The following is a 72,089-nucleotide window of genomic DNA, read 5'->3' as shown; positions in this document are numbered from 1 at the left end:
TTAATGGGGGGAAATCTGCTATCCCTGGCCCACGGTCATATGTCCCACAACAATTTTACACTTTTTTTATCTAAAACATGCATAAGAAATTACACAATCCCCATGGTAACTTTTATTAGTTGACATTCAATCCCCTCCGTAACATACTCCAACACCCCTTCCCTTATTTTTACCTCCTTAAATGACTCATCATTCTCATATGTTAGAAAAATACTAAATGATCTTAGGTTGTTAGTAGATGTTGATTTACCATAAGTGAAGTCTAACCTGCCACGAGGTGAAGAATGGAAGAGTTTATGCTAATATTGTGTGATGTCTTATTTATATGTCTCGAGAGGACCCAATGGATATCCATCGAATTTGGACATGGACACAATTTTTCACCCATGGATTTTTTTCATGGGCGGGTAAAGACTGTCTTCATGGATATGGATATGGATTTGATATTGTTCAACCCGATCCAAACCCGAACCATTGCCATCCTTAGATGGCGTCGAACTTGGGAGTATCGTCTTGGAGCTCGTCGGGCTTGGACATCGTGGTAGTACTAGCCTCATGCTCGTTCTCATGGATCTTGGTCGTCGCGAAGTGAGCTTGGGGTGGAGAAAGTTTGGCCTTTATGAGTTCTTGTTCCGCCTTGAGAGCACCAATGTAGTTGTCGTCGAGGGACTTGTAGTTCTCGAGGAAGATCGTCTTGGAGATGTCGTTGTGCAATCCCATCATGAAGTGGAACTTCATCAAAATGGGGTCGTCCATGCCGGCTCGTCGCAAGGCAATCTTCATCTCCTTGAAGTACTCGTCGATGGACTTGGATCCTTGGATGGTGTTCTCCAATTAGCATTGAAGTTGTTCCATGTAGATTGGAGGCACAAACTCTCGCCGTAAAGCTCTCTTCGTCTTGGGACAACTCAAGTTGTAGCTCTCCGAAGGTGTGTGAAGCCACCATGTGGACGCATAGTCGTGGAAGTTCCTTGCGGCACACTTCACTTGATCTTCGGGAGGGACTTGATGTATCTTGAGGTAGTCGTCCATCAAACGCTCCCACTCGAGATACTCATCGGGTTCTTGAGTCCCATAGAAAGGAATCAGTGTGGCCGATGTCGAGGTCGTAGTAGCTCGTGGAAGTCGCGGACTTGAGCTTGGGGAGCTTCTCTTAAGCGTAGTCTTGAGGTGCTTGTTGGCGAAGATGCCATATATTCAAAGGCGAAGATGCCTTGAAGTCGCTTGGCGAAGATGCCAAAGTGGTTGTGTAGCCGTAGCTCCGTCTTGGTGGTGCTTGTCTCGCGGTCTTCTCTTGTGGTCATGAAGTTTGGACTTGGCGTGAAGTAGGGCTTGTTGCGACTTGTAGGTAGGCGCATCTCGAGCATCTTCATGATGATGTTGTCGTTGTCGTGCTTGAGCTCGATGTAGATGTTGTTCGTCGTCGTCGTTCACATGTTGCTTGGAGGTGACTTGCCCTTCATGACGATGTGGATCACAAACGTGATGGTGGTCGCCATGGAGATGTGGACGAGGACGACTTTCACTTGCATCATTTTTGTGCTCCGAAGACTTGTGACTTGAACGTCGCCGCCTTGAGGATGATGAAGGGGAAGAACGGTTGATAAACAAGGTCCGAATCTCCTCCATCCTTGCATCTTGCTCCTCCTTTTGTGCGGAAAGCTTGTTCTTGATGTAGTTGTACACGCCGTCATTGTTGTGGAAGACCGGAGATGAAATGCCTTGCCTATCCATCACAAGATTCCGGCCAATATGAGTGGAGAAAGAGAAGAACGAATACCAAATGTACCTTGACCGAAGTTGAAAGTTGATCAATGATCACTCCAATGTGGACAAGGAAATAGCACAATTGGTACCAATTCTTGTCGGTTTCTCACACCTACACAAGTAAGGCTTATGGTGGAGCTCGGTGAGGATAGTGGCACAAAAATTTAATGCAAAATGTTAGCAAGAGTCAATAATGTTGAAAGAGATTCACAAATTCGCAAGTGTAACAAGTAGACCAATAGCAATATGTGGCACACGGAAACACACGCATGGATAGATAAATGGGGCCGTGCAACCAAGGATGAGCACAAAATGTGGAATCCAGGGAAAACACTCGTGTTGCACAACTCAAGAGAGACGCTAGCATGATTTCTCTATAGGCGGATACGGCACTTGTGCACAACCTATAAGATGCCAAATGGATAAAATTTCTATCCCAAGTATGCTATGGATGTATGGTTCCAGGTGTTTAATCCAAGATGATCGGATATGACAATCTTATGCAATGTGGTAGATGCTATGGCTATTGCTTACAAGCTTCTTTGCTCTTTCTCTTTTGCTTAAAAGCTTATTCTTTTTTTGTATGGCCACTTTGCGGAATGCACAAACCAAGGTAGCAATTGTATATATGCGGGAACAACTTGAGGCACACGAGATGATATGATACCAATATGATATGGTATGTATGCAATGTATGGTGTAGGTCACTAATGTGCACAAGTAACGTTGCCGGCAATACTCAAATGGCTAGTCTCGATAGGCAAGTAACGCAAAATGGGCTAGGGGTTATCAATGCAATGGCAAGGGAAAGAACAATGGAGGGATACCACGATATCGAGATGATATGGAGGTTACCGTCCGTGGCGATGATGTGTGGCAGTGATCTTGATGGAGATATCAAGATGATGGAGACTCGTCCCTAAGTAGCCGAAACACCTTAGGAAACGGAAAAACTGTGAACTCAAAATCTCAAACGTCAAATGGTGGTAGCGGGAATGCGGTGGTGGTTGCAGAAGCTCAATGGGATTGCGGAAATGCAATGATGGATTGTGGAATACGCAATACGAAAATGGAGGGTAAGGTGGTGAACTAATACACGGTGTCGGAGTTGGAAGCACGGTCCCTAAGTAGCTGAAACACCTTAGGACACACAACTCACAACACAAACAAAAATGGGTTAAGTCGGGGTGGCGGGAGTGTGAGGTGGGCAAAACTATGCGGAAGTTATGGTGGTGGTGGTGGTGGATGAAGAAGCAACCGTCCCTAAGTAGCCTAGACACCTTAGGAGACTCAAATCACTCCTCAAGCAACCACTAATGCGATGGGGAACAAAATTGGTTAGGTTGCAGAAGGCTATGGTCGTGTAGCGGATGATATGGTGGAGGGCCTAGGCAAACTTGCCAAATTTCAGAAACTTTGATGGAGTCAAATGATGTTGGTGGTATTTTTGTGGGAAGGGGGATGTCAAGAGCTTAAAAACAAGCTAAAGAACGTCAAAAACGGAGTTCGGATGAATTAGTTATGGTCGAAACAAAAATCAGCCGAAGTTGATATCTACAGGTAGCGGACGTCCGGAAAAAACGGTCGTCCGGTCGCCGGACGTCCGGTCGGGTCGGAAATCCGCTAATTCTGGTCGGGTTAGGGGGTTCCGGTCGTCCGGTAAGGTCGGATGTCTGGTGGTTCCTGCGGCTTCGGACGTCCGGTAAAGTGACGGTCGTCCCGTGTATCGGGGTCAACTCCAGATCCAAGATTCGAAACACGATTTTGGGCGGAATTTGGGGATTTTGGGGTCAAAATTGATGAGGTTTCGTGGATGAAAGATGGGTGATGAGGACATTAATATCATTGTTACACCCACAGCCCCTGCTGCTGTACATACTGAACCAATTACTAGAGCTCGCGCATGCCAATTGAATTATCAGGTACTTTCATTTCTTGGTAACGATTCTAATGTTCATGAGAATATGATGTTGCCTATATTGGATACATTTGTCTTTGCTTACGAATGAAGGGCCTAGCTTGGACAAGAAAGATGAACCTTGGAACAAGTTCAAGCGTGGAGATGATGGCATGCGCAAGGGGATCCAGAACAGAGTTACAAGTGATGATTTCAGGACTTTGAAGCCACCATAAGGAGTGCATGAAGCCTTGGACGAAATATACAAGATGTCACTTCATAAATTTCGTCCAGAGGCTATTCTAGGTGCTGCATCACCTTATTATTGGGCCAGGCCCATGTATTTTCGAAATACTTAAGTATAGGCTGTTTTTAGAGTCTGTATGTGTGGGGAAACAAGAGTTAGGGTTGGTTTCGGACCCCTCCACCAAAGGGCCACGAAATTTCCCCTCTCTCCTCCATATATACAGCCATTAGGGCATCGTTTAGACTTTGGGTTTTGTTTAGATTAAAAGTTCGCCATAGCTGCAACTTCGCGTACTTCGTTTGTGTCCAACGACCAGACCAAGACGTCACAGAACCCCACCTTGATCATTAAAGCTTTCGACTTATATTCGCAATATCCAGATTGCAATCCCAGTTTCTTGCTTGTTCTTCGTTTGCTCACAGGAAACAGGCCCTCGTGGTTAGGTTGATCGTGCTCCGGCATGGTCAATAACCCCTCGGAGTTGGTTTAGCGATTGCTAAAGCGCGACGTCCTCGCACGTTCGTAGTCGGATCATCAAAGTCGACTTCCTCTAAAACGATAGCCACCATCTCATCGAAAGACGGGACACCTTTGCCTCTATCAAGTGTATCAGATTTCCAGGTTGCTCGGTGAGATTTTACAGTTTTTCGTTGTTTAGATCGAGTCTGTTCTTCGTACCTATAGTCCACGAAAAAGCCAAAAAAAATTAGGGTTAGTTCATCCTATCCGAACCAATCTAAGCCTTTCCATAATCTTTTCTGTATTTGCTTTGTTGAATTTGTGGTTGCATCATCGTGTCAAGTTGCTGGTCTTAGCATCTAGTCCTTTAGAGTTTCGAGTTCTGTTCACAGGTTGTCACGTCGCCGCTGCCATATATCACCACCGCATCATCATCATCGTTGCTGCCATATACCACCACCACACCAACTTCATCGTCGCTGCCATATTCACCACCACATATTCACCACCAATCCGAGTCCGTATACGCCACCACATATCCGCCGCCATCACGCCAACCCGAGTCCACCTGCAACATAAATCCGCCACCAGTCCGATTTCCACCAGATTCATGGCTGCCACCAATCCGAGATTCCACCAGATTCATCTCCACCACCAGTCCTACTCCGAGTCCAGTATTTGTTGCTTTGTTTTCGAGTTCCAGATCACGCGATACTCCGAGTCGTGACAGAGTAGGACTCCCCATCTTTCGAGCCACCCGCAGAAGAAAAATAGTTCCAAACTCAAAAAAAATTGTAGTGAAAACCTGTGAAAGAAATTCTGGCTAGGCAGTTTTTAAACCATTTGTAGACTTTTTCGAAAAAAATTGTTGCGGAGCAAAAAAAATAAAAAAGTGCAAAAAAAGTGAAAAAAGAGAAAAAAATCAGAGCGTGCTCCTCCCTTGTTTACGTGCAGCGCCGTGATTTTGTTAGTGTTCTAGGCTCACGTCTCTAGCACGGTCTAGCCTAGGACCAGCATAGTACCGTCATTGAGCGTTTATTCAACTTTGCATCTCTGAATTGATTATTGCTGACCCTTTTTGCTACCATATTATAAGCCTTCCCATCTCCACATACATCTACGTCGTGCGTTTGACTCTCCCTGGTAATCGCTCTATCCAAGCTTTGAGAGTTTTGACTACGACGGTTGCCAATCACCGCCTGCTGCTGGGTAAGAACTGGTAAGAATTTGAGATTTGCTTGACGGATTTGTGACACCACCACCACCACCTCTTGCTAGTATTCTGTAGGATCATATTCTTGTGTGTTTCTATTGTTGCTAACCATGACAGGATCACAAGCCGACGAGACTAACTGGGAGAACATGATGAATAAGGAGTTGCATGATAAATTTCAGCAAATGATGAGTGGACAGGTGCAAGATGTGCTAAACAGATTTGAAGAGGCCATGGAAAAGATAGATGGCATGGAGAACACGTTCGAAACAAAGCTCGATAACAGGTTTAATGAATTGCTCGCGCGTCTTCCACCACCACAACAACAACAACGACTACCTCCACATCATGAAACAGCCCTCCACCGAGCGAGCCGTCTCCCTCTTGCACCTGGCCAAAGTTTTGGTGTTGCTGTTGATACTTCTGTGGCTCCTGCTGCTGATGCGGAGGAGGAGGATTTTGCGGGAGATTACGAGGATGAGGTTGATCAAAATCAGAACTACGTTCCACCACCAGCACAGCAACCACCAGGTTGTCCACATGCAAATAATGGCAATGGTAGGGCTCACCCTCAGGTACGAGATCATGACCATCTCCCTAAATTAAAATTGAATATTCCACCATTTTAGGGTAGATATGTTCCTGATATATATATATATATATGTATATATATATATATATCTTACTTGGGAGTTAGAAACTAAACAACGATTTACATGTTTACAATATCCCGAGGAGAGACGTGTTCCTGCTGCTGTTTGTGCTTTCACTAGCTTTTCATGTGTTTGGTGGTCTGAACATTGTAAATTATATCCTATTCCAGCTATTTGGGTTGCTTTGAAAACTGCTATGCGTACTCGTTGGGTTCCACCATATTATCAACGTGAATTACTTCAAAAATTGCAGCGCTTAAGACAAGGAAAAAATTCTGTAGAAGAATATTATTAGGAATTACAAACTGGCATGATTAGATGTGGTATTGTTGAGGAGAATGAAGCTATGCTTGCACGTTTTATGGGTGGATTAAATAGAGATTCAGACCATTCTAGAGTATAAGGAGTATACTAATATTACTCGTTTATTCCATCTTGCTTGTAAAGCTGAACGTGAAGTGCAGGATCGACAGGCATTGGCGCGAACCAACTTTTTTGCAGGTGGATCTTCATCATGGACACCGCGTGCATCCTCTACTTCCACTCCACCAGCACCTCCATCAGGTGCCACCTGCAGCTGTGATATAAGAAAGCAGGCACAACCACCACTATCTGCCAAGAGCACACCTGCCGGACCTACGCAGAGCTCTTCTTCTTCCATGGCATCAGCAGGGCACACAAGTGATATTATTTGTCGTCATTGTAAGGGAAGAGGACATTTTGCGAGAGAATGCCAACCTCAGCGTGTGATGATTGCTACTGAGGATGGTGGGTATGAGTCCGCTAGTGACTATGATGAGGAGACTTTGGCTCTTATTACACGTGAAGAACACGATGGAGATGATTCTGATCATGAGACGCAATACATGGCTCCTGTAGATGCTGACAGGTATGAATGTTTAGTTGCTCAACGTGTTTTGAGTGTGCAGGTCACACAAGCTGAGCAAAATCAGAGGCATAATTTGTTCCATACAAAGGGAGTTGTGAAGGAACGTTTTGTTCGCGTCATCATAGATGGAGGGAGCTGCAATAACTTGGCTAGCATGGAGATGGCGGAGAAGCTATCTCTCACCACAAGACCACATCTACATCCTTACTACATCCAATGGTTCAACAACAACGGCAATGTTAAGGTAACACGTACTGTTCGTGTGCATTTTAGTATCTCTACATATGCTGATTATGTTGATTGTGATGTGGTACCTATGCAAGCATGTTCCTTATTACTTGGTAGACCATGGCAATTTGATAAAAATTCTGTACACCATGGTAGAAACAATCAGTATACTCTTGTTCATAACGATAAAAATATTATTTTGATTCCTATGACTCGTGAATCCATTTTGAAAGATGATATTAATAGAGCTAATAAAGCAAAACAGGAGAAAAATAAGAGTGAAAATCAGATTGTGGCAAAAGAATTTGAGCAATAAATGAAACCTAATAATAAACCATCTAGTGTTGCTTCTGAAATTAAATTGAAAAGTGCATGTTTACTTTCCACAAAATCTGATATTGATGATCTAGATTTCAGCAAATCTGTTTGCTATGCTTTTGTGTGCAAAGAGGCATTATTTTCATTCGAGGATGTGCCTTCCTCTTTGCCTCCTGCTATCACTAACATTTTGCAGGAGTTCGCTGATGTCTTTCCAGAAGACGTGCCACCGGGATTACCACCTATTCGAGGGATTGAGCATCAAATTGACTTAATTCCTGGTACATCATTACCCAACCGTGCACCATACCGTACCAATCCAGCGGAGACGAAGGAGATTATGCGTCAAGTACAAGAACTGCTCGACAAAGGTTACATACGCGAATCCCTTAGTCCTTGTGCTGTTCCTATCATTTTAGTGCCGAAAAAGGATGGTACGTCGCGTATGTGCGTTGATTGTAGAGGCATTAATAATATTACTATGCTTTATCATCATCCTATTCCTAGGCTAGATGATATGCTTGATGAATTGAGTGGCTCTACAATATTCTCCAAAGTTGATTTGCGTAGTGGATACCATCAAATTCGTATGAAATTGGGAGATGAATGGAAAACAGCATTTAAAACTAAGTTTTGGATTATATGAGTGGTTAGTCATGCCTTTTGGGTTAACTAATGCACCTATTACTTTCATGAGGTTAATGAACGAAGTTTTACGTGCTTTCATTGGACGATTAGTGGTAGTTTACTTTGATGACATATTGATTTATAGCAAATCTTTGGAGGAACATTTGGAACATTTACGTGCTGTTTTTACTGCTCTACATGATGCACGTTTGTTTGGTAACCTTGGAAAGTGCACCTTTTGCACCGACTGAGTATCTTTTCTTGGCTATGTTGTTACTCCACAGGGAATTGAAGTTTATAAAGCCAAGATTGAAGCTATTGAGAGTTGGCCGCAGCCCAAAACGGTCCCACAAGTGAGGAGTTTCCTTGGCCTCGCTGGTTTCTATAGGCGTTTTGTGAGAGATTTCAGCACCATTGCTGCACCTCTCAACGAGCTTACAAAGAAGGATGTGCCTTTTGCTTGGGGTACCGCCCAGGAAGAAGCCTTCAAAGTATTGAAAGATAAGTTGACACATGCTCCTTTACTCCAACTTCCTGATTTTAATAAGACATTTGAGCTTGAATGTGATGCTAGTGGAATTGGATTAGGAGGTGTGTTATTACAAGATGGCAAACCTGTTGCATACTTTTCTGAAAAATTGAGTGGGCCTAGTCTAAACTATTCTACTTATGACAACGAATTATATGCTCTTGTTCGGACCTTAGAAACATGGCAGCATTATTTATGGCCAAAGGAATTTGTTATACATTCTGATCATGAATCTTTGAAACACATTAAAAGTCAAGCAAAACTGAACCGTAGACATGCTAAATGGGTTGAATTCATTGAGACTTTTTCTTATGTCATTAAACACAAGAAGGGTAAAGAAAATGTTATTGCTGATGCATTGTCTCATCGTTATATTATGCTTTCACAACTTGACTTTAAAATATTTGGTTTGGAGACCATCAAAGATCAATATGGGCATGATGCTGAATTTAAAGATGTATTGCAGAATTATAAGGAAGGGAGAACTTGGAACAAGTTCGTTCTTAACGATGGATTTGTGTGTGACAAGTAGTACTAAAAATTCACACACAAATCCATCATTAAGAACAAACTTGTTCCAAGTTCTCCCTTCCTTACAATTATGCAATACATCTTTAAATTCAACATCATGCACATATTGATTTTTGATGGTCTCCAAACCAAATATTTTAAAGTCAAGTTGTGAAAGCATAGTATAACGACGAGACAATGCATCAGCAATAACATTTTCTTTACCCTTCTTGTGTTTAATGACATAAGGAAAAGTCTCAATGAATTCAATCCATTTAGCATGTCTATGGTTCAGTTTTGCTTGACTTTTAATGTGTTTCAAAGATTCATGATCAGAATGTATAACAAATTCCTTGGGCCATAAATAATGTTGCCATGTTTCTAAGGTCCGAACAAGAGCATATAATTCTTTGTCATAAGTAGAATAGTTCAGACTAGGCCCACTCAATTTTTCAGAAAAGTATGCAACAGGTTTGCCATCTTGTAATAACACACCTGCTAATCCAATTCCACTAGCATCACATTAAAGCTCAAAAGTCTTATTAAAATTAGGAAGTTGGAGTAAAGGAGCATGTGTCAACTTATCTTTCAATACCGTGAAGGCTTCTTCCTGTGCGGCACCCCAAACAAAAGGCACATCCTTCTTTGTAAGCTCGTTGAGAGGTGCAGCAATGGTGCTAAAATCTCTCACAAAACGCCTATAGAAACCAGCGAGGCCAAGGAAACTCCTCACTTGTGTGACCATTTTGGGCTGCGGCCTACTCTCAATAGCTTCAATCTTGGCTTTATCAACTTCAATTCCCTGTGGAGTAACAACATAGCCAAGAAAAGATACTCGGTCGGTGCAAAAGGTGCACTTTCCAAGGTTACCAAACAAACGTGCATCACGTAGATCAATAAAACCAGCACGTAAATGTTCCAAATGTTCCTCCAAAGATTTGCTATAAATCAATATGTCATCAAAGTAAATTACCACAAATCGTCCAATGAAAGCACGTAAAACTTCGTTCATTGACCTCATGAAAGTACTACGTGCACTAGTTAACCCAAAAGGCATGACTAACCACTCATATAATCCAAACTTAGTTTTAAATGTTGTTTTCCATTCATATCCCAATTTCATACGAATTTGATGGTATCCACTACGCAAATAACCTTGGAGAATATTGAGAGCCACTCAATTCATCAAGCATATCATCTAGCGTAGGAATAGGATGACGATAACAAATAGTAATATTATTAATGCCTCTACAATCAATGCACATACGTGACGTACCATCCTTTTTCGACACTAAAATGATAGGAACAACACAAGGACTAAGGGATTCGCGTATATAACCTTTGTCGAGCAGTTCTTGTACTTGATGCATAATCTCCTTCGTCTCCTCTGGATTGGTACGGTATGGTGCACGGTTGGGTAATGATGCACCGGGAATTAAGTCAATTTGATGCTCAATCCCTCGAATAGGTGGTAATCCTGGTGGCACGTCTTGTGGAAAGACGTCAGCGAACTCCTGCAAAATGTTAGTGACAGCAGGAGGCAAAGAGGAAGGCACGTCCTCGAATGACAATAATGCCTCTTTGCACACAAAAGCATAGCAAACAGATTTGCTAAAATCTAAATCATCAATATCAGATTTGGTGGCAATTAAACATTCACTTTTCAATTTAATTTCAGAAGCAACACTAGATGGTTTATTATTAGGATGCATTTGTTGCTCAATGTCTTTTGCCACAATCTGATTTTCACTTTTATTTTTCTCCTGTTTTGCTTTATTATCTCTATTAATATCATGTTTCAAAATGGAATCAGGAGTCATAGGAAGAAAAGTAATATTTTTATCCTTATGAATAAGATTATACTGATTGTTTATACCATGGTCTATAGATTTTTTATCAAATTGCCATGGTCTACCAAGTAATAAGGAACATGCTTGCATAGGTACCCCATCACAATCAACATAATCAACATATGTAGAGATACTAAAATGCACATGAACAATACGTGTTACCTTAACCTTGCCACTGTTATTGAACCATTGGATGTAGTAAGGATGTGAATGTGGTCTTATGGTGAGTGATAGCTTCTCCACCGTCTCCATGCTAGCCAAGTTATTGCAGCTCCCTCCATCGATGATGACGCGAACAGAACGTTCCTTCACAACTCCCTTTGTATGAAACAAATTATGCCTCTGATTTTTCTCAGCTTGTGTGACCTGCACACTCAAAACACGTTGAGCAACTAAACATTCATACCTGTCAGCATCTTCAGGAGCCATGTATTGTGTCTCATGATCAGAATGATCTCCACCGTGTTATTCACGTGTAATAAGAGCCAAAGTCTCCTCATCATAGTCACTAGCGGACTCATACCCACCATCCTCAGTGGCAATCATCACACGCTGAGATTTGCATTCTCTCACAAAATGTCCTCTTCCCTTACAACGACGAAAAATAATATCACTTGTGTGCCTTGTTGATGCCATGGAAGAAGAAGAACTCTGCGCAGACCCGGGAGGTGTGCTCTTGGCAGATAGTGGTGGTTGTGCCTACTTTCTTGTATCACGGCTGGAGGTGGCACCTGATGGAGGTGCTGGTGTAGTGGAAGTAGAGGATGCACGTGGTATCCATGATGAAGATCGACCTGCAGAAAAGTTAGTTCGCGCCAATGCCCGTCGATCCTGCACTTCACGTTCAGCTTTACAAGCAAGATGGAATAAACGAGTGATATTAGTATACTCCTTATACTCTAGAATGGTCTGAATCTCTCTATTTAATCCACCCATAAAACATGCAAGCATAGCTTCATTCTCCTCAACAATACCACATCTAATCATGCCAGTTTGTAATTCCTGATAATATTCTTCTACATAATTTTTTCCTTGTCTTAAACGCTGCAATTTTTGAAGTAATTCACGTTGATAATATGGTGGAACCCAACGAGTACACATAGCAGTTTTCAAAGCAGCCCAAGTAGTTGGAATAGGATATGGTCTACAATGTTCAGACCACCAAACACATGCAAAGCTAGTGAAAGCACAAACAGCAGCAGAAACACGTCTCTCCTCGGGATATTGTAAACATGTAAATCGTTGTTCAGTTTCTAACTCCCAAGTAAGATATATATATCAGGAACATATCTACCCTCAAATGGTGGAATATTCAATTTTAACTTAGGGAGATGGTCATGATCTCGTACCTGAGGGTGAGCCCTACCATTGCCATTATTTGCATGTGGACAAGCTGGTGGTTGCTGTGCTGGTGGTGGAACGTAGTTCTGATTTTGATCAACCTCATCCTCGTAATCTCCCGCAAAATCATCCTCCTCCGCATCAGCAGCAGGAGCCACAGAAGTATCAACAGTAGAACCAACATTTTGGCCAGGTGCAAGAGGGAGACGGCTCGCTCGGCGGAGGACTGTTTCGTGATGTGGAGGTAGTCATCGTTGTTGTTGTTGTAGAGGTGCGTTAGGTGCAGCCGGTGGTGGTGGTGGAAGACGCGCGAGCAATTCATCAAACCTATTATCAAGCTTTGTTTCGAATGTCTGCGCCATGCCATCTATCTTCTCCATGGCCTCTTCAAATCTGTTTAGCACATCTTGCACCTGTCCACTCATCATTTGCTGAAATTTATCATGCAACTCCTTATTCGTCATGTTCTCCCAGTCAGTCTCGTCGGCTTGTGATCCTGCCATGGTTAGCAGCAATAGAAACACACAAGAATATGATCCTACAGACTACTAACAAGAGGTGGTGGTGGATGTCACAAATTCGTCAAGCAAATCTCAAATTCTTACCAGTTCTTACCTAGCAGCATGCGGTGATCGGCAACCGTCGTAGTCAAAACTCTCAAAGCTTGGATAGATCGATTACCAGGGAGAGTCAAACGCACGACGTAGATGTATGTGGAGCTCGAAAGGCTTATAATATGGTAGCAAAAAGGGTCAGCAATAACCAATTCAGAGATGCAAAGTTGAATAAACTCTCAACACTAACAAAATCAAGGCGCTGCACGTTAACAATGGAGGAGAACACTCTGAATATTTTTCTTTTTTTCACTTTTTTTACTTTTTTTCCTTTTTTTTGCTCCACAACAATTTTTTTTCTAAAAAGTCTACAAATGGTCTAAAAACTGCCTAGCCAGAATTTTCCAGACTTAGTTTTTTTTGAGTTTGGAACTATTTTTCTTCTGCGGGTAGCACGTAATCTTGGGAGTCCTACTCTGTCACGACTCGGAGCATGGCGTGATCTGGAACTCGAAAACAAAGCAACAAATAATGGATCTCGGACTAGGACTGGTGGCGGAGATGAATCTGGTGAAACTCGGACTGTGGTGGTATATCTGGACTCGGATTGGTGGTGGTATATGGCGATGGTATATCTGGACTCGGATTGGTGGTGGTATATGGCGATGGTATATGTGGACTCGGATTGGTGGTTCTATATGGCAGCGGCGATGTATATGGTGGGGTCGTGGTATATGGTAATGATGATGACGACGGTGCGGCGGCGGCGTGACAACCTATGAATAGAACTCGAAATTCTAAGGGACTAGACGCTAAGACCAGCAACTCGACACGACGATGCAACCACAAACTCAACAAAGCAAAACTCTAAAAAGACTATGCAAAGGCTCAGATTGGTTTGGATATGATGACCTAACCCTAATTTTTTTGACTTTTTCATGGACTATAGGTATGATGAACAGACTCGACCTAAACTACGAAAAACTATAAAATCTCACCGAGCAACCTGAAAATCTGATACCACTTGATAGAGGCAAAGGTGTCCCATCTTTCGATGAGGTAGTGGCTGTCGTTTTAGAGGAAGTCGACTTTGACGATCCGACTACGAACGTGCGAGGACGTCGCGCCTTAGCAATCGCTAAACCAACTCCAAGGGGTTAATGACCATGCCGGAGCACGATCAACCTGACCACGAGGGCCCGCTTCCTGCGAGCAAACGAAGAACAAGCAAGAAACTGAGATTGCAATCTAGATATTGCGAATATAAGATGAAAGCTTTATTGATCAAGGTGGGGTTCTGTGACATCTTGGTCTGGTCGTTGGACACAAACGAAGTACGCGAAGTTGTAGCTATGGCGAACTTTTAATCTAAACAAAACCCGAAGTCTAAACGACGCCCTAAGGGCTGTATATATGGAGGAAGAGGGGGGAATTTCGTGGCCCTTGGAGGAGGGGTCCGAAACCAACCCTAACTCTTGTTTCCCCACACATACGGACTCTAAAAACAACCTATACTTAAGTATTTCGAGAATACATGGGCCTGGCCCAATAATAAGGTGACGCAACACCTAAAATAGCCTCTGGACGAAATTTATGAAGTGGCATCTTGTATATTTCGTCCAAGGCTTCATGTACTCCTTATGGTGGCCTCAAAGTCCTGAAATCATCACTTGTAACTCCGTTCTTGATCCCCTTGCGCATGCCATCATATCCATGCTTGAACTTGTTCCCAGGTTCATCTTTCTTGTCAAAGCTAGGCCCTTCATTTGTAAGCAAAAAAAATGTATCCAATTTAAGCAGCATCATATTCGCATGAAATTAGAATCGTTACCAAGAAATGGAAGTACCTGATAATTCAATTGGCGTGCGTGAGCTCTAGTAATTGGTCCAGTATGTATAGCAGCAGGGGCTGTGGGTGTAAGAATGGTATTTTTGTCCTCATCACTTTTCACATGATTTTTATTGCTTCTTGCCATATATCTCCATATGTTGCCTCTCTCGTGCTAGATTTGCCATGTATTGAGTGCAACAATGATTTTAATCTTACTAATGAGATTGCCCCCATAGAATTCTCACGTGTATGTGGAGATTTTGACATATTTCTTGTGAAGCATGCTTGTCTTACCTCTTTGCACAATATACCTAGTGCCACGAATATTGCCATTGTTGCATCATATTATTCATGCACTTGTGCTTCTAACGGTTATGTGCAAGAGAAGAGAACCATCATGATGGGAGATGTGTTTATCTACCATGCGCATACGTTCTTTGTTTTATTGTGTGCATGTGTAGGATACTTGGACTTTGTGTCGACTTCCACCTCACATGAGTTGACCATTCTAGCTCTTGAGAGCGAACCACTTGCGACCGACTCGCTTCTACACCGCTTTTGCTTGCGTTTTGGCATTGTGAAGAACACACAAGGACATGCTTTCAAGGTGATATGCTTCTCTTTTGAGAACCCCCAAACCATGATTATGGATATTATGGATTATACTACTTGTGTTGCTTGCACCATGAGCCTTATTGTTCATCTTGGACCACTTGATTGCACACATGTTAGAGATCTTGCTTCGACTTGTCATTTTGACCGTTCCATGCATCATGATATATATGCCTTGTGGGTTGCATCCAATTCCTGGATTACTTGCTCCTATCATATGTTTGGTTGCAACAATGTCACTTCCTCACATAGGCCATGTCCCATTGCTTGTCACGTGATTGACTTGATTGCCTCACACATGATGAACAATTGCTCTTTCTATTGTGTTGAGTGCCATACTATCTTCACTACACCCTATGCACGTTATGCTTGGATTGTCTTGCACTTGGCTCATGTGTTTAGACACTTCATTTTATTTGGTGTTTTGAATGTTTCCTATGCCTACCATAGACCATTTGTCGAGTGCTATATGCATGATTGCAATGACCATGAGGTACATGCTTATTCTCTTCTCACACACATTGCATCGCTACCTGACATTTACATGCTTGTTTCCATGCTGACCTTCATAATGTTCAATTTATGTTCTTAAATGCCATGTCACAATCCGTTGTCACACCATATGCTATGCTTGATGACGATACTTGTTGGGTGAATCACCTCTTGAATGCTTGGTTTTGCACTAACGTTAACCACATTTGTTTTTCCAAGTGTTTGTTGTTCTTGCTCCTGATGAGGACATCAATACCATTGTTACACCCATAGCCCCTGCTGCTATACATACTGAACCAATTACTAGAGCTCGCGCACGCCAATTGAATTATCAGGTACTTTTGTTTCTTGGTAACGATTCTAATGTTCATGAGAATATGATGCTGCCTAAATTGGATACATTTGTTTTGCTTACAAATGAAGGGCCTAGCTTGGACAAGAAAGATGAACCTTGGAGCAAGTTCAAGTATGGAGATGATGGCATGCGCAAGGGGAACAAGAACGGAGTTACAAGTGACGATTCCAGGACTCTGAAGCCACCATAATGAGTGCATGAAGCATGGGATGAAATATACAAGATGCCACTTCATAAATTTCGTCTAGAGACTATTCTAGGTGCTGCGTCACCTTATTATTGGGCCAGGCCCATGTATTTTCGAAGTACTTAAGTATAGGCTGTTTTTAGAGTCCGTATATATGGGGAAACAAGAGTTAGGGTTGGTTTCGGACCCCTCCACCAAGGGCCACGAAATTCCCCCTCTCTCCTCCATATATACAGCCCTTAGGGCATCGTTTAGACTTTGGGTTTTGTTTAGATTAAAAGTTCACCATAGCTGCATCTTTGCGTACTTCATTTGTGTCCAACGACTAGACCAAGACGTCACATAACCCCACCTTGATCAATAAAGCTTTCATCTTATATTCGCAATATCCAGATTGCAATATCAGTTTCTTGCTTGTTCTTCGTTTGCTCATAGGAAACAGACCCTCGTGGTCAAGTTGAACGTGCTCCGGCGTGGTCAATAACCCCTCGGAAGTTGGTTTAGCGATTGCTAAGGCACGACATCTCGCACGTTCGTAGTCGGATCGTCAAGGTCAACTCCCACAGAAATGATAGCCACCATCTCATCGAAACATCAGGACACCTTTGCCTCTATCAAGTGGTATCAGTTTTTAGGTTGCTCGGTGAGAATTTCTAGTTTTTCCTAGATTAGATTTTTTTCTTACCTATTGTCCAAGAAAAAGCCACAAAACAAGTTAGATCTATTCATCCTTTTTCCAAGCCAGTCTGAGCCTTTGCAATTTTCTTTTCATTGCTTGCATAGTTGAATTATCGGTTGCATCGTTGTGTCGAGTTGTTATCTGCAGGTCGATCTTCATCATGGATACCACGTGCATCCTCTACTTCCACTACACCAGCACCTCCATTAGGTGCCACCTCCAGCCGTGATACAAGAAAGCAGGCACAACCACCACTATCTACCAAGAGCACACCTCCCGGGCCTGAGCAGAGTTCTTCTTCTTCCATGGCATCAACAGGGCACACAAGTGATATTATTTGTCGTCGTTGTAAGGGAAGAGGACATTTTGCGAGAGAATGCAAATCTCAGCGTGTGATGATTGCTACTGAGGATGGCGGGTATGAGTCCGCTAGTGACTATGATGAGGAGACTTTGGCTCTTATTACATGTGAAGAACACGGTGGAGACGATTCTGATCATGAGATGCAATACATGGCTCCTGAAGATGCTGACAGGCATGAACGTTTAGTTGCTCAATGTGTTTTGAGTGTGCAGGTCACACAAGCTGAGAAAAATTAGAGGCATAATTTGTTCCGTACAAAGGGAGTTGTGAAGGTATGTTCTGTTCGCGTCATCATAGATGGAGGTAGATGCAATAACTTGGCTAGCATGGAGATGGTGGAGAAGCTATCACTCACCACAAGACCACATCCACATCCTTACTACATCCAATGGTTCAACAACAGTGGCAAGGTTAAGGTAACACGTACTATTCGTGTGCATTTTAGTATCTCTACATATGCTGATTATGTTGATTGAGATGTGGTACCTATGCAAGCATGTTCCTTATTACTTGGTAGACCATGGCAATTTGATAAAAATTCTATACACCATGGTAGAAACAATCAGTATACTCTTGTTCATAAGGATAAAAATATTACTTTGCTTCCTATGACTCCTGATTCCATTTTGAAAGATGATATTAATAGAGCTAATAAAGCAAAACAGGAGAAAAATAAAAGTGAAAATCAGATTGTGGCAAAAGACTTTGAGGAACAAATGCAGCCTAATAATAAACCATCTAGTGTTGCTTCTGAAATTAAATTGAAAAGTGCATGTTTAATTGCCACCAAATCTGATATTGATGATTTAGATTTTAGCAAATCTGTTTGCTATGCTTTTGTGTGCAAAGAGGCATTATTTTCTTTCTAGGATGTGCCTTCCTCTTTGCCTCCTGTTGTCACTAACATTTTGTAGGAGTTCGCTGACGTCTTTCCACAAGACGTGCCACCGGGATTACCACCTATTCGAGGGATTGAGCATCAGATTGACTTAATTCCCCGTGCTTCACTGCCTAACCGTGTGCCATACCATACCAATCCAGAGGAGACGAAGGAGATTATGCGTCAAGTTCAAGAACTACTCCACAAAGGTTATATACGCGAATCCCTTAGTCCTTGTGTTGTTCCTATCATTTTAGTGCCGAAAAAGGATGGTACGTCACGTATATGCGTTGATTGTAGAGGCATTAATAATATTACTATTTGTTATCGTCATCCTATCCCTAGGCTAGATGACATGATTGATGAATTGAGTGGCTCTACAATATTCTCCAAAGTTGATTTGCGTAGTGGATACCATCAAATTCATATGAAATTGGGACATGAATGGAAAACGGCATTTAAAACTATGTTTGGTTTATATGAGTGGTTAGTCATGCCTTTTGGGTTAACTAATGCACCTAGTACTTTCATGAGACTAATGAACGAAGTTTTACGTGCTTTCATTGGACGATTTGTGGTAGTCTATCTTGATGATATACTGATTTATAGCAAATCTTTGGAGGAACATTTGCAACATTTATGTGCTGTTTTTATTGCTCTACGTGATGCATATTTGTTTGGTAACCTTGGAAAGTGCACCTTTTGCACCGACCAAGTATCTTTTCTCGGCTATGTTGTTACTCCACAGGGAATTGAAGTTGATAAAGCTAAGATTGAAGCTATTGAGAGTTGGCCGCAACCCAAAACGGTCACACAAGTGAGGAGTTTCCTTGGCCTCACTGGTTTCTATAGGCGTTTCGTGAGAGATTTCAGCACCATTACTGCACCTCTCAACGAGCATACAAAGAAGGATGTGCCTTTTGTTTGGGGTACCGCACAGGAAGAATCCTTCACGGTATTGAAAGATAAGTTGACACATGCTCCTTTACTCCAACTTCCTGATTTCAATAAGACTTTTGAGCTTGAATGTGATGCTAGTGGAATTGGATTAGGAGGTGTGTTATTACAAGATGGCAAACCTGTTGCATACTTTTCTGAAAAATTGAGTGGGCCTAGTCTGAACTATTCTACTTATGATAAAGAATTATATGCTCTTGTTAGGACCTTAGAAACATGGCAACATTATTTATGGCCAAAGGAATTTGTTATACATTCTGATCATGAATCTTTGAAACACATTAAAAGTCAAGCAGAACTGAACCGTAGACATGGTAAATGGGTTGAATTCATTGAGACTTTCCCTTATGTCATTAAAAACAAGAAGGGTAAAGAAAATGTTATTGCTGATGCATTGTGTCGTCCTTATACTATGCTTTCACAACTTGACTTAAAAATATTTGGTTTGGAGACCACCAAAGATCAATATGTGCATGATGCTGAATTTAAAGATGTATTGCAGAATTGTAAGGAAGGGAGAACTTGGAACAAGTTCGTTCTTGACGATGGATTTGTGTTTCGTGCTAACAAGCTATGCATTCCAGCTAGCTCCGTTCGTCTTTTGTTGTTGCAGGAGGCGCATGGAGGAGGACTAATGGGACACTTTGGCATGAAGAAGACGGAGGACGTACTTGCTACACATTTCTTTTGGCCCAAGATGAGACGGGATGTTGAGCGTTTTGTTGCTCGTTGCACTACATGTCAAAAAGCTAAGTCACGACTCAATCCTCATGGTTTATATATGCCTTTGCCTGTACCTAGTGTTCCTTGGGAGGATATATCTATGGACTTTGTATTAGGTTTACCTCGAAAAAAGAAGGGGAGGGATAGCATATTTGTTGTCGTGGATAGGTTCTCGAAAATGGCACACTTTATACCATGTCATAAAAGCGATGATGCTGTTAATGTTGTTGATTTGTTCTTTCGTGAAATTATTCACTTGCATGGTGTGCCAAATACTATTGTTTCATATCATGATACTAAATTTCTTAGCCACTTTTGGAGATGTTTATGGGCTAAGTTGGGGACTAAACTGCTTTTTAGTACTACTTGTCACCCCCAAACAGATGGACAAACTGAAGTAGTCAATAGAACATTGTCTACTATGCTTAGGGCTGTTTTGAAGAATAACAAGAAAATGTGGGAACAATGCTTGCCTCATATTGAATTTGCTTATAATCGTTCGTTGCATTCTACTACTAAGATGTGCCCTTTTGAAATTGTGTATGGTTTCCTACCTCGTGCACCTATTGATTTGTTGCCTCTTCCATCTTCGGAGAAGGTTAATTTTGATGCTAAAGAACGTGTTGAATTGATTTTAAAAATGCATGAGTTAACTAAGGAAAACATTGAGCGTATGAATGCTAAATATAAACTTGTTGGAGATAAGGGTAGAAAACATGTTCTGTTTGCACCTGGAGATCTTGTTTGGTTACATTTGCATAAGGATAGATTTCCTAATTTGCGCAAATCAAAGCTAATGCCACGTGTTGATGGTCCTTTTAAGGTGTTAGAGAAAATAAATGATAATGCATATAAACTTTAGCTGCCTGCAGATTTTGGGGTTAGTCGCACTTTTAACATTGCAGATTTGAAGCCTTGTTTGGGTGAGGACGATGAACTTTCGTCGAGGACGACATCATTTCAAGAAGGGGAGGATGATGAGGACATCAATACCATTGTTACACCCACAACCCCTGCCGCTATACCTACTGGACCAATTACTAGAGCTTGCGCACGCCAATAGAATTATCAGGTACTTTCGTTTCTTGGTAACGATTGTAATGTTCATGAGAATATGATGCTGCCTAAATTGGATACATTTGTCTTGCTTACAAATGAAGGGCCTAGCTTGGATAAGAAAGATGAACCTTGGAGCAAGTTCAAGTATGGAGATGATGGCATGCGCTAGGGGAACAAGAACGGAGTTACTAGTGATGATTCCAGGACTCTGAAGCCACCATAATGAGTGCATGAAGCATGGGACGAAATATACAAGATGCCACTTCATAAATTTCGTCCAGAGGCTATTCTAGGTGCTGCGTCACCTTATTATTGGGCCAGGCCCATTTATTTTTGAAGTACTTAAGTATAGGCTGTTTTGAGAGTCCGTATGTGTGGGGAAACAAGAGTTAGGGTTGGTTTCGGACCCCTCCACCAAGGGCCACGAAATTCCCCCTCTCTCCTCCATATATACAGCCCTAAGGGCATCATTTAGACTTTGGGTTTTGTTTAGATTAAAAGTTCGCGTACTTCGTTTGTGTCCAACGACCAGACCAAGACGTCACAGAACCCCACCTTGATCAATAAAGCTTTCATCTTATATTCGCAATATCCAGATTGCAATCTCAGTTTCTTGCTTGTTCTTCGTTTGCTCGCAGGAAACAGGCCCTCGTGGTCAGGTTGATCATGCTCCGGCGTGGTCAATAACCCTCGGAGTTGGTTTAGCGATTGTTAAGGCGCGACGTCCTCGCACGGTCGTAGTCGGATCATCAAAGTCGACTTCCTCTAAAACGATAGCCACTATCTCATCGAAACACGGGACACCTTTGCCCCTATCACTTCGTTTGCCTGGAGGAAACAGACCTTCGTGGTCAGGTTGATCGTGCTCCCGCTTGTTCAGTAACCTCTCAGAGTTGGTTTAGCGATTGTTAAGGCGCGACGTCTCGCACGTTCATAGTCGGATCATAAAAGTTGACTTCCTCCAAAATGATAGCCACCATCTCATCAAAAGACGGGACACATTTGCCTCTACCAATGATCGTTATGGTGATGACATGTATGATATAAAGAGTAATGATAAACATGAAACTTGCCATCATATTTTCAATTTTGAATTGGCTTATGCCTCACATGACAACTATTTTCTTGAGTTTGCTCCCACCACTATTTGTGAGAATAAATTTGCTTATTGGAGAGTAATAAAATTTCTATGCTTGTGGATCATGAAAAGAATGCTTTGTGTGATATTTATATTGTTGAATTAATTCATGATGCTATTGGAAATTATTATGAGAGAAGAACATATGCTTGTAGGTATTGCAATAATATTAAGTTTCCTCTCTATGTGTTAAATTTTTTGAAGTCATGCTTGTTTTCCCTTCCTATGCTAGTTGATTCTTGCTCCCATAAGTTGTTTTATCACAAAATCCCTATGCATAGGAGGTGGGTTAGGCTTAAATATTCTTGCGATGTGTTTTATGATGCTCCCGTTATGTTTCAAATCTTAAGTTTTATGTGAGCATCATTGAAATCATCATGCCTAGCTAAAAGGCATTAAAGAAAAATGCTTGTTGGGAGACAACCCAATACTTATACCAACTGTTTTTATGTGTTCACATGATTAAGCTATTGTAGTAATCATGTTCTGTAGCTTTTATTTTAATAAAGTGCCAAGTAATCTGGGATGATGCGGATGATAGTTGATTTGATTCTGTGAAAAACCAGGAACTTTTGTGCCCAGTAGTAGAGTTGTTTAAATTCACAGGAACGTGCATTTGTTCTGAATTTTTTTACACATGCTTGATATACCAATTTCCCACGTTTTTTATGTAGGGTAGAACCCTAGTGGCCCGATCTTTCACGAAAGGAGCGGAATCTCGCGAACAACACGAAGAACACGAGGTGGAAAGAGAGGGAAAACACAAGGGGAACACAAGAGAAACACTGGACCAACAAGAATAAGTCACACATGTGCTAGATCCTCGAATACATAAGAGAGATACAAGATCCAAAGTCAACAACAGATGATACAAGAGGTAACTGGTCTTCTGCGTGAGGAGGCCTTGAATCCACGAGGGGATCTTCCCTTGGAAAGGGGGATTGAATCCAAAGGGATCTTCTCAGAAGAGGTCGCGGTATCTCGCACGGAGGAGATCCAATATGAATGAGCGGAGCTCTATCTCTCAAATGAGCTATCACAACGCTAACCCTAACTAGGAGGAGGTGGAGGAGTATATATATTCTAGGTCCACGAAGGGGTAAGTGAGGGGAGAAAGGGTACATGGGCTTTGGCCCGAGTGTCTGCGTGCAGGCAGGGCCGAAAGTACCGGGGACGGCCGGAAGGTCCGGGCGCCGGAGGTTCCGGGCGAAGGTTCGGGAAGGGTCCGGGCTATCAAGAGAGTTGGCACACTCTCGGACGGCTTCGGTGCAGTAGGGCCGGAAGCTCCAGGATGGCCCGAGGTTCCGGTGGCCGGAAGTTCCGGGCAGCGGCCGAAAGTTCCGGGCTTTCCAGAAGCTTGTCCAGGCTTCTTCTTCCTTCTCTTCCACGCTTCCCTCGCGGATGGTGTAGGTGATCCTTGGCGCTTGCACTCCTCCTCGTCATCCATGAAGCTCCGACAATACCTACTAGCCAGGTTGATCACGATTTCGAAGCTTCCCCGTTGTCCTGCTAGCCTTATTTTGTTGTTTTTCGTCCTAAATTCGAAAATCCCCACCAAAAATAGCCCCAACTTTTTTTGTGATTTGTTCGTTTGACGAAGTTTTGTTGGATTTGATGTGTAGATTTTCATGGTTTCAAGTGGATCTAGAATTTCCCCAATTTTCTCCTCTTTCCATCCATGAAATCGCTCGAATTTTGACCTCGAAATCATCCTTTTCCGCCCCAAAATTCGCCCTGATCCAGATCGTGCGATTTTTCTGACACCAGCGGTACTACCGCCTCACCGAGCGGCACTACTGTTTAAGTATCATGATGTGGAGCATCCTATGATCATCCCCATGTACACTACGACTTCTCCCCAAGCCCCTAGTGCCCACGTGTTGAGACCTCAAGCATACGCCATTGGACACAAGGTGAACTCGCTCCTTTCTGAATCTTCCCTTTCCGCATGTAAGACATGGATGCTACCTCAAGAGCGGACCTTATGCATACTCAGGTCCATCCGAGGAGACCATGGAGAGCCTAAGGACCAAGGCCAAGTGTGCGCGGGAGCAAGGGAAGGAGAGCCAGTTGCTACAGCCCGAGCGGTACTACCGCCCACACCAAGCGGTGCTACCGCTGAAGGCCCACAAGCGGGGCAAGGCCGGTGCAGCACCGGTTTATCCCCATAATAGCCACCTGACCGGTACAACCGCCCCAAGCACCGGTACAACCGCTGAGCACATCCGAAAACACCTCCAGGAACCCGTACCTGAGCGTCCAGCGGTACAACTGCCCCCATGACCGGTACGACCGCCCTACCTGTGCACAGTGAAAGGGGTTTCACCACATGTATCCCCCAACTTAGCCCTTGGACTATATATACTTGTTCCTTAGCTCCGTACTAGGGTCAGCGTTGGTTTAGCTCATTTGAGAGATAGAGCTATGCTCATCCATATCGGATCTCCTCCGTGCGAGAGACCGTGGCCTCTTCGGAGAAGGTCCCTTTGGATTCAAGCCCCCTTTCTAAGGGAAGATCCCCCCGTGGATTCAAACCTCCTCACAGAGAAGACTGGCTACCCTTGTATCGTCCTTAGTTGTCCGTGGATCATGTATCTTCTCTTATGTATTCGAGGATCTAGCACATGTGTGACTTATTCTTGTAGGTCTAGTGTTTCTCTTGTGTTCCCTTGTGTTTTCCCTCTCTTTCCACCTCGTGTTCTTCGTGTTCTTCACGGGATTCCTCTATCGTGAAAGATCGGGCCACTAGGGTTCTACCCTCCATCATCTTGGTATCATGAGCCACGTTGATCATGATTTCGGAGCCTCCCCTCGTTGTTTTCTAGCCTAATTTTGTTGTGTTCTTCCCTAAATTCGAAAATCCCCACCAAAATAGCCCCTAATTTTGTTGTTGTGATTTGTTGGTTTGACGAAGTTTTGTTGGATTTGATCCATAGATTTGCTTGGTTTCAAGTGGATGTAGCATCTCCCCAATTTTCTCCACTTTCCATCCACGAAATCGCTCGAATTTTGACCTTGAAATCATCCTTTTCCGCCCCAAAATTTGCCCCGATCCAGTTCTGCGAATTTTCCCGACACGAGCAGTACTACCGCCCCACCAAGCGGTACTACCGCTGAGCTCCACAAGCGGTACTTCCGCCCCTCCCAATTTCAGCGTTCTGAGTTTCACCGTTTCGACCATAACTTTCACATCCGGAGTCCGATTTTCGCGTTGTTTAGCTCGTTGAGTAGCTATTGACATCCCCCATCCATACACATAGGTTTAAACACCATTTGACTCCATCAAAGTTTTGGAACTTTGGCCTCTTTGCCTAGGGCTTCCACCACATCCTCCGCTACACCACCACCGACTTCCGGAACCTAACCAATTTTGTTCCCCATAGCATTAGTGGTTGCTTGAGTTGTGATTCGAGTCTCCTAAGGTGTTTAGGCTACTTAGGGACGGTTGCTTCTTCATCAACCACCACCACCACCATAACTTCCGCATAGGCTTGCCTACCATACACTTCCGCCACCCCAACTTAACCCAATTTTGTTTTTGTTGTGAGTTGTGTCTCATAAGGTGTTTCGGCTACTTAGGGACCGTGCTTCCAACTCCGACACCGTGTATAGTCCACCACCTTACCCTCCACTTACGCATTGCGTCTCAAATCCCATAATTGCAGTTCCGCAATCCCATTGAGCTTCCGCCACCACCACCGCATCCCGCTACCACCATTTGACATTTGAGATTTTGAGTTCGTGGTTTTTTCGTTTCCTAAGGTGTTTCGGCTACTTAGGGACGAGTCTCCATCATCTTGGTATCTCCATCAAGATCACCGCCACTCATCATCGCCACTGACGGTAACCTCCATATCATCTTGGTATCGTGGTGTCCCTCCATTGTATATTCCCTTGCCATTGCATTTTTAACCCCTAGCCCATTTTGCGTCACTTACCTATTGAGACTAGCCATTTGAGTATTGCCGGCAATGTTACTTGTGCACATTAGTGATCTACACCATACATTGCATACATACCATACCATATCGGTATCATCTTGGTATCATATCATCCTTCATGCCTCAAGTTTGTTCCCGCATATACACAATAGCTATCTTGGTTTGTGCATTGTGCAAAAGTGGCCATACAAAAAAAAGAGAATAAAGCTTTTAAGCAAAGAAAAAGAGTGAACAAAGAGCTTGTAAGCAAGTGCCATATCATCATACCACATTGTCATATAAGATTATCTTGGATCATCTTGAGAAACACCGGGAACCATACATACATAGCATACATGGGATAGAAAGTTAACCATTTTGCATCTTATAGGTTGTGCACAAGTGTCATATCCACCTATTGAGCAATCGTGCTAGCGTCTCTCTTGAGTTGTGCAACATGAGAGTTTTCGTGGATTTCACATTTTGTGCTCATCCTTGGTTGCACGACCCCATTTATCAATCCGTGTGTGTGTTTCCGTGAGCCACCCACATTGCTATTGGTCTACTTGTTACACTTGCGAATTTGTGAATCTCTTTCAACATTATTGTCTCCTTCTAACATTTTACATCAAATTTTTGTGCCACTATCCTCACCGAGCTCCACCATAAGCCTTATTTGTGTAGGTGTGAGATACCGACAAGAATTGGTACCAATTGTGCTATTTCCTTGTCCACATTGGAGTGATCATTGATCCACTTTCAACTTAGGTCAAGATACATTTGGTATTCGTTCTTCTCTTTCTACCACTCACATTTTCCTCTTGGAGTGATGGATAGGCAAGGCATTTCATCTCCGGTCTTCGACAAAAGCGATGGCGTGAACAACTACATCACCAAAGCATCAATCTTCGATCTACAACGACAAATGCAAGGCGCACAATCAAGATTGCGAGAGCGCATCGAGAACCTCTCCATCGACATTCGCCACTCCGAAGCGAGGAAAAGGGACTACATCGACAACAAGCTTTCCGCACAAAAGAAGGAGCAAGATGCAAGAATGGAGGAGATTCGGGCCTTGATCAAGTCTACTTCCCCTTCATCATCTTCACGGCGGCGACAATCACATCGATCCTCTTCGGAGCGCCCAAGCGATACAAGCACAAGTCGTCCACGTCCACATCTCCATGGCGACCACCATCACATTCGTGATCCACCTCGTCATGAAAGGCAAGTCACCTTCAAGCAACATGTGCACGACGACGACGAACGACATCTACTACGAGCTCAAGTGCGACAACGCCAACATCATCATGACGATGCTCACCAAGTGCAAATGCACAAGTCCCAACAAGACCTACTTCACGCCAAGTCCAAACTTCATGAGCATAAGAGAAGACCGCGAGACAAGAACCACCAAGACAGAGCTATGGCTACACCAACCACTTCGGCATCTTCGCCAAGTGCTATCAAGGCATATTCGCCTTTGGACGTACAGCATCTTCGCCTACTTCCCGTGAGTTCGCCTACATCGACATCATCAATTACACGGTGAGCACCTACGAGCGAGGGTGACACTTCCATCTTCGGAAGCCCCTCAAGGAAGATGGTCGAGTATGGGAATTTCCGTTCGGTCATGGAGACAAGTTACGAGGTGCCACATCATATGGGCCTCCTACAACAAGACGGTGACAAGAAGGTCGATCAAGGGCCATCCCCTTCGACCACGACAATGTGCACGAACCGCTTCAACGACATGAAGATGGCGCCCATATTGGACTCATACTCCGAGGCAAGCTACAAGACCGCTCATGAGACCTTATCTTTGGTCTTTGAGGAGAGTGATGATGTGCCATCTTCGGTCTTCATCCACGGCTACGACCACGACATGATTGAGTATGGAGACATTTGCACCAACATCCCTCTGACAATGACATGTGATGAGATGCCCTAATTGCCATGTGAGGAGAGCCACCACCACATGAGTGACATGAGTGACTCCACCACATGTGACATTGAGAGCATTTCCTATGAGAGGATGAGTGTGACCACCACTAGCCCCACACTTGAGAGCATGCCACACATCCTATGTGAGGTTGAGAGCCATTTGAGTGACTCCACCAACCATATGAGTGAGAGCATCCGAGAGGGAGTGAGTGATCCACAACACTTAGTGAGTGAGGTAGTTGACACGGCATGTGAGGCCACTTTGATTTCTAATGACTTAACCTCTACTCCTAGTGTGTTTTCTTCTTTGGTGCTAGGTCTCCTACATGACGACACGCCCATCCTCAACGACCCATACATCCAATGGAGATGATGATGGCCATGGTGGACGATGCTACACCCCCCACATGGTTCCATCACGATGAAGATGACCACGAATTGGTCCTCGACACCTAACCTACATCACATGGGCGATGCTCCAAACGTAACATAGGTGATGGTGCTTCTCTTGTCCCACTAATGGACTATTTTTCGAATGATTTCTTGCATGATGTTGACACACCTATACCCATGCTTCATGCTAGTGCCACTTCTTCATGTCATGACTTACCTACTTATGATAAATATGATGACGAGCATGTTGATTTGCCTAGTTGTGATGCTATGCTCCATAGGATATCATGTGAAAATTCTTTTGGTCACATCATGTTTGAAAATCCATTAACCTTGCCATATGCTATGAGTGAGATATCCCATATTGCATCATTTCAATCTCAACATAGTGACTATGCATGCCCCATTCACATAAATCCCATTTGCACTTACGGCATAGATGACGAGATGATGGTCAATCGCTTTTGTTTTTCATGTGATGATATTGCTATGCTTCCTTTACATGATTTGCACAATTCATCTACTATTGCATGCCATGAAAATTATTGTGTGCACTATATGCATTCCATGAATAACAATGCTATAAATATTTCTTGTGATGCATTACACAATTTGAGTCTCTATTATGCTATACATAACAACAAGCCTATCATGATGGATGACATGTTTTTATATCACGCACGTCATTTATTTGAGCTTTTGATATTTTGTTCTAACCAACACAAGCATGTGTGCATCATGATGGATGTTGTGTACATCTACCATGCACACACAATTTTCCCTTTGTCTTTGTTTTGTGTAGGTACTCACGTATACTCGTCAACCTCTCAATCCCAAGAGTTGACGAAACGAGCTCTTGAGAGCATAGATGACTTGGGATCCCGTGAACTACCCTTCCCACCACTCTCTTCGTGCAACGACTATGCGCTTCTCGCTTCTTGCTCATTTTACCGTGTTCACTTTGCATGCTATGCTTGCTTCTATGCCTTTGCCGTGCAATTGTGACCCTTGCTTGCATCTACCCATGATTCACCATTATGCTACTCCTATGTGTATTTGCATGCTTGGTGGAGATCCTTGTTCCTATTGCCATGTTTATCATGTGCCTCATGCTATTGATGCTATTTTGCTCATATCCTCCTTTCATGCTTGTGCTACGTCATGTGAATTATTCGTGCACACTATTTGCACCCATGACATGCTTGTCATGATTCCTTCTAGTATGTTGCATCCTTGCACTACTAGCTTGCTTGACTTGATCACCATGATTGCTTGCTTTGTCGCATCACCCATCTTCAACTCTTGCTCGCTTTCTTGGGTTGATGACATATATGCTCATGCCTCTCACATGATACTTCTTGTTCATTGTCGCTTGCCTCCAATTGTTGCATATGTGCTTATTGATATTGGAGACTTGGACACCTTACTTGTGATGCATGCTTGTTTGATTGAGCCTATTGTATTTGGTTGTTCTCGCATCATATGCCTCCATACTATGCAATGCTCCCTTGTCCTTTCTTATGATGCGCATGATGCATACACTTGTTGGATATCTCACCATTCGAATGATAGGTGTTGCATTTGCACTAACCTCATTTCTTTTTCCGAGTGTTTGTCATGTTCTTTCATTTTGAAGGATTCACAAGGTGGCAACATCATGAAACACCTTGGTCATGTGAAGGCGTACATGATGCACAACACCAACATTTTCGACATCATCATAAAGGTGAACTGATTCCGTTTGAGCCATCCTCAATTACGCATATTGGATGGGTCACTCTTTCATTGTTGTCTACATGTTACATCTCGCTTATGGAGGAGCTACATGGGAGATTGGCTCTATGGACCTTCAAGTTGAGGAGCGCTCGAACTTATTGGATGCACCTTCGAACCTCCACTCATGCCACGAAATTGAGCATTGGTACACCAACACCTCCATACTTGTTGATTGTGCCCACACATATCATGCTCGATGGACATATCATACACATGACAAATTTGCATCTTATGCATGGATTGACTCATATTATGATTGCCTTGTTGCATCTTGTATTCCCATGTCACCCATGATATATGAGCTTGTGCATTTCCTTAGCAAATTTGTTGTGATCTTTCTTGATGGCATATTCATACATCATGATCATATTTCCCATCATAAATTGCATGAGCACATACTCATCTTGAGCATCCATTGCCTTATTCATGCTATTGATAAACCGTCCCTCTATGACATCATTTTGCACCGTGGTTGCATTGATCATATTCACAACACCTTTGTGTGCACAATGAATGCTTTTGCTCCCATGAATGCTTTCCATACCATTCCATCTCTTGTGGATAAGCTTCATGCACCTTGTCATGGTCAATCTTGTTGCACAGACTCATTCTTACATGACACTTTGTGTGCTCTAACCATTGTATTTCCGAGTGTCGTTTGTGTTTGCTCTTTTTGCATGTATACCACTCCAGCGACACCTTGGAGTAATTGGATTGCGCAACGTCTTCCACTCCATCCAACTACAAGTCCGTCCACGACAACCGTTCCCATGGTGATGAGGTTTTCAATCTGAGGTCGGATCTTTCCCAAGGGAGGGGAGATGATGTGGAGCATCCTATGATCATCCCCATGTACACTACGACTTCTCCCCAAGCCCCTAGTGCCCACATGTTGAGACCTCAAGCATACGCCATTGGACACAAGGTGAACTCGCTCCTTTCCGAATATTCCCTTTCCGCATGTAAGACATGGATGCTACCTCAAGCATGGACCTTATGCATACTCAGGTCCATTCGAGGAGACCATGGAGAGCCTGAGGACCAAGGCCAAGTGTGCGCGGGAGCAAGGGAAGGAGAGCCAGCTGCTACAGCCCGAGCGGTACTACCGCCCACACCAAGCGGTACTACCGCTGAAGGCCCACAAGCGGTGCAACCGCTCGACCACCACCCAACAACCGGCCAAGCTTCTGTGATCGAGCGGTGCAAGGCCGGTGTAGCACCGGTTTATCCCCGTAACAGCCACCTGACCGGTACAACCGCTGAGCACATCCGGAAGCACCTCCAAGAACCCGTACCTGAGCGTCCAGCGGTACAACCGCCCCCATGACGAGTACTACCGCCATGCCTGTGCGCACTGAAAGGGGTTTCACCCCATGTATCCCCCAACTTACCCCTTGAACTATATATACTTGTCCCTTAGCTCCGTACTAGGGCCAGCATTGGTTTAGCTCATTTGAGAGATAGAGCTACGCTCATCCATATCGGATCTCCTCCGTGCGAGAGACCGCGGCCTCTTCGGAGAAGATCCCTTTGGATTCAAGCCCCCTTTCTAAGGGAAGATCCCCCCATGGATTCAAGACCTCCTCACGGAGAAGACCAGCTACCCTTGTATCGTCCTTAGTTGTCCGTGGATCGTGTATCTTCTCTTATGTATTCGAGGATCTAGCACATGTGTGACTTATTCTTGTTGGTCTAGTGTTTCTCTTGTGTTCCCCTTGTGTTTTCCCTCGATTTGCACCTCGTGTTCTTCGTGTTCTTCACCGGATTCCGCTCCTATCGTGAAAGATCGGGTCACTAGGGTTCTGCCCTACATCATATCACCAGCGGTACTACCGCCTGTTCCAGCGGTACTACCGTTCCGCCCAGTTTCCGCCCATCCGATTGGCATTTTTGCCTCCACCACTTATACACCATCACCACTTCTGCATACCACCCCCATTGTGCCCGTTTTGCATTTGGACACGTGTTGCCACTTCGAGGTTTGAGAATTTGAGTTGCAGTACCGTATCCTTTTGTGTTTCGGCTATTTAGGTACGGTTCGACATCGACACCACCGCCGCTAATCTTCGCCACGGGCGCGTCATCAACAACGACCACCTCGACTACACCGTGGTATTCGTGCCACCATTTTGACAACATACCAGAAGCAAGACCGGTAACCTCATCTTGTTATTGGACATATCACTCTTGCCATTACATTGATAGCCATCATAGCCGTACTCCTTTGCGTTGCTTACCCATCGAGACTATCCATTGAGTATTGCCGGCAACGAGACTTGTGCACATTAGTGATCATACTTCCCATAGCATACATACATCATTGTTGCCTATATTGGCATCATCTCTTGTGTCACAAAGTTGTCATCGCATACTCACTTGCTATCTTGGTTTGTCAAGCATTGCATGAGAAAAGAGCTCCAACATCAAAGAGCCAAACAAGCTTTTAACCAAAGAGGAAAGATAAGCAAAGAGCTTTTAAGCAAGAACCATAGCATCATACAACATTAAGATTGTCATACTCGATCATCTTGGATCATATCATAGCAACACCTTGCATAGAATATATTTGGGATAGAAGTCGTTGCATTTTTGCTAAGTAGGTTGTGCACAAGTTCTTGTATCCGCCTATCGTGCAATCATGCTAGCGTCTCTCTAGTGTTGTGCAACACGAGCATTTTTTGTGAATTGCACATTTTGGCCCACCCTTGGTTGCGCAACCCCACTTATCTTTTTGCGCGTGTGTTTCCGTGTACCATATATGCTTGGTCTACTTGTTACATTGCATCTTGCGAATCTTTTCCAACATTATTGAATCTTGCTTACGTTCACATTTAAAATTGTGCCACCATCCTAACCAAGCTCCACCATAAGCTTTTACTTGTGTAGGTGTGAGAAACCGATGAGAATTCATACCAATTGGGCTTTTTCCTTGTCCTACATTGGAGTGATCATCGATTCACTTTCAACTTCGGTCAAGGTACATTTGGTATTCGTTCTTCTCTTTCTACCACTCACATTTGTCTTGGAATGATGGATAGGCCAAGTACTTCTACCAACCCACTCTTCATGGAGCAAGACGACGACATGAACTCCTTTGTCACCAAGAGTCACCTCTTTGGTGCACAACGTGCTTTGCATCAAGAGCAACAAGCTATGAGTGAACGCATCGACAACCTTGCCTCCGACTTGCGACTTTCTGAGCAACGTACAAGGGACTACTTCGACCACAAGCTCGACGATCACAAGCAGGAGAATGACGCAAGGATGGACAAAATTCGTGCTTTGTTGCTCAACCGCTCGTCTTCCACTTCAAGACGGAGCCGTTCAAGCCGCCACTCCGACTTCACCCTCTCTGACTCAAGTACACCGTCTTCGAACACTCTTCGACGTGCCGCGCTCAATGAACATCACGCAAACCTCAATCCTCTATGCGACATCGACTCGCAAGAGCATCGACGACGTCAAACCCAAGAAGCCTTTGCGCTAGCACGAGCACGACAACGACAACGCCAACATGAAGAGGAAGAACGCGCGCGTCTACACCAAAATGCTCAAGATGCCGAGGCACAACGTCAAGAACAACAACTCCGTGACGCTCAAGCACTTGCGGCGCAACAAGCTCTACGCGACTCGAGTCGAGCCGTTGCCGACCGAAGCCGACAAGCCCGTGAACAAGAGGAAGCATTTCGCGAAGAAACTCAAGAACGAAGATTTCAAGCTCGCGTGCATCAGCAGGTTCCTCCTCAAGCTCGACAAGCTCCTCCACAAGCTCGCCAAGAACAACAAGTCAATCAAGATCATGAAGACAATGGAAATCCTGCACGACAAGAGCAACATGAGGATAACAACCCTCCGCGCCAAGAGCACCACAAGTTGAACAATCATCTACAACATGGGCGTCATCATCCCCGACCCCAACACAATGAAGAGCAACGTTATGGCAAGCTCAAGTTCACCATGCCCAAGTTCAACGGAAGCAACGATCCCGAAGAATACCTTTCATGGGCATTAAAAGTTGACAAGATCTTCCATTTGCACAATTATGAAGAAGAGAAGAAGATCGCGATGGCATCCCTTGAGTTCCAAGACTATGTGCTCATTTGGTGGAACAAGTTATCGAGCGCCGAGAGGCACGAGGTGAACCACCCATCACTACTTGGGTGCAAATGAAGGATGTCATGAGAGCACGCTTCGTACCTACCTACTACAACCGCGACCTCTTCAAGAAACTCCAACAACTCAAGCAAGGAACCAAGAGCGTTGAAGAATACTACAAGGAGATGGAGATTGCAATGATAAGAGCCAATGTCACGGAAGATGATGAGCAAACAATGGCTCGCTTCTTGAATGGACTCAATCATCCCATCAAGAAGATCGCCGACTTCCAACCATACTCAAATCTCATCGAGCTAGTGCACAAGGCTACCAAAGCGGAACGCCAACTGCAAGATGATTTCAAGTATGCCAATTTCTCATCCAAGACCTACAGCTTCTCCAATAACCAAGCTTCAACGACTCCAACACCGACTACAAGACCTTCTACTTCCAACATCGACAAGTCGACTTCCAAGAAAGCTTCGTCAACTGCAAGCAATCCTCCTACAAGCAACTTCAAGCCGAGAGCCTCATCATCATCAACCCCAACCGATGAGACCGTCAAGACGAGTTCCTTCAAGTGTTTCACTTGCGGAGGCCGAGGCCACAAGTCCTACGAGTGCACCAACAAGCGAACCATGGTCTTCTACGATGATGGCACTTATGACTCCATGAGCGAAGGAGAAATGGAAGCCCTCGAGCAAGTCACCATGCACCGCCAAGCGAACAATGAAGACGAACAAGTCTTTTGTGATGAAGACTCAAGTCCGGCACTTGTTGTCGCCAAAGTCATGACTCTCCAACATCACCAAGAAGAAGACCAACGATGCCACATATTCCACACTAAGGCCGATGTCAATGGATGATCCGTCAAGGTCATCATCGACGGAGGGAGTTGTCATAATCTCGCAAGTGAAGAACTTTGCTCCAAGCTCCAATTGCCCAAGACGAAGCATTCACATCCATACAAAGTGCAATGGCTTAGTGACTTCGGCACAATCCAAGTCGAGCACCGAGTACAAGTCTCCTTCAAGATCGGCGCCTACGAAGACACCTTGGAGTGCGGCGTCGTTCCAATGACTGTTTGTCATCTTCTCCTTGGACGGCCATGGCAATTCAATAGAGGAGTCGTACACAACGGCCGAACGAACCACTACATCTTCAAGATGAAGGGCAAGGAGTACGTCCGCGTCCAATGTCGCCAAGTCAAGTGATCGCCGACAAGCAAGCCACCCATCGTGGAGATCATAGTGAGAGAGCGAGCCACCAAAAACAGAGTGAGCGCCACAAGCCAAAATTGAGTGCCTCCACTATGAGTGAAAACAAGAACCTAGTTCTATTTGCCACCAAACGTGAGATGAGAGAAGTGTGTGAGAACCCATCTAGTATCCTACACTACATCGTCGTGTGCAAGGACAATGCACCACAAACTAACATTTCTCACACTCTTCCTCTAGTGTTGTCTTCTCTTTTGCAGGAATTTCAAGATGTTTTTCCCGATGAGCTACCTCCGGGTCTACCTCCTCCATAAGGCATTGAGCACCGAATCGACCTCATCCCCGGAGCACCTCTTCCGGACAAAGCTCCATACCATGTCAACCCAAACGAAACAAAAGAAATACAAAGGCAAGTAAAGCATCTCATAGACCATGGACATGTGCGTGAAAGTTTGAGCCCTTGTGCCGTTCCGGTCATTCTTGTGCCAAAACGTGACGGTAGCTTTCCCATGTGCTCCGATTGTAGACCTATCAATGCTATCACCATTCGCTATAGGTATCCCATCCCACGCCTAGATGATATGCTAGATGAGCTTAGCGGTGCCACTATATTTTTCCAAAATTGATCTTAAAAGTGGTTACTATCAAATCCGCATACAAGAAGGTGATGAATGGAAAACCTCCTTCAAAACCAAGTTTGGTTTGTATGAGTGGTTAGTCATACCTATGGGTCTTTCGGAAGCACCGTGCACTTTTATGCGCCTTATGAATCATGTATTTCGCCCTTACATTGGTATATTTGTTGTGGTTTACTTTGATGACATTCTTGTGTTTAGCAAATCTATCAAAGAGCATGTCACCTATGTCCGCACCTTTTTGCAAACTCTTAGAAAAGAGCGCCTCTATGCTAATATGGAGAAATTCCTTTTTCGTGTTGATAAGCTCGTTTTCTTGGGTTTTGTTGTTTCTTCTAAGGGTGTTCATGTTGATTAGTCCAAGATCAATGCTATTAAGACTTGGCAGCAACCAACCAACTTGCATCAAGTGCGTAGTTTTCTTGGCCTTGCGGATTTCTATCGTCGCTTTGTGAAGGATTTTAGCACCATTGCTTCGCCTTTGCATGCTTTGAGCAAGAAGAATGCGCCTTTTGTTTGGGGACCTTCCCAAGATACCGCATTCAATTAGCTTAAGAATCTGCTTACTAATGCTCCCGTGCTTGCTTTACCAAACTTCGACAAGCATTTTGAAATTCATTGCGATGCTAGTGGTAATGGCATAGGAGGTGTGTTAACACAAGAGTAGCGCCCCATAGCTTACTTTAGTGAGAAACTTTCCGGAGCGCAACTCAATTATCCCATCTATGACAAAGAGCTATATGCTTTAGTCCGTGTTTTGCATGAATGGGAACATTACCTTTGTCCCCATGAGTTTATCATTCATACCGATCATGAGACTCTCTGATGAGGACATGGCTACCACAGTTACACCCATATCCCTTGCTGTTTTACCTCTTGGAATAATTGCTAGAGATCGCATATACCAGTTAAATTACCAGGTACTTTCATTTCTTGGTAATGTTTCTAGTGTTCATGAGAATATGATGCTGCCTAACTTAGATACATTTGTGTCGCTTGCAATTGAAGGGCCTAGCACACACAAGAAGGATGGACATTGGAGCATGAGCAAGTACGGAGATGAAGGTTCGTACGAAGAGAACAAGAACGAAGGTTCTAGTGGAGATTTTCGGACTTTGAAGCCACCATGATGACATACGAGAAGATGGACAAAATATACAAGATGGCCTTTCATAAATTTCGCCCATAGCTTATTATTGGTGTTGCGCCACCTTATTTTGGGCCAGGCCCAAGTAATCTATTTTTTAGAGTCCGTTTTGTTGGGGAAACAACTTAGGAGGTGTTTTAGTCCCACCTTGCCAAGGGTGGACAAAATCCCCTCTCTTTTCCCTATAAATATAGCCCTTAAGGCATCACCTTAGACTTGGGTTTTATTTAGTTAAAAGTTAGCCATCGCTGCAACTTCGTGTACTTTGTTTGTGTCCAACGACCAGTCCAAGACCACTTATGAAACCCCACTTTCATCAATACTTCATCCATATTCGCAATATTCAGATTGCTTAATCATATTCTTGTGTGTTCTTCGATTGCTTGCAGGAATCGACCTTCGTGGTCAGGTTGATCATGCTCCGGCGTGGTCAATAACCTTTCGAAGTTGGTTTAGCGATTGCTAAGGCGCAACGTCGTGCACGTTTGTAGTCGGATCGTCAAAGTGGTCTCCACCAAATCGATAGTTATCATCTCATCGAAAGATCGGGACCCTCGCCTCAATCTAGTGGTATTAGTTTTCAGGTTGCTCGCTGAGTTTTTCGAGTTTTTCATAGTTTAGATCGCATTTGTTCTTCATACCTAGAGTCCAAAAAACAAGCCACAAAAAAAGTTAGACTAGTTCATCCATGTCCCAGACAGTCTGAGCCTTTTCGCTATTACCACTTCGTTTTTGCATTGTTGAAGTTTTGGTGGAATCGTATGTCGAGTTGCTGGTTTTAGTGTCTAAACTTTTAGAGTTTCGAGTTCTAGTCACGTTTTGTTCACACCGCATCCACATACACCATTGCCCACTTCATTGTCATATTCTGCTGTCACATATTATTTTGATCGCTGCTGACACCATTCACCGTCATCAAATTCATCTTTGTGTACGTCACATAGTAGATAAAAGCAAAGGGAGAGAGAAGTTAAAAGAACTGCTGGTTGCCACGTTTGGCTTGGGACTTGTTTCCCACGTTGCTTTATCTTTGGGAAAGAGATATGTTGTGTTGTTTGGAAAGACATAAAGAATAGGCTGAAAAGAAAAGGGCAACCGCAGATCTGTTTGCTGACACTTTTGGAAGGTGGTAAGAAAAAAGTCTAATATATATATATATATATATATATATATATATACACACACACGCGTGGAGAGAAGTAAAGAAAAAGGAATGTGAAAGACAAGCTGCCACGTTTGGATTTGGGGAGTCTGATCCCTTTGTTGAAAAAAAATCTGGTTTGTTGACCGCCTCATAATCCTAGCTGCCACGTTTGGATTTGGAAGTAAAAAAATCTGACCGGTCAATTATTAGAGCTGATCCGAATAGTCAAGAAAAAATTTGAGAAAGGAAAGAGATTAAAAGGAGGAAGTTTGTCCATCGCTTGTTTGTATTTGGATGTTTTAATTAGCTGCTACGTTTGTCCCTTGTTATTTTCGGCAGGAAAGGAGAGAGAATTACGTTCAGATCTCTTGCCCCGTACAAGGAAAGAAACTTTGGATACTTGGAAGGTTCGGATTAGGATATAAAAAAAGGCAACTGCCAATCGGTTCGGTTGGAAGACAACGTGAATAGTGGCTTCAATATTGAGGTTGTTGGCATGAGGTTGTTGGAAAAAAAAGGAAAACCAAATTTCGGTTGGAGGTTTCCAAGACTGGCCGTGTCTCAAAAAAAGAGATAACATAAGAAATTTGGAAGGTTTGGATCGGTTAAAAAAAGAGAGGAGGAATTATAGCAGATCGCTTGTCTTTTTGGGACGTTGCCAACAAGGAAAGATAGAAGAGAAAATTGAGAGAGATTTGGAAAGATTCTGCCATAATTGCTGCGATTTTTTGTGCTGTTGGGTTGCTTGGAAGGGTACGTTCGGTCCTGTTGAAAAGGCAAGTCTAATAAAAATAGAATAATTCAACGAGATATTAGAGAGAGTAGTAAGGAAGAAAAAAAAGGAAGTGCACGGGGATTTGTTGCCTTGGAGTTGAGCATCACGTTGGAGATAAAAAAGGAAGGATTGCAAGTTGGCTGATTCGGTTTGGATCCCCAAGAAAGGTGTACGTGCAGCTCAGATTTGTTTTTCTTTTGGAGAATCCTAGTGGACACATTTGGTCTTTGGAGAGAGAGAAAAAAATTAGTGGTGCTTTGTTGTGCTATAAATAGTATGCATTAATTACTTTGGAGTGGAAAAAAAAGTGGAAGGAGGCTTGTACCAAAGTGTGATGTTGGCAACATCTTATGAATTCGTCTGTGTCTTAGGCTTGCGGCTCTAGCACGGTCTAGCCTAGGGCCAGCACTTGACCACTTTGAGTGAATTTTCAGCTTGCATTAATTAACGTGGTTGTTGCATTTTTTACCACATATGTCATGCCAACCCAGCTCCACATATTTCTACAGCGTGTATACATACGTTCACATGGCAATCGCTTTACACAACTTTTGGAGTTATGTGACACTGCTGGTTGCCGGTCACCACCTGCTGCATGGTAAGAACTTGTAAGACTTTGATTTGCTGTACTGTGAGCGCTTTACCATCACATCCCAGTAGTTCATAGGAACATTATTTTTGGATTTTGTTTCTTGTTTCTACTAATCATGACAGGATCCAGAGTCGGTTCATGAGCTTTGTCGATTGTGGGAGACGTGCCACCACCTATGCAAATATCACAACCATCACGAGAGGTGCACAAACATCCAGATGCCCATGATCAGGTTAATGTTTCTATACCACCATTTAATGGCCGTTTTAGACCTGCTTTATATATTGAATGGGACTTCGACATATATAATATATTTGCTTCCCATAATTTTGATGAACATAAAAAAGTTAAGGTTGCGGTTGGTTGTTTGATGTAGGGTAGAGACCCTAATCGCCCGATCTTTCACGAAAGGAGCGGATCCCGGGGAAATCAAGAAGAACATGAGGAAAAACGAAAGGAAAACACAAGAGGAAATCACTAAACCGACACGAATAAGTCATACATGGGCTAGATCCTCGAGTACATAGGATGATACACGAATCCACGGACAACTAGGGACGATACACGGTAACCAGTTCTTCTTCGTGATGAGGTCTTGAATCCACAAGGGGATCTTCCCGTGAAGGGGGCTTGAATCCGCTTGGGGGATCTTCTCCGGTGGAGGCTCGAATCTCCGAGGAGAAGGTAACCAAGTGGATGAGCAAAGCTCTCTCACAAATCTGAGCTAAACATTTGCTAACCCTAATTCGGAGCTAGGGGACGAGTACTTATAGTTCAAAGGGGTAAGTTGGGGTTACACGGGTCGTTGACCCCTTTCACTGCGCACAGGCAGGCCGGTGGTACCTGTCAAGGGGGCGGTTGTTCCGCTGGGAGCTCATGCATGGCGGAAGTACGGGACCTGCAAGGCGGTAGTTCTGTTGGGAGGTCAGGCGCTGGCTTACGGAGATGGACGTCGAAGGGGCCAGCGGTTGTACTGGTTGTCGGGGCGGTAGTACCAGTCTTTTGGTAGTTACCGGTACATCCGGTGTAGTGCCGGCCTTGCACCGCTCGATCACAGAAGGTAGACCGGTTGTTGGGCGGTAGTCGGCCGGTTGTTCCGCCCAGGCGGTGGTCGGGCGGTTGTTCCGGTCCTTCAGGGCTGGGCAGAATGTCTCCATGCTCTTGATGTCCATCTTGCACCATTCCATCTCCTTGGTTGCTTACATGGTACCTAAGCACACAAAGCAACTCCGATTGAGGTAGTAGCCATGTCTCAAGTGGGTCAAAGGGAAGTTCAACAAGGAGAGAGTTAACCTCGTTCTCAATGGCTCTCGCACGGGCTCTTGTCATGGGTCCAAGTGGTGTCGTGGGAGATGTAGGTAGGTCCATGGGGATGGCCTTGGGATGCTCCACATCATTCTTTCACTGGTTATGCTTTAGTTTGGTGGAGTGAATATTGTCGGTTACACCCTAATGATATACCTTCTACTTGGGATGATTTGAAACTTGCCATGCGACATACATTCGTTTCCGCTTATTATACTCATGACATGATTAAAAAGTTGCAACATTTAAAACAAGGTAGTGACACCGTAACAAAATATTATGATGCTTTACAAACTACCTTGTTGCATTCCTCTTTAGAAGAAAGTGAAGAAGATTTTATGGATAGATTTTGGGGAGGTTTAAACCGTGATATTCAGGAGATACTAATTCATGAAGAGTGTTATCCTATGGATCGTTTGTTTCGTCTTGCTTGTAAAGCTGAACTGGAAATAAAACGACGTGTTGCCCTCAAAGAGAACAAGCACAAGGTGCAGATTCCAAGAGATGATACGGTTGTTCCTTCAACTACTAGGCGTGCTATGACAACCACATCCGTTGTTGCATCACCTCCACCATGTGACACAGCTACATCGATAGTGCCTACATCTGAGTTGATCATAAGAGGTAATGACAAAGGTACTGATCTCCCACCTCCACATGAGTATGATGAATGCCTTGTCAATTTCAATGAACCATACGATGAGCTACCCACTACTATGATCACACCAGCTATTTTAGAAGACTATGTTCATGATTTGACTTTGCCATGTGATCAAACAATTTTGACTGAACCCATTGAATTAACTATTGATGCGAAAGAACCATGCGAATCAGGGAATAAATCAGATTTGGATCAAATATGTTTGAAAATAGTTGTGCCAATGTTTAATCATTTTGATATGACCTCTAATCTTGATGATGGTTCATCAAGGTTGGGATGGTTTAATGATGAGCATTGCCAATCTTTTAGTATGATTAAGAGCTTCACTTATATGTGCAAACTGAGTCGCAATATTTTTATGCATTTGACTTCTTCTGATAATATATTGGTTTTATATTTCACGACTTTAGAAGGGTTCTCTTGTATAACTGTCTCACATGTGCCACAACTGAGATCAGTAAAAATGGATGACATATACATATACAACGTGTACACATTGTCTCTTTTGTTAGCCACATTTCAGGTTAAGCAACGCCGAGGACGGCTTTGTTTTCAAGAAGGGGAGGATGATGAGGACATGGCTACCACAGTTACACCCATATCCCCTGCTGTTTTACCTCTTGGAACAATTGCTAGAGATCGCATATGCCAGTTAAATTACCAGGTACTTTCGTTTCTTGGTAATGTTTCTAGTGTTCATGAGAATATGATGCTGCCTAACTTAGATACATTTTTGTCGCTTGCAATTGAAGGGCCTAGCACACACAAGAAGGATGGACATTGGAGCATGAGCAAGTACGGAGATGAAGGTGCGTACAAAGAGAACAAGAACGAAGGTTCTAGTGGAGATTTTCGGAATTTGAAGCCACCATGATGACATACGAGAAGATGGACAAAATATACAAGATGGCCTTTCATAAATTTCGTCCATAGCTTATTATTGGTGTTGCGCCACCTTATTTTGGGCCAGGCCCAAGTAATCTATTTTTTAGAGTCCGTTTTCTAGGGGAAACGACTTAGGAGGTGTTTTAGTCCCACCTTGCCAAGGGTGGACGAAATCCCCTCTCTTTTCCCTATAAATATAGCCCTTAAGGAATCTCTTAGGCTTGGGTTTTATTTAGTTAAAAGTTAGCCATCGCTGCAACTTTGTGTACTTCGTTTGTGTCCAACGACCAGACCAAGACCGCTTATGAAACCCCACTTTCATCAATACTTCATCCATATTCGCAATATTCAGATTGCTTAATCATATTCTTGTGTGTTCTTTGATTGCTTGCAGGAATCGACCTTCGTGGTCAGGTTGATCATGCTCCAGCGTGGTCAATAACCTTTCGGAGTTGGATTAGCGATTGCTAAGGCGCAATGTCGTGCACGTTTGTAGTCGGTTCATCAAAGTCGTCTCCACCAAATCGATAGTTATCATCTCATCGAAAGATCGGGACCCTCACCTCTATCACTCTCAAGTATCTTAAGGGACAAACTAAGTTGAACAAGCGTCATGCTAAATGGAGTGAATTTATTGAGTCTTTTCCCTATCTCATCAAGTACATCAAGGGTAAAGAAAACATAGTAGCAGATGCTCTTTCCCCCATATGCATGCTTTTCACGCAACTTGAGTTAGATGTCATTGGCTTCGAGCATATGAAAGACTTCTATGAGCATGATGCAACTTTTGCTACTCCTTATGCCAAGTGTTTGTCGAATACATCTTGGGAACGCTATTACATCAAAGACGACTATCTTATGAGAGCTAACAAACTTTGCATCCCCGAGTCGTCCCTTTGTTTGTTGCTTTTGCAGGAATCACATGGAGGAGGCTTAATGGGACACTTCGGACGCGACAAGACGTTCGCCATGCTCTCGAAGAGCTACTTTTGGCCAAAGATGTTTCGGGACGTCAATCGTTTCACCAACCGGTGTTCTACATGTCGCAAAGCTAAGTCCAAAGCTCAATCTCATGGTCTCTATACGCCTTTACCAATTCCATACCAACCTTGGGAAGACATTAGCATGGACTTTGTACTTGGTTTTCCTAGAACTTGAAATGGAAAAGACTCCATATTTGTCGTTGTGGACCGTTTCTCCAAAATGGCACATTTTATTCCTTGTCACAAGATAGACGATGCTTCACATGTTGCTAATCTCTTTTGTAGGGCAATATTGCGTCTCCATGGTGTGCCAAAGACAATTGTCTCGGACCGCGACGTCAAGTTTCTTAGCTACTTTTGGAAGACCCTATGCACCAAGCTCGGAATCAAGCTACTCTTCTCCACGGCATACCATCCTCAAACCGACGGCCAAACGGAGGTGAAAAACCGCACACTCTCTATTCTACTTCGAGTACTCATCAAGAAGAACATCAAGGAGTGGGAGGAGTGCCTACCTATCGCCGAGTTCGCCTACAACCGAGCAAGACACTCAACAACTGGCAAGTCTCCTTTCGAGGTCGTTTACGGATTCAACCCATTGTCACCATTGGACATTCTTCCTCTACCACTCCAAGAGCGCATCAATTTGGACGGAAGTGCGCGTGTGACACATCTCAAAAAGGTGCATGAAGATACAAGAAACACCATCGAGCGCCAAGTTCAACGCCTTGCGACCAAGCTCAACTTTAACAAGCAAGCTATGGTCTTCAACATTGGTGATCTCGTGTGACTACACCTTCGCAAGGACCGCTTTCCACAAGGACGCAAGTCCAAACTTCGACCACGAGCGGATGGACCCTTCAAGGTGCTTGCACGCTACAACGAAAACGCTTACAAGATCGACCTCCCGTGCGACAAGTACAACGTGAGCGACGTCTTCGACGTCAAAGATCTCTCTCCCTTCCATGGTGATGAAGAATTTGATCCGAGGACGGATCTTCCCCAAGGGAGGGGAGTTGATGTGGAGCATCCCAATGCCATCCCCATGGACCCAACTAAATCTACTACGACACCTCTTGGACCCATGACACGAGCACGTGCAAGAGCTCTTGAAACCGAGGTGACATCTCTCATCTCACAATTCCACTCCGATCCACTTGAGACATGCTTACTACCTCAAACGGAGATGTTTTCTCTCATTAGGTACCAAGGAACCAGCCTGGAAGGAGCTACGGAACGAGATGGACATCAAGAGCCTGAAGAGGAGCCGCACACGCCAGGACGAGCGGTACTACCGCTGGTGAGTGTTACTACCGCTGAAGCCCTTCAAGCGGTACTGCCACCGGTCATCCGCTCCACTGCCGCTCAACCCGACACTGCCGCTCAACCCGACAAATCCCTGTGTTCGCACGACCTGGGTACGGTACTACCGCCTGTACTAGCGGCACTACCGCTTTGAGCAGTACTACCGCCCGTTGCCCGGTACTACCGCCCTGCCTGTGCGCAGAGAACGGGCCTAGGGCCCATGTATCCCCTCGTCACTTACCCTTTCGTGGATTTAGACTATATATACTTGTTCCTTAGCCCCATACTAGGGTTAGCAAATGTTTAGCTCATATTTGTGAGAGAGCTTTGCTCATCCACTTGGTTAACTTCTCCTCGAAGATTCAAGCCTCCACCGGTGAAGATCCCCTAAGCGGATTCAAGACCCCTCTTGAGGAAAGAACATCAATACCTCCTCATGGAGAAGACAGGTTACCGTGTATCGTGCTTAGTTGTCCGTGGATTCGTGTATCTCCCCCTATGTACTCGAGGATCTAGCCCATGTGTGACTTATTCATGTCAGTTTAGTGTTTCCTCTCGTGTTTCCTGTTGTGTTTCCTCTCCGTTCCTCCTCGTGTTCTTCGTGATTTCCCCGGGATCCGCTCCTTTCATGAAAGATCAGGCGATTAGGGTCTCTACCCTACATCAAATAGCATTTTCATTCATGGGAAACATATTTTGCACACAAGTATTGGGATCATGCAATGGATAGGATGGATCAAAATATCCTAAAATGTATGAGGAAACTATGGGGGTCTCCTCATGAGCAATAACGGAAACATCGTATGGAGAAAATGGACAACATCCAAAACATGGCATATCCAAAGCTAGTTGGTCATGGCATGGCATATGAGATAAATGATGCAAAGGGAGGATATCAATATCATGACAAGAAAAACAAATTCCAATAACCATGGGCTTGTCATCTATGCCATAAGTGCAAATTGGGTTTATCTTAATAGCATATGCATAGTCACTATGAAGAGATTACAAATATGACATATGATTGATCTCATGCATAGCGTATGACAAGTCAAGCGGATTGGCAAACATGATGTGACCTAAAGAATTAGCACAAGAAATCCTATGCAACATGGCATCAAAACTAATAGACTCCACATGGAAATCATCATAGTCATCATAAATGGGTAAATCATCGCATGGGGAAGTCACACTAGCATGAAGCATGGAAATAGGTTGATCAACATCATGCAAGCAATCAATGTCAAGAATATCCACTAGTGGGACTAGAGCATCACCTTCACCTATGTTACCTTGTTTGTTCCACTCTAGTGGTGTAGGTGAGGTGGGAAAGACCAAATGGTGGTCATCTTCATCTTGATGGAACCATGTGGGGGTGCATCATATTCCACCATGGCCGTCGTCTTGTCCAAAGGGAGGACGAAGTCATCGCGAATCGGCGCGTCATCATAGATGGGACCTAGCATCAAATGAGAAGACACAATAGAGGTAGAGGTGAAGTTGTTAGAAATCATATTGGCCTCACATGCCCTATCAACTATCACACTCTCTCTATGTGGTGCCTCACTCACTCCCTCAAAATAGTTGCACTCAAACTCACATATGGTGGAGTCACTCATCTCACTCAAGTGGTGTGGGTTGTGGCTCTCCTCACGTGGGAATTGGGGCAACACATCGTATATGGGGCTAGTGGTGAAGTCACTCTCACTCTCAAGATGGTGGCAAAAGTCACTCAAATCATCACATGTCGTCGTGGTCGAAGGGAAAATCCCATGCTCAACCGTCTCCTTATCGTCGCCGTGGATGAAGGCCGAAGATGGCACATCATCACTCTTGCCTCCTAAGATGGAAGCATCATCCTTGCTCATCACCATGTCGCTCACCTCCAAATCATGCTCCTTCATTGGCTCCATAGTCGTAGTCGTCGCCACACCGTCTTGAAAAAGAGTCAAAGTAGACTCGGCATCATCAATGCCACAAAGAGGGATGGCGGTGAAGTCGAACTTGGGAGCATCGTCTTGGAGCTCATCGGGCTTGGACATCATGGTGGTACTAGCCTCATGCTCGTTCTCATGGAGCTTGGTCATCGTGAAGTGAGCTTGGGGTGGAGAAGCTTTGGCCTTCATGAGTTCTTGTTCCGCCTTGAGAGCACCAATGTAGTTGTCGTCGAGGGACTTGTAGTTCTCGAGGAAGATCGTCTTGGAGATGTCATTGTGTAATCCCATCATGAAGTGGAACTTCATCGAAATGGGGTCGTCCACGCTGGCTTGTCGCAAGGCAATCTCCATCTCCTTGAAGTACTAGTTGATGGACTTGGATCCTTGGATGGTGTTCTCCAATTGGCGTTGAAGTTGTTCCGTGTAGGTTGGAAGCACGAAGTCTCGCCCCAAAGCTCTCTTCGTCTTGGGACAACTCATGTCGTAGCGTTTCGAAGGTGTGTGAAGCCACCATGTCGAGGTGTAGTCATGGAAGTTTCTTGTGGCGCACTTCACTTGATCTTCGGTAGGTACTTGATGTAGCTTGACGTAGTCGTCCATCCAACGTTCCCACTCGAGATACTCCTCGGGTTCTAGAGTTCCATAGAAAGGAATCTCATGGTCGATTTCGAGGTCGTAGTAGCTCGTGGAAGTCGTGGACTTGAGCTTGGGGAGCTTCTCTTGAAGTGCTTGTGGGCGAAGATGTCGTATGTCCATAGGCGAAGATGCCTTGAAGTCGCTTGGCGAAGATGCCAAGGGAGATCGTGATGTAGGGTAGAACCCTAATCGCCCGATCTTTCACGAAAGGAGCGGATCCCGCGAAGAACACGAGGAACACGAAGAGGGAAACGGGGGGAAACGAGGGAAATCACAAGGGGAAACACAAGAGGAACACTCAAACTGACAGGAACAAGTCACACATGTGCTAGATCCTCGCATACATAGAACGATTCACGAATCCGCGGACAACTAAGGACGATACAAAAGGGTAACCGGTTCTTCTCCGTGAGGAGGTATTGATGTTCTTCCCTAAAGAGGGGTCTTGAATCCGCTTGGGGGATCTTCTCCGGTGTAGGCTCGAATCTCAGAGGAGAAGGTAACCAAGTGGATGAGCAAAGCTCTCTCACAAATATGAGCTAAACATCTGCTAACCCTAGAAAGTTGTACGGGATAGAGTATATATAGTCTAGGGGGGCAGAAGGGGTACACGGGCCTAGGCCCTTTACTGTTCGCAGACAGGGAGGCCGGATGTCCGGGCGTTGGGCCGGATGTCCAGGCGTTCGCGAAGGGCCGGATGTCCGGGCTGAGGAGGCCGGATGTCTGGGCTGGTGAAGCTGGCCATGTTGCTCTCGGGTTCGGTGAGGTCCGGATTTCTGGGCCGTGGGCTGGATATCCGGGACCTCGGGAAGTGACGGATGTCAGGGCTTGCGGAGTCGGATGTCTGGGGCCTGTAGGTACTTGGTGGTTGAGCAGCTGCAGAGGAAGGCGTTCTAGGGGCCGGATGTCCGGGGCCTTGGCCGGATGTCCGGGGCCTGGGAGATGTTCTTGGCTCCTTCCATTGGTTCTTGATGTAGGGTGAAACCCTAGATGGCCAATCTTTCACGAAAGGAGCGGCTCCCAAAGAGAAACACGAAGAACACGAGGGGATTCACGAGGGAAAACACGAGAGAATCACTCAAACCAACAAGATTCGATTACACATGTGCTAGATCCTCGAAACACAAAGAGATACACGATGATCCAAGGTCAACAAAGGACGATACAAGTAACCGGTTCTTCTCCTAGAAGGAGGTCTTGATGGGGCCGTCCAAGAGGGGGTCTCCGAAGAGGGGCCGCAGTCTCTCTCGAGGAGGAGATCGGTATGGATGAGCGAAGCTCTATCTTGAAGTATGAGCTAAACCAACGCTGCCCTAACTAGGATGAATGGGGGGTCTATTTATAGTCTAAGTGCAAAAGGGTGACGAAGTGAAAGGGTACATGGGCCTCGGGCCCGAATCTGGACGCAGCCAGGTACCAGACGTCCGCTGGGGACCGATCGTCCGGTGCCTCAGGAGCTGCCGGATGTCCGGTGTCCTCCGATCGTCCGCTGGTTCTTCTCTGTGATGGGGGTGCCGGACGTCCGGTAGCTCCGGACTTCCGCCGATGTTGGCTCGGGTGCTGGTGCGCCGGTCGTCCGGTCCGGACTAGACATCCGCTCGTTCGCTTCGGGTGCATGCGCACCGGTCTTCCGGTCTGGGCCGGACGTCCGCTCGCTGCGGTTCGGCTGAGGCTTCAGGCGCCGGACGTCCGGTCCCGGCCGGTCGTCCAGTGGCTGGGACTTTTCCTGCATCCCTTCTTCTTCTCCATCTTCTCGTCCATCTTCCTCTTCTTCTTGTCCTTGCTCCTTAGCTTCTCCATTGTACCTGAGTATGCACAAAGTATCCATATGAGGTAGTAGCCATGCTTCATGCGCATCGAAGTGGAATTGTGAGAGGAGATATGTCACCTCGGTTTCAAGGGCTCTTGCACGTGCTCGAGTCATGGGTCCGGTAGGCACTTGATGAGACGATGGTAGGTCCATGGGTATGACCTTGGGATGCTCCGCATCATCTCCCCTCCCTTGAGGAAGATCTATCCTCGGATCAAAATCTTCATCACCATGGAAAGGAGAGAGATCTTTGACGTTGAAGATGTCGCTCACGTTGTACTTGTCGCGTGGAAGGTCGATCTTGTAAGCGTTGTCGTTATAGCGTGCAAGCACCTTGAAGGGTCCATCCGCTCGTGGACGAAGCTTGGATTTGCGTTCTTGTGGGAAGCGGTCCTTGCGAAGGTGTAGCCACACTTGATCACCAATGTTGAAGACCATAGGTTGCTTGTTGAAGTTGAGCTTGGTCGCAAGGCGTTGAACTTGGCGCTCGATGGTGTTTCTTGTATCTTCATGCATCTTCTTGAGATGTGTCACACGCGCACTTGCGTCCAAATTGATGCGCTCTTGGAGTGGTAGAGGAAGAATATCCAATGGTGACAAAGGGTTGAATCCGTAGACGACCTCGAAAGGGGACTTGCCGGTTGTTGAGTGTCTTGCTCGGTTGTATGCGAACTCGGCGATGGGTAGACACTCCTCCCACTCCTTGATGTTCTTCTTGATGAGTACTCGAAGTAGAGCGGAGAGTGTGCAGTTTGTCACCTCCGTTTGGCCGTCGGTTTGAGGATGGTATGCCGTGGAGAAGAGTAGCTTGATTCCGAGCTTGGCGCATAGAGTCTTCCAAAAGTAGCTAAGGAACTTGACGTCGCGGTCCGAGACGATAGTCTTTGGCACTCCATGAAGGCGCAAGATTTCCCTACAAAACAAATTTGCAATATGTGAAGCATCGTCTATCTTGTTGCAAGGAATGAAATGAGCCATTTTGGAGAAACGGTCCACGACAACAAAAACAGAATCCTTGCCATTTCAACTTCTAGGCAAACCAAGCACAAAGTCCATGCTAATATCTTCCCAATGTTGGTATGGAATCGGTAGAGGCATATAGAGGCCATGAGATTGAGCTTTCGACTTAGCTTTGCGGCATGTAGAACATCGGTTGGTGAAGCGATTGACGTCCCGAAACATCTTTGGCCAAAAGTAGCTCTTCGAGAGCGTGGCAAATGTCTTATCGCGTCCAAAGTGTCCCATTAATCCTCCTCCATGTGATTCCTGCAAAAGCAATAAACGAAGGGACGACTTGGGGATGCAAAGTTTGTTAGCTCGCATAAGGTAGCCATCTTTGATGTAATAGCGCTCCCACGATGTATTCAACAAACACATGGCATAAGGGGTGGCAAAAGTTTCATCATGCAGATACAAATCTTTGATATGCTCGAAGCCAATGACATTTAACTCGAGTTGCATGACTAGCATGCATATGCGGGAAAGAGCATCCGCGACGATGTTTTCTTTACCCTTGATGTACTTGATGACATAGGGAAAAGACTCAATGAATTCACTCCATTTAGCATGACGCTTGTTCAACTTAGTTTTACCCTTGAGATACTTGAGCGTCTCATGATTGGTATGAATGATAAACTCGTGGGGACGAAGATAATGTTCCCATACATGTAAAACACGGACTAAAGCATATAGCTCTTTGTTATAGATGGGATAGTTGAGTTGCGCTCCGGAAAGTTTCGCACTAAAGTAAGCTATGGGGCGCTTCTCTTGCGTTAACACACCTCCTATGCCATTACCGCTAGCATCGCAATGAATCTCAAAAGTCTTGTCGAAGTTGGGTAAAGCAAGCACGGGAGCATGAGTAAGCAAATTCTTAAGCTCATTGAAAGCAATATCTTGAGATGGTCCCCAAACAAAAGGCGCGTTCTTCTTGCTCAAAGCATGCAAAGGTGAAGCAATGGTGCTAAAATCCTTCACAAATCTACGGTAGAAACCGGCTAAACCAAGAAAACTACGCACTTGTTGCAAATTGGTTGGTTGGGTCCAAGTTTTAATAGCATTGATCTTGGACTCATCTACATGAACACCCTTAGAAGAGACAACAAATCCTAAGAAAACGAGCTTATCAACACCAAAAGGCATTTCTCCATATTAGCATAGAGACGCTCTTTCCTAAGAGTTTGCAAAACGGTGCGGACATGGGTGACATGCTCTTGGATAGATTTGCTAAACACAAGAATGTCATCGAAGTAAACCACAACAAATATACCAATGTAAGGGCGAAAGACATGATTCATAAGGCGCATAAAAGTGCCCGGTGCTTCCGAGAGACCCATAGGCATGACTAACCACTCATACAAACCAAACTTGGTTTTGAATGCGGTTTTCCATTCATCACCCTCTTGTATGCGGATTTGATAGTAACCACTCTTAAGATCAATTTTGGAAAATATAGTGGCACCGCTAAGTTCATCAAGCATATCATCAAGGCGTGGAATGGGGTACCTATATCTAACGGTGATAGCATTGATAGGTCTACAATCGGAGCACATGCGAAAGCTACCGTCATGTTTTGGCACAAGAATGACCGGTACGGCACAAGGACTCAAACTTTCACGCACATGACCATGGTCTATGAGATGCTTTACTTGCCTTTGTATTTCTTTGGTTTCTTCGGGGTTGACGCGGTATGGAGCTTTGTTGGGAAGCGGCGCTCCGGGGATGAGATCAATTCGGTGCTCAATGCCTCGTAGTGGAGGTAGACCCGGAGGTAGCTCATCGGGGAAAACATCTTGAAATTCCTGCAATAGAGAAGATAACACCAAAGGTAGATCGTGAGAGTTGTTAGTTTGTGTGACCTCGTCCTTGCACAATAGGACATAGTGTAGGACACTTGATGGGTTCTCACACACTTCTCTCATCTCACGTTTGGTGGCAAAGAGAACTAAGTTTTTCTTGTCGCTCATCGTGGAGTCACTCAATTTGGGCTTGTGGCGCTCACTCTCTTTTTGGTGGATCGCTCTCTCACTATTTTCTCCATGATGGGTGGCTTGCTTGTCGGCGAGCACTTGGCTTGGAGACATAGGACGTAGCACGAACTCTTTCCCTTTCATCTTGAAGCTATAGTGATTTGTACGCCCATTGTGAATGACACCTCGGTCAAATTGCCATGGCCGTCCAAGGAGGAGGTGGCAAACGGTCATCGGAAGGACATCACATTCCAATGTGTCTTCATAGGCGCCGATCTTGAAAGAGACTTGTACTCTATGCTCGACTTGTATGGTGCCGGTGTCGCTTAGCCATTGAACCTTGTAGGGGTGAGGGTGCTTCATCTTGACCAATTGGAGCTTGGAGCATAGTTCTTCACTTGCTAAGTTGTGGCAACTCCCTCCATCGATGATGACCTTGACGGATCGTCCATTGATGCCGGCCTTGGTGTGAAAGATATGGCATCTTTGATCTTCGTCTTGGTGATGTTGAAGAGTCAAGACCTTGGAGAAAACAAGAGCGGGGCTTGAATCTTCATCGCAAATGACTTGGTCAGCTTCCTCTTCATTGTTCACTTGTCGGTGCATGGCCACTTGCTCAAGAGCTTCCATTTCTCCTTCACTCATGGAGTCATAGGTTCCGTCATCGTTGAGGATCATGGTGCGCTTGTTTGTGCACTCGAAGGACTTGTGGCCTCGGCCGCCGCATGTGAAGCATTTGATAGAACTTGTCTTGATGGTCTCATCGGGTGGAGTAGATGATGATGGAGCTTTCTTGAAGTTGCTTGTAGTAGGAGGACGACTTGAGTTTGTCAAAGCTTTCTTGTAATTTGACTTGTCGTCATTGCTTGTAGAAGGCTTGGTTGAGGTAGAAGGTGTTGGAGTCGTCGAAGCTTGATTGTTGGAGAGGCCATAGGACTTGGATGAGAACTTGGCATACTTGAAGTCATCTTGTACTTGTCGTTCCGCTTTGGTAGCTTGATGCACTAGCTCGATGAGATTTGAGTATGGTTGGAAATCGGCGATCTTCTTGATAGGATGATTGAGTCCATTCAAGAACCTTGCCATAGTTTGCTCATCATCTTCTTTGACATTGGCTCGTATCATGGCAATCTACATTTCCTTGTAGTACTCTTCAACGCTCTTGGTGCATTGCTTGTGTTGTTGAAGTTTCTTGAAGAGGTCGCGGTTGTTGTAGTTTGGCACGAATCATGCTCTCATGACATCCTTCATTTGTGCCCAAGTAGTGATGGGTGGTTCACCTCTTGCCTCGCGGCGCTCAATGACTTGTTCCCACCAAATGAGGACATTGTCTTGGAACTCAAGGGATGCCATCGCGATCTTCTTCTCTTCTTCATAATTGTGCAAACGGAAGATCTTGTCAACTTTCAATGCCCATGAAATGTATTCTTCAGGATCGTTGCTTTCGTTGAACTTGGGCATGGTGAACTTGAGCTTGTCGCAGCGTTGCTCTTCATTGTGTTGGGGTCGGGGATGATGACGCCCATGTTGTAGATGATTGTTCAACTTGTGATTCTCTTGACGCGGAGGATTCCCATTATCGTCATGCTCTTGATGAACTTGATGTTCTTGTCTCGCTTGAGGGGGAGCTTGTCTATCTTGATGAGGCACTTGTCTATCTCGACGAGGAGCTTGTTGACGCACACATCTTTGATAAATTCCTTCTTGAGCTTCATCGCGAAGTGCTTCTTGATGTAGTCGAGCTTGTCGGCCTCGGTCGGCTACGGCACGACTTGATTCATGAAGGGCACGTTGCGCTTCAAGTGCTTGAGCTTCACGTAGTTGCTGTTCTTGGCATTCCGCCTCGGCGTCTTGTGCATCTTGATGTTGTCGCGCTCGCTCCTCTTGTTCGTGTTGACGTTGGCATTGCCGCTCTCGAGCTAGCGCAATGGCTTCTTCGGTTTGATTTCGTCGATGTTCTTGCGAGTCGGTGTCTTGAAGTGGATTGAGGTTTGCTTGACGCTCGTTGCGCGTGGCTCGTCGAAGAGTGTTCGATGTCGGTGTACTTGAACCGGAGATGGTGTCATCGGAGTGTCGACTTGAACGGCTCTTTCTTGAAGTGGAAGAAGAGCGGTTGAGCAACAAAGCGCGAATCTCGTCCATCCTTTTGTCATTCTCTTGCTTGTGATCGTCGAGCTTGTTGTCAAAGTAGTCCCTTGTACGTTGCTCAGAAAGTCGTAAGTCGGCGGCAAGGTTGTCGATGTGTTCACTCATAGCTTGTTGCTCTTGATGCAAAGCACGTTGTGCACCAAAGAGGTGACTCTTGGTGACGAAGGAGTTCATGTCATCGTCTTGCTCCATGAAGAGCGGGTTGGTAGAAGTACTTGGCCCATCCGTCATTCCATGACAAGTGTGAGTGGCAGAAAGGGAAGAACCAATATCAAATGTACCTTGACCGGTGTTGACAATGGATCAAAGATGACTCCAATGTTTAACAAGTAAATAGCACAATTGGTACCAATTCTTGTCGGTTTCTCACACCTACACAAGTAAAAGCTTATGGTGGAGCTTGGTTAGGATGGTGGCACAATTTTTAATGTGAATGTAAGCAAGATTCAATAATGTTGGAGAAGATTCGCAAGATGCAATGTAACAAGTAGACCAAGAATATAGGGTACACGGAAACATACACGCAAAAATATAAGTGGGGTTGAGCAACCAAGGGTGAGCCAAAATGTGGAATCCAAAAAAATGCTCTTGTTGCACAACACTAGAGAGACGCTAGCACGATTGCACGATAGGCGGATACAAGAACTTGTGCACAACCTACTTAGCAAAAATGCAACGACTTCTATCCCAAATATGTTTTATGCAAAGGTGTTGCTATGATATGATCCAAGATGATCGAGTATGACAATCTTAATGTTGTATGATGCTATGGTTCTTGCTTAAAAGCTCTTTGCTTATCTTTCCTCTTTGCTTAAAAGCTTGGTTGGATCTTTGATGTTTGAGCTCTTTTCTGATGCGACGCTTGACGAACCAAGATAACAAGTGAGTATGCGATGACAACTTTGTGACACAAGAGATGATACCAATATAGGCAACAATGATGTATGTACGTATGATATGGGGAAGTATGATCACTAAAGTGCACAAGTCTCATTGCCGGCAATACTCAATGGCTAGTCTCGATGGGTAAGCAACGCAAAGGAGTACGGCGATGATGGCTAACAATGTGATGGCAAGAGTGATATTCCAATACCAAAATGAGGTTACCGGTCTTGTTCCGGTATGGTGTCAAAATGGTGGCACGAATACCAAGTCATAGTCAAGGTGGTCATTGTTGATGACCGGTGTTGATGACGCGTCCATGGCGAAAATGAGCGGCGGTGATGTCGATGTCGAACCGTACCTAGATAGCCGAAACAGAAAAGGATACGGTACCGCAACTCAAATTCTCAAAACCAAAGGCGACCAAAATCGTCGGAGTAGGTGGCGGTTAGGTGGTGGTGTGGGTAGGGATATTGGGACGGTTTTGCGAAAGTTGGAGGTGGTGTAGCAGATGATGTTGTGGAAGTAGCGGTTGTCCGGGCGCGGACAGATGTCCGGTCGCCGGTCGTCCGGTAACGTCGGACGTCCGGTGCTTCCTGGGTCGCCGGACGTCCGGTGATGTGACGGTCGTCCGGTGGTCGGGGTCAACGCGAGATTTTAGATCCGGGAGGTGATTTTGGGGGGAATATGGGGAATTTGGGAGGGATTTCGAGGTGGAGATGGTGGGGGAAGGCTAGATCTACTTGCAACGCAACAAATTCACGGATCAAAACCAACAAAACATCATCAAAACTCACAAAACACAAGAAAATTTTGGGGCTATTTTTGGTGGGGATTTTCGGATTAGGACGAAAAACAACAAAATCAAGCTAGAAAAATGAAGAGGGGGCTCCGAAATCGTGATCAACCTTGCTCATGATACCAAGATGATGTAGGGTGAAACCCTAGATGGCCGATCTTTCACAAAAGGAGCGGATCCCAAAGAGAAACACGAAGAACACGAGGGGATTCACGAGGGAAAACATGAGAGAATCACTCAAACCAACAAGATTCGATTACACATGTGCTAGATCCTCGAAACACAAAGAGATACACGATGATCCAAGGTCAACAAAGGACGATACAAGTAACCGTTCTTCTCCTAGAAGGAGGTCTTGATGGGGCCGCCCAAGAGGGGGTCTTGAATCCAAGTTGATCTTCTCCGAAGAGGGGCCGCAGTCTCTCTCGAGGAGGAGATCGGTATGGATGAGCGAAGCTCTATCTCGAAGTATGAGCTAAACCAACGCTGCCCAAGCTAGGATGAATGGGGGGTCTATTTATAGTCTAAGTGCAAAAGGGAGGTGAAGTGAAAGGGTACATGGGCCTCGGGCCCGAATCTGGACGCAGCCAGGTACCGGACGTCCGCTGGGGACCGGTCGTCCGGTGCCTCAGGAGCTGCCGGACGTCCGGTGTCCTCCGGTCGTCCGCTGGTTCTGCTTTGTGATGGGGGTGCCAGACGTCCGGTAGCTCCGGACTTCCGCTGATGTTGGCTCGGGTGCTGGTGCGCCGGTCGTCCGATCTGGACCGGACGTCCACTCGTTCGCTTCGGGTGCAGGGGCATCGGGCGTCCGGTCTAGGCCGGACGTCCGCTCGCTGGGGTTCGGCTGAGGCTTCAGGCGCCGGACGTCCGGTCCCGGCTGGTCGTCTGGTGGCTAGGACTTTTCCTGCATCCCTTCTTCTTCTCCGTCTTCTCATCCATCTTCCTCTTCTTCTTGTCCTTGCTCCTTAGCTTCTCCATTGTACCTGAGTATGCACAAAGTATCCATATGAGGTAGTAGCCATGCTTCATGCGCATCGAAGTGGAATTGTGAGAGGAGAGATGTCACCTCGGTTTCAAGGGCTCTTGCACATGATCGAGTCATGGGTCCGGTAGGCACTTGATGAGACGATAGTAGGTCCATGGGGATGACCTTGGGATGCTCTGCACCAGTTCTCCTCATCCGTGGACTTGGGGACTTGTCCTTCTTCATGCGTATCTTCGGGAGGACCCTCTTGATACCTAATCATGCACAACATCTCGGACTTAGGTAGTAGCCACGTCTCATGCATAGAAAGTGGAAGTTCGGACAGGAGTGAGTTCACCTTATCTTCGATAGCTTTGGCTCGGGCTCGTTCATTTGTCCGAGTGGTGCCGTTGGAGGTGTGGGTGCATCCATGGGGATGATCTTGGGATGCTCTGCATCATCTCCCCTCCCTTGGGGAAGATCCGTCCTTGGATCGAAATCCTCATCACCATGGTAGGGCGAGAGATCTTTGATGTTGAAGATGTCGCTCACGGAGTACTTGTCAGGAGGAATGTTGATCATGTAAGTGTTATTGTTGTAGCATGCAAGCACCTTGAATGGTCCATCCGCGCGTGGTCGAAGTTTGGACTTGCGTTCTTGGGGAAAATGTTCCTTGCGAAGGTGTAGCCACACGAGGTCACCAATGTTGAAGATCATAGGGTTCTTGTTGACGTTGAGCTTGGTCGCAAGGCGTTGTACTTGGCGCTCGATGGTGTTTCTTGTATCTTCATGCACCTTCTTGATATGGGTCGCTCTTGCACTTGCGTCCAAATTGATTCGCTCTTGGAGAGGTAGAGGTAAAATATCCAATGGTGACAAAGGGTTGAATCTGTAGACAACCTCGAAAGGGGACTTACCGGTTGTTGAGTGTCTTGCTCGGTTGTAGGTGAACTCAGTGATGGGTAGACACTTCTCCCACTCCTTGATGTTCTTATTCATGAGTACTTGAAGTAGAGCGGAGAGTGTGCGGTTTGTCACCTCCGTTTGGCCGTCGGTTTGAGGATGGTACGCCGTGGAGAAGAGTAGCTAGATTCCGAGCTTGGCGCATAGGGTCTTCCAAAAGTAGCTAAGGAACTTAACGTCGTGGTCCGAGACAATGGATTTTGGCACACTGATGAGGACATCAATACCATTGTTACACCCACAGCCCCTGCTGCTATACATACTGGACCAATTACTAGTGCTCGCGCACGCCGATTGAATTATGAGGTACTTTCGTTTCTTGGTAACGATTCTAATGTTCATGAGAATATGATGCTGTCTAAATTGGATACATTTGTTTGCTTACAAATGAAGGGCCTAGCTTGGACAAGAAACATGAACCTTGGAGCAAGTTCAAGCATGGAGATGATGACATGCACAAGGGGAACAAGAACGGAGTAATAAGTGATGATTCCAGGACTCTGAAGCCACCATAATGAGTGCATGAAGCATGGGACGAAATATACAAGATGCCACTTCATAAATTTTGTCCAGAGGCTATTTTAGGTGCTGCGTTACCTTATTATTGGGCCAGGCCCATGTATTTTCGAAGTACTTAAGTATAGGCTGTTTTTAGAGTCCGTATGTGTGGGGAAACAAGAGTTAGGGTTGGTTTCGGACCCCTCCACCAAGGGCCACGAAATTCCCCCTCTCTCCTCCATATATACAACTCTTAGGTCATCGTTTAGACTTTGGGTTTTGTTTAGATTAAAAGTTCGCCATAGCAGCAACTTCAAGTACTTCGTTTGTGTCGAACGACCAGACCAAGATGTCACAGAACCCCACCTTGATCAATAAAGTTTTCTTCTTATATTCGCAATATCAAGATTGCAATCTCAGTTTCTTGCTTGTTCTTCGTTTGCTCGCAGGAAATAGACCCTCGTGGTCAGGTTGATCGTTCTCCGGCGTGGTCAATAACCCCTCGGAAGTTGGTTTAGCGATTGCTAAGGCGCGACGTCTCGCACGTTCGTAGTCAGATCGTCAAGGTCGACTCCCACAGAAACGATAGCCACCATCTCATCGACACATCAGGACACCTTTGCCTCTATGAAGTGGTATCAGATTTCCAGGTTGCTCGTTGAGATTTTACAGTTTTTCGTAGTTTTGATCGAGTCTATTCTTCGTACCTATAGTCCACGAAAAAGCCCAAAAAAATCAGGGTTAGTTCATCCTATCCGAACCAATCTGAGCCTTTGCATAATCTTTTCTGTATTTGCTTTGTTGAATTTGCGGTTGCATCGTCGTGTCAAGTTGCTGGTCTTAGCGTCTAGTCCTTTAGAGTTTCGAGTTCTGTTCACAGGTTGTCACGTCGCCGCTGCCATATATCACCACCGCATCATCATCATCGCTGCTGCCATATACCACCACCACACCAACTTCATCGTCGCTGCTATATTCACCACCACATATTCACCATCAATCCGAGTCCATATACGCCACCACATATCCGCTGCCATCACGCCAATCCGAGTCCACGTGCAACATATATCCGCCACCAGTCTGATTTCCACCAGATTCATCGCCGCCACCAGTCCGAGATTCCACCAGATTCATCTCCGCCACCAGTCCTAGTCTGAGTCCAGTAATTGTTGCATTGTTTTCGATTCCTGGATCACGCGATACTTCGAGTCATGACATAATAGGACTCCTGAGATTCCGAGCTACCGGCAGAAGAAAAATAGTTCCAAACTCAAAAAAAAACTAAGTCTGGAAAATTCTGGCTAGGCAGTTTTTAGACCATTTGTAGACTTTTTCGAAAAAAAATTGTCGCGGAGCAAAAAAAGAAAGGAAAAAAGTGAAAAAAAGTGAAAAAAAGAAAAAAAAATCCAGAGAGTGCTCCTCCCTTGTTTATGTGAAGCGCCGTGATTTTGTTAGTGTTCTAGGCTCGCGTCTCTAGCACGGTCTAGACTAGGACCAGCACAGTACCATTGTTGAGCGTTTATTCAACTTTGCATCTCTGAATTGATTATTGCTGACCCTTTTTGCTACCATATCATAAGCCTTCCCATCTCCACATACATCTACGTCGTGCGTTTGACTCTCCCTGGTAATCGCTCTATCCAAGCTTTGAGAGTTTTGACTACGACGGTTGCTGATCACCGCCTGCTGCTGGGTAAGAACTGGTAAGAATCTGGGATTTGCCTGACGGATTTGTGACATCCACCACCTCCTCTTGTTAGTAGTCTGTAGGATCATATTCTTGTCTGTTTCTATTGCTGCTAACCATGGCAGGATCACAAGCCGACGAGACTGACTGGGAGAACCTGACGAATAAGGAGTTGCATGATAAATTTCAGCAAATGATGAGTGGACAGGTGCAAGATGTGCTAAACAGATTTGACGAGGCCATGTAGAAGATAGATGGCATGGAGAAGATGTTCGAAACAAAGCTCGATAACAAGTTTAATGAATTGCTCGCGCGTCTTCCACCACCACCACCGGCTGCCCCTAACGCACCTCTCCAACAACAACAACAACAACAACAATAACAACGCCGCTTTCCAAATCAAGTGGGACGAGCACAACGCGTTCCCATTGACCCTGGGCAAACTTCTGGTGCCACTGTTGATGCTTCTGCCGCTCCTGCTACTACTGCAGAGGTGGAGGACCATTACGAGGATGAGGTTGACCAAAATCAGAACTACTTGCAACCACCAGCACCACCACCAGCAGGTCGTCCTCATGCATATCATCGCAACGGTAGGGCTGCACCACCACCTGAGGTACATGACCATCTTCCTAAACTAAAATTGAATATTCCACCATTTCAGGGTAGATATGTTCCTGATATATATCTTACGTGGGAGTTAGAAACTGAACAACGATTTACAAGTTTACAATATCCTGAGGAGAGACGTGTTCCTGCTGCTGTTTGTGCTTTCACTAGCTTTGCATGTGTTTGGTGGTCTGAACATTGTAGATTATATCCTATTCCAGCTACTTGGGCTGCTTTGGAAACTGCTATGCGTACTCGTTGGGTTCCACCATATTATCAACGTGAATTACTTCAAAAATTGCAGCGTTTAAGACAAGGACAAAATTATGTAGAAGAATATTATCAGGAATTACAAACTGGCATGATTAGATGTGGTATTGTTGAGGAGAATGAAGCTATGCTTGCACGTTTTATGGGTGGATTAAATAGAGAGATTCAGACCATTCTAGAGTATAAGGAGTATACTAATATCACTCGTTTATTCCACCTTGCTTGTAAAGCTGAACGTGAAGTGCAGGATTGACAGTCATTGACGTGAACTAACTTTTCTGCAGGTCGATCTTCATCATGGACACCACGTGCATCCTCTACTTCCACTCCACCAGCACCTCCATCAGGTGCCACCTCCAGTCGTGATACAAGAAAGTAGGCACAACCACCACTATCTGCCAAGAGCACACCTGCTGGACCTGCGCAGAGCTCTTCTTCTTCCATGGCATCAACAGGGCACACAAGTGATATTATTTATCGTTGTTGTAAGGGAAGAGGACATTTTGCGAGAGAATGCCAATCTCAGCGTGTGATGATTGCTACTGAGGATGGTGGGTATGAGTACGCTAGTGACTATGATGAGGAGACTTTCGCTCTTATTACACGTGAAGAACACGGTGGAGATGATTCTGATCATGAGACGCAATACATGGCTCCTGAACATGCTCACATGTATGAACGTTTAGTTGCTCAACGTGTTTTGAGTGTGCAGGTCACACAAGCTGAGCAAAATCAGAGGCATAATTTGTTCCATACAAAGGGAGTTGTGAAGGAACGTCCTGCTCGCGTCATCATAGATGGAGGGAGCTGCAACAACTTCGCTAGCATGGAGATGGTGGAGAAGCTATCTCTCACCACAAGACCACATCCACATCCTTACTACATCCAATGGTTCAACAACAGCGGCAAGGTTAAGGTAACACGTACTGTTCGTGTGCATTTTAGTATCGCTACATATGCTGATTATGTTGATTGCGATGTGGTACCTATGCAAGCATGTTCCTTATTACTTGGTAGACCATGGCAATTTGATAAAAATTCTGTACACCATGGTAGAAACAATCAGTATACTCTTGGTCATAAGGTTAAAAATATTACTTTGCTTCCTATGACACCTGATTCTATTTTGAAAGATGATATTAATAGAGCTAATAAAGCAAAACAGGAGAACAATAAGAGTGGAAATCAGATTGTGGCAAAAGAATTTGAGCAACAAATGAAGCCTAATAATAAACCATCTAGTGTTGCTTCTGAAATTAAATTGAAAAGTGCATGTTTACTTGCCACCAAATCTGACATTGATGATCTAGATTTTAGCAAATCTGTTTGCTATGCTTTTATGTGCAAAGAGGCATTATTTTCATTCCAGGGCGTGCCTTCCTCTTTGCCTCCTGCTATCACTAACATTTTGCAGGAGTTCGCTGACGTCTTTCCACAAGACGTGCCACCGGGATTACCACCTATTCGAGGGATTGAGCATCGAATTGACTTAATTCCCGGTGCATCATTACCCAACCGTGCGCCATACCGTACCAATCCAGAGGAGACGAAGGAGATTATGCGTCAAGTACAAGAGCTGCTTGACAAAGGTTATATACGTGAATCCCTTAGTCCTTGTGTTGTTCCTATCATTTTAGTGCCGAAAAAGGATGGTACGCTACGTATGTGGGTTGATTGTAGAGGCATTAATAATATTACTATTCATTATCATCATCCTATTCCTAGGCTAGACGACATGCTTGATAATTGAGTGGCTCTACAATATTCTCCAAAGTTGATTTGCGTAGTGGATACCATCAAAATCGTATGAAATTGGGAGATGAATGGAAAACGGCATTTAAAACTAAGTTTGGTTTATATGAGTGGTTAGTCATGCCTTTTGGGTTAACTAATGCACCTAGTACTTTCATGAGACTAATGAACGAAGTTTTACATGTTTTCATTTGGAATATTTACATGCTGTTTTTATTGCTCTACGTGATGCACATTTGTTTGGTAACCTTGGAAAGTGCACCTTTTGCACCGACTGAGTATCTTTTCTTGGCTATGTTGTTACTCCACAGGGAATTGAAGTTGATAAAGCCAAGATTGAAGCTATTGAGAGTTGGCCGCAGCCCAAAACGGTCACACAAGTGAGGAGTTTCCTTGGCCTCGCTGGTTTCTATAGGCGTTCTGTGAGAGATTTCAGCACCATTGTTGCACCTCTCAACGAGCTTACAAAGAAGGATGTGCCTTTTGTTTGGGGTACCGCACAGGAAGAAGCCTTCACGGTATTGAAAGATAAGTTGACACATGCTCCTTTACTCCAACTTCCTAATTTCAATAAGACTTTTGAGATTGAATGTGATGCTAGTGGAATTGGATTAGGAGGTGTGTTATTACAGGATGGCAAACCTGTTGCATACTTTTCTGAAAAATTGAGTGGGCCTAGTCTGAACTATTCTACTTATGATAAAGAATTATATGCTCTTGTTCGGACTATAGAAACATGGCAACATTATTTATGGCCCAAGGAATTTGTTATACATTCTGATCATGAATCTTTGAAACACATTAAAAGTCAAGCAAAAGTGAACCATAGACATGCTAAATGGGTTGAGTTCATTGAGACTTTCCCTTAAAGAAAATGTTATTGCTGATGCATTGTCTCGTCGTTATACTATGCTTTCACAACTTGACTTTAAAATATTTGGTTGGGAGACCATCAAAGATCAATACGTTCATGATGCTGAATTTAAAGATGTATTGCAGAATTGTAAGGAAGGGAGAACTTGGAACAAGTTCGTTCTTAACGATGGATTTGTGTTTCGTGCTAACAAGCTATGCATTCCAGCTAGCTCCGTTCATCTTTTGTTGTTGTAGGAGGCGCATGGAGGAGGATTAATGGGACACTTTGGCGTCAAGAAGACGGAGGATATACTTGCTACACATTTCTTTTGGCCAAAGATGAGACGGGATGTTGAGCATTTCGTTGCTCGCTGCACTACATGTCAAAAAGCTAAGTCACGACTCAATCCTCATGGTTTATATATGCCTTTGCCTGTACCTAGTGTTCCTTGGGAGGATATATCTATGGACTTTGTTTTAGGTTTACCTCGAACAAAGAAGGGGATGGATAGCATATTTGTTGTCGTGGATAGGTTCTCGAAAATGGCACACTTTATACCATGTCATAAAAGCGATGATGCTGTTAATGTTGCTGATTTGTTCTTTCGTGAAATTATTCGCTTGCATGGTGTGTGATGTAGGGTAGAACCCTAGTGACCTGATCTTTCACGAAAGGAGCGGATCCCGCGAAGAACACGATGAACACGAAGAGGGGAACAAGGAAAAACGGGGGGAAACACAAGGGGAAACACAAGAGGAACACTCATACTAACAAGAACAAGTCACACATTGCTAGATCCTCGGGTACATAGAACGATACATGATTCCACGGACAACTAAGGACGATACAAAATGGTAGCCGGTTCTTCTCCGTGAGGAGGTCTTGAATCCACAAGGGGATCTTCCCGTAAAGGGGTCTTGAATCCAAGGTGGATCTTCTCCGTAGAGGGGCCGCGGTCTCTCTCGTGGAGTAGATCCGATATGGATGAGCAATGCTCTATCTCTCAATGAGCTAAACCAATGCTAACCCTAGAAAGTTGTACGGGATAGAGTATATATAGTCTAGGTGACGAAAGGGTACATGGGCCTCGGCCCAAGTGGCTGTGCACAGGCAGGGCCGGAAGTTCCGGGCGATGGAGGTTCTGGGACGGGGTCCAGGCTAACCCGAGAGTTGGCACGCCTGGGCTGGTCGAAGTCATCGGCGGCCGAAAGCTCCGGGTCGGCTGGAAGTTCCGGGCTCTGGCCGGAAGTTCTGGGCTGTCCAGAGTGTTGACGCCTGTCTCTTCTTTTACAGTCCTCAGCTTCGAGTCTTGAGCGTTGTACCTGATGACACATAGTATCTCGGACTTAGGCAGTAGCCATGTCGCACTTGAAGAGGGGGAAAACTCAAGTAGGACTGATGTCACCTCGGATTGAATAGCACGTGCCCTATTCCTTGTCATTGGTCCACTTGGAGCTTGGATAGTTGAGGTGGCGTCCATGTGGATGGTCGTGGGATGCTCCGCATCATCGCCCCTCCCTTGGGAAAGATCCGTCCTCGGATCGAGTTCTTCATCACCATGGAAGGGTGAGAGATCTTTGATGTCGAAGATGTCGCTCACGTTGTATTTGTCCCGTGGGAGGTCGATCTTGTAAGCGTTGTCGTTGTAGCGTGCGAGCACCTTGAAGAGTCCATCGGCTCGAGGTCGAAGCTTAGACTTGTGTTCTTGTGGAAAGCGCTCCTTGCGAAGGTGTAGCCAAACGAGATTACCAATGTTGAAGACCATAGGTTGCTTATTGATGTTGAGCTTGGTCGCAAGGTGTTGTACTTGGCGCTCGATGGTGTTTCTTGTATCTTCATGCACCTTCTTGATATGGGTCGCTCGTGCACTCGCGTCCAAATTGATTCGCTCTTGGAGTGGTAGAGGTAGAATATCCAATGGTGACAAAGGGTTGAATCCGTAGACGACCTCGAAAGGGGACTTGCCGGTTGTTGAGTGTCTTTCTCGGTTGTAGGCGAACTCGTCGATGGGTAGACACTCCTCCCACTCCTTGATGTTCTTCTTGATGAGTACTCGAAGTAGAGTGGAGAGTGTGCGGTTTTTCACCTCCCTTTGGCCGTCGGTTTAACGATGGTACACCGTGGAGAAGAGTAGCTTGATTCCGAGCTTGGCGCATAGGGTGTTCCAAAAGTAGCTAAGGAACTTGTCGTCGCGGTCCGAGACGATAGTCTTTGGCACACCATGTAGACGCAGTATTTCCCTACAAAAGAGATTAGCCACATGTGAAGCATCGTCTATCTTGTTACAAGGAATAAAGTGTGCCATTTTTTAGAAACGGTCCACAACGACAAATATGGAATCTTTCCCATTGCGAGTCCTAGGCAAACCAAGTACAAAGTCCATGCTAATGTCTTCCCAAGGTTGGTATGGAATCGGTAAAGGCATATAGAGACCATGAGATTGAGCTTTGGACTTAGCTTTGGGACATGTAGAACACCAGTTGGTGAAGCGGTTGATGTCCCGAAACATCTTTGGCCAAAAGTAGCTCTTCGAGAGTGTGGCAAATGTGTTGTCATGTTCGAAGTGTCCCATTAATCCTCCTCCATGAGATTCCTGCAAAAGCAACAAACGAAGCGAGGACTCGGGAATGCAAAGTTTGTTAGCTCTCATAAGGTAGCCATCTTTGATGTAATAGCGTTCCGAAGATGTATTCGACAAACACTTGGCATAAGGAATGGAAAAAGTTGTATCATGCTCATTTAAGTCTTTGATATGCTCGAAGCCAATGACATCTAACTCAAGTTGCGTGACAAGCATGCAAATGCGGGAAAGAGCATCCACTACTATGTTTTCTTTACCTTTGATGTACTTGATGACATAAGGAAAAGACTCAATAAATTCACTCCATTTAGCATGACGCTTGTTCAACTTAGTTTGTCCCTTAAGATACTTGAGAGTCTCATGATCGGTATGAATGATAAACTCATGGGGACGAAGGTAGTGTTCCCATTCATGCAAAACGTGGACTAAAGCATATAGCTCTTTGTCATAGATGGGGTAGTTGAGTTGCGCTCCGGAAAGTTTCTCAGTAAAGTAAGCTATTGGGTGCTTCTCTTGCGTTAACACACCTCCTATGCCATTACCACTAGCATCGCAATGAATTTCAAAAGGTTTGTCAAAGTTTGGTAAAGCAAGCACGGGAGCATGAGTAAGCAAATTCTTAAGCTCATTGAATGCGGTATCTTGGGATGGTCCCCAAACAAAAGGCGCATTCTTCTTGCTCAAAGCATGCAAAGGCGAAGCAATGGTGCTAAAATCCTTTACAAAGCCACAATAGAAACCCGCAAGGCCAAGGAAACTACGCACTTGACGCAAGTTGGTTGGTTGCGTCCAAGTCTTAATAGCATTGATCTTTGACTCATCTACATGAACACCCTTAGAAGAGACAACAAATCCTAAGAAAACGAGCTTATCAACACCAAAAGGGCATTTCTCCATATTAGCATAGAGACGCTCTTTCCTAAGAGTTTGCAAAACGGTGCGGACATGGGTGACATGCTCTTGGATAGATTTTCTAAACACAAGAATATCATCAAAGTAGACCACAACAAATATACCAATGTAAGGGCGAAATATATGATTCATGAGGCGCATAAAAGAGCCCGGTGCTTCCGAAAGACCCATTGGCATGACTAACCACTCATACAAACCAAACTTGGTTTTGAAGGCGGATTTCCATTCATAACCCTCTTGTATGCGGATTTGATAGTAACCACTCTTAAGATCAATTTTGGAAAATATAGTGGCACAGCTAAGCTCATCAAGCATATCATCTAAGCGTGGAATGGGATAGCTATAATGAACGGTGATAGCATTGATAGGTCTACAATCGGAGCACATGCGAAATCTACCGTCACGTTTTGGCACAAGAATGACCGGAACGGCACAAGGGCTCAAACTTTCACGCACATGTCCATGGTCTATGAGATGTTTTACTTGCCTTTGAATTTCTTTGGTTTCTTTGGGGTTGACGCGGTAGGGAGCTTTGTTTGGAAGTGGTGCTCCGGGGATGAGGTCGATTCGGTGCTCAATGCCTCGTAGAGGAGGTAGTCCCGGAGGTAGCTCATCAGGAAAAACATCTTGAAATTCCTGCAAAAGAGAAGACAACACTAGAGGAAGAGTGTGAGAGGTGTTAGTTTGTGGTGCATTGTCCTTGCACACGATGACGTAGTGTAGGACACTAGATGGGTTCTCACACACTTCTGTCATCTCACGTTTGGTGGCAAATAAAACTAGGTTCTTGTTTTTGCTCATCGTGGAGGCACTCAATTTGGGCTTGTGGCGCTCACTCTCTTTTTGGTGGCTCACTCTCTCACAGTTCTCTCCACGATGGGTGGTATGCTTGTCGGCGATCACTTGACTTGGCGACATTGGACGGAGGACGTACTCCTTGCCCTTCATCTTGATGATGTAGTGGTTCGTTCGACTGTTGTGGACGCCTCCTCTATCCAATTGCCATGGCCATCCAAGGAGAAGATGACGAATGGTCATTGGAACGACGTCGCACTCCAAGGTGTCTTCGTAGGCGCCGATCTTGAAGGAGACTTGTACTCGGTGCTCGACTTGGATGGTGCCGGAGTCACTAAGCCATTGCACTTTGTAAGGATGTGGATGTTTCGTCTTGGGCAATTGGAGCTTGGAGAAAAGTTCTTCACTTGCGAGATTGTGACAACTCCCTCCATCAATGATGACCTTGACGGATCGTCCATTGATGCCGGCCTTGGTGTGGAATATGTTGCATCGTTGGTCTTCTTCTTGGTGATGTTGGAGAGTCAAGACTTTTGAGACAACAAGTGCGGGACTTGAGTCTTCATCACAAAAGACTTGTTCTTCTTCATTGTTCACTTGGCGGTGCATGGCGACTTGCTCAAGTGCTTCGATTTCACCTTCACTCATGGAGTCATAAGTGCCATCGTCGTTGAAGACCTTGGTCCCCTTGTTGGTGCACTCGTAGGACTTATGGCCTCAGCCTCCGCAAGTGAAACACTTGAAGGAATTCGTCTTGACGGTCTCATCGGTTGGGGTTGATGATGATGAAGCTCTCGGCTTGAAGTTGCCCGTAATAGGGTTGCTTGTAGTTGGCAAAGCTTTCTTGGAAGTCGACTTGTCGATGTTGGAAGTAGAAGGTCTTGTAGTCGGTGTTGGAGTCGTTGAAGCTTGGTTATTGGAGAAGCCATAGGACTTGGATGAGAACTTGGCGTTCCGCTTTGGTAGCTTGGTGCACTAGCTCGATGAGATTTGAGTATGGTTGGAAGTCGGCGATCTTCTTAATAGTATGATTGAGTCCATTCAAGAAACATGCCATTGTTTGCTCATCATCTTCCATGACATTGGCTCGTATCATGGCAATCTCCATCTCCTTGTAGTACTCTTCAACGCTCTTGGTTCCTTGCTTGAGTTGTCGGAGTTTCTTGAAGAGGTCGCGGTTGTAGTAGGCAGGCACGAAGCGTGCTCTCATGACATCCTTCATTTGTGCCCAAGTAGTGATGGGTGGTTCACCTCTTGCCTCACGGCGCTCTATGATTTGTTCCCACCAAACGAGGACATAGTCTTGGAACTCAAGGGATGCCATCGCGATCTTCTTCTCTTCTTCATAATTGTGCAAACGGAAGATCTTGTCAACTTTTAATGCCCATGAAAGGAATTCTTTGGGATCGTTGCTTCCGTTGAACTTGGGCATGGTGAACTTGAGCTTGCCGTAGCGTTGCTCTTCATTGTGTTGGGGTCGGGGATGATGACGCCCATGTTGTAGATGATTGTTCAACTTGTGGTGCTCTTGTCGCGGAGGGTTGTCAACCTCGTGTTGCTCTTGTCGCGGAGGATTACCATTATTTTCATGCTCTTGATGAACTTGATGGTCTTGGCGAGCTTGTGGAGGAGAGCGTCAAGCTCGAGGAGGAATTAGACGATGCATGCGAGCTTGAAGTCGTCGTTCTCGAATTTCTTCGCAAAGTGCTTCCTCTTCTTCACGGGCTTGACAGCCTTGGTCGGCAACGGCTCGACTCGCATCGCATAGATCTTGTTGCGCCTCAAGTGCTTGAGCGTCACGGAGTTGTTGTTCTTGACGTTGAGCCTCGGCATCTTGTGCATTTTGGTGTAGACGCGCGTGTTCTTCCTCTTCATGTTGGCGTTGTTGTTGTCATTCTCGAGCTAGCGCAAAGGCTTCTTCGTCCTGACGTCGTGCGCGCGGATTGAGGTTTGCTTGACGGTCAGTGTGCGCGGCTCGACGAAGAGTGTTTGATGTCTGTGTACTTGAGCCGGAGAGGGTAAAGTCAGAATGACGACTTGAACGGCTCCTTCTTGAAGTGGAAGAAGAGCGGTTGAGCAACAAAGCGCGAATCTCGTCCATCCTTGCGTCATTCTTTTGCTTGTGATCGTCGAGCTTGTGGTCAAAGTAGTCCCTTGTACGTTGCTCGGAAAGTCATAAGTCGGCGGCAAGGTTGTCGATGCGTTCAGTCATAGCTTGTTGCTCTTCATGCAAAGTACGTTGTGCACCAAAGAGGTGACTCTTGGTGATGAAGGAGTTCATGTCGTCGTCTTGCTCCATGAAGAGTGGGTTGGTAGAAGTACTTGGCCTATCCATCATTCCAAGACAAATGTGAGTGGTAGAAAGAGAAGAACGAGTACCAAATGTACCTTGACCGAAGTTGAAAGTGGTTCGAGGATCACTCCAATGTAGGACAAGGAAATAGCACAATTGGTACGAATTCTTGTCAGTTTCTCACACCTACACAAGTAAAAGCTTTTGGTGGAGCTTGGTTAGGATGGTGGCACAAAATTTGATGTAATTGTAAGTCAGCTTCAATAATGTTGGAAAAGATTCGCAAGATGCAATGTAACAAGTAGACCAAGCATATAAGGTACACAGAAAAACACACGCAAAAAGATAAGTGGGGTTGTGCAACCGAGGGTGAGCCAAAATGTGGAATCCACGAAAATGCTCTTGTTGCACAACACTAGAGAGACGCTAGCACAATTGCATGATAGGCGGATACAAGAACTTGTGCACAACCTACTTAGCAAAAATGTAACGACTTCTATCCCAAATACTTTGTATGCAAGGTTTTGTTATGATACGATCCAAGATGATCGAGTATGACAATCTTAATGTTGTATGATGCTATGGTTCTTTCTTAAAAGCTCTTTGCTTATCTTTCCTCTTTGCTTAAAAGCTTGTTTGGCTCTTTGATGTTTGAGCTCTTTTCTCATGCAATGCTTGACGAACCAAGATAGCAAGTGAGTATGCGATGACAACTTTGTGACACAAGAGATGATACCAATATAGGCAACAATGATGTATGTATGCTATGGGAAGTAAGATCACTAATGTGCACAAGTCTTGTTGCCGGCAATACTCAATGGCTAGTCTCGATGGGTAAGCAACGCAAAGGAGTAAGGCTATGATGGCTATCAATGTAATGGCGAGAGTGATATGTCCAATACCAAGATGAGGTTACCGGTCTTGCTTCTGGTATGGTGTCAAAATGGTGGCACGAATACCAAGTCGTAGTCGATGTGGTCATTGTTGATGACGCGTCCATGGCGAAAATGAGCAGCGGTAATGTCGATGTCGAACCGTACCTAGATAGCCGAAACACAAAAGGATACGGTACCACAACTCAAATTCTCAAACCTCAAAGTAGCAATTGTGTCGGAGAGCGTCCAAAAATAGTTGGGTTATGCGGAAATGGTAGAGGTATGCGGAAGTATATATGGTATATGGTGAGCACCGGAACAAATTTGGTGGAATTTGGGCGGAGATGTGGAAGTAGTCCAAACTTTCTTTCGAAGCCGGATGTTCCGGGCAAGACAGAGGGTCCGAGGTCCGGAGGTTCCGGGGAAGGCCCGAAGGTCCGGTGGCCGGAATGTCCGGGCTAGACCGGAAGTTCCGGTGGTCGGGATTCTGCCAAGAACAGAGACTTGGGGACCGTGGATTTGGGCGGAAAAACTTGGGGAAAAGCCCAAATCCGAAGGGGAAAAAGAAGAAATTGGAGGAAAAGAAGGTAGGAAGGCTAGATCTACGAGCCACACACGAACTTCACGGATCAAAACCAACAAAATATCAACACAATCACAAAAAAAATTGGGGCTATTTTTGGTGGGGATTTTCGGATTAGGACAAAAAACAACAAAA

This window comes from Triticum aestivum, chromosome 1A (genome assembly GCF_018294505.1).
Source record: "Triticum aestivum cultivar Chinese Spring chromosome 1A, IWGSC CS RefSeq v2.1, whole genome shotgun sequence".
NCBI lineage: Eukaryota > Viridiplantae > Streptophyta > Magnoliopsida > Poales > Poaceae > Triticum > Triticum aestivum.
The sequence above is the reverse complement of the archived record's forward strand: the minus strand, read 5'-3'. Positions refer to the sequence as shown.